Source organism: Anastrepha ludens, chromosome 3 (assembly GCF_028408465.1).
Source record: "Anastrepha ludens isolate Willacy chromosome 3, idAnaLude1.1, whole genome shotgun sequence".
Taxonomy (NCBI): domain Eukaryota; kingdom Metazoa; phylum Arthropoda; class Insecta; order Diptera; family Tephritidae; genus Anastrepha; species Anastrepha ludens.
The window spans coordinates 15736426-15808514 of NC_071499.1; the positions used below are offsets into that span (position 1 = coordinate 15736426).

Below are 72089 nucleotides of genomic sequence, written 5' to 3' on the forward strand. Positions count from 1 at the left end.
TCTCCCTCGAACAACATCAAGATGCACGCCACAAATAAGAGGAGGAGCTCAGCCAAACATCCGAAAAAGGAAGTACGCGCCTTTATGTATATATATATATATATATATATGTAAAGTCTAAATTCTTTATCGATAAACCAACTTCGATTGAGACAGAAGAAGTCAATATTACTAAAGTTATTCACGAGATACCGACCGAAATCCTCCAGCGGGCTATTCAAGTTGTTTGCGAAGGGTCTAATTACCGCGCAGTTGCGGCCAACATTTGAAAGGGATTATCTTAAAAAAATAATTTTCTTGAGTGGCTTTGCACAAAAATAATAAATATTGCCCAATTAATTTGAATTTTCGTTGTTTTATTTCAATTTCAAGTCCGATACCTCTAATTTGACCACCCCTTATAACTATTATTAATGAGGCGGCTGGAGGCTTCGATGCGAGTGTTGCTTTTTAGGAATAAAATTATTTCATTGCATAAATTATTATAAATAAATATTATAATTAAATCAATTTTTCCTCATACCTCAATTTAAGTTTCTTAAATTTATTCCCGTCTTAAATTTTTCATATTTTTTTTAGTAAGTAAACTTGATGAGTACATGCAACTTGATGTCGTCCTAATTAATAGCAAAACGAATTTTCATATTAAGGCATCCAGCAATGGCTCATTTTGGCTTACTCCTGCTGTGTACTTCCTCGTAGGCAAATACAGAATCATGAAGTTTTTCAAGGTTTCTGAAGCAAAAAATTCGGAAATCCACTTTCATATTTTCTTGCTTGTCTTCCTTTAGTTAATGTGCTTCCTTTCCGCTTTGGTTTATGCATTTGATGGTCATGCAGTGAAGCGATAAAAATACTGGTAAAAAGCTTTTAGAGAAATTAACTGAGTGGCTGAGTGGAAGTAGATAATAATGAATTGGCTTACCTAAGTACTGTGTATGTGCTCGTCCACATGGCATGCCCATGTATATGTAAGTGTATTGAGGGCTCTTCAACATAGGAGCTGGAACTTTGAAACTTTAAAGAGGCATGCGATACTCGCATCATAATAGTTTTTATTTCAAGGTAATTACATTAAAATCATTTAAAATCACAAACTCCTTTAAGTTTAGAGTTGATACCAAAAATAACTGTTACTTAATTTTTTGAGATTAAAAAGTTGGCATGAACGAAGAAGGTAAACCTTTTTTTAATTAGGTGAGATTTATTATTTTCTCATAGAATTATTCTGGAGCACAACTTTGTTGTGTTGCCTTTGATATTATAAAGTAGTCCTTCTGAGTACCAAATGCATGCATTTTTTTTTTACATTGAAAATAGCAAACTTTAAACAGGAACACAATTTGCATATTTCATTTATTTCGAGTCTGAAACAGACCACTTAGAGCTAATATGAGCTTAAATTACTTAGATAATTATTAAATAAAAAAGAGTTTAGAAATTTATAAAATTCACTCTTTGAAGTCGAAAAGTCAAGCGGAATAGAACTCGAGATCTCATTGAATTCTCTTAGAGCGCCGGCAACAGGAGGAGTATTACGCATAATTTGTGTTAAGAAATTTAAGATTAAATGGGTAAGTATTGCGTAGAGATCTAATAGGGATATGAAAGTGAATGCCATGCAATAGGGATGAACAAACGATTTCTCCTTGAATTGCACTAAAAACAAATGAGTGAAAAAAGTGAGAGTATAGACTTCTACTCTGTAGAGTCTTTAAGTGAATTAAAATCAAACGGAAATTATATGAAGGGATGGGATTTGAGAATTGTAGTAGCCTGAGAGCATATTTAAGGAATACCTTCTGTCCACGTTCAATTCTCTCAGTTGCAAATTGGTAGCAAGGTCGCCAGATAAATGTTGCATATTCTAATTTAGAGCGAACAAAGCAAGTTGAAAGTAATTTGAGAGTGTAGTGGTCGGAAACTTCGAGTCATTACGCCGTATAAAACCTACACTTGAAACAACAAAGTTAATGTGACTGTTGAAAGAAAAATGGGATTCAAAGATCACATCTACATTTTTGAGTTCATGAACAGATTGAAGTAAGGTATTAGCAATTTTCTAAGATGGCTGGAAAACATTTTGCATTTTGGCGTAAGTAACATGAAAACAATTCTTAATATTTATAGGGACGCCAGAGTTACTGCACCAGTGAACCAGAGCATTAATTTCCGTGGGAACATCCGCAGTTTTTCTAATTGCAGAAAATATTTCCTACTCATTAGCATAAAGAAGAAAGTTGACTAATGCAGAGCAGGTACTAATATTTATTTGCTCAGGACTGGTCGTATATACGAGATGTGTTCAAAAAGTATCGCGAATTTTGAATTTTCGCAGGTTACGTACAGTATGCAAAGTTCGTATTAGTACACCCTCTTACAAATAAAAATACCACGTATATTTTCAAATTTACTTTAAAGCAATTGATTTCAATCGTAGTGCGGTATTGTATAATTCATAAAAAAATAGAATAATAAAAAACTAGGGTCTGTCAGACTCACGCACGGTAGAAGTGAAACTTCTAAGTTGGTTGTTCCATGCATGGGAGCCCCGGTTTAGATCTCTCCCCCCTCTCTCGTGTTAAATTCAGGTTTTCATATTTTTTTTTCTATATCACTCCACATAAATTTGTACTATTTATTTTTGTCCTTATTAGCTTCAAATTTGACACTTGGGTGCAGTGTTGCACTTGACGCTGACATTTCTTTGCACTTCCAATGGTATTTTTTGCCTACTTTTGGCGCGTTAATCAATTTGCTTTGATCATCGAAACGGTTGAAATGTCATTTTACAACCTTCTACTTCAACTATCGTCACTCGTTTGGCAAACGCACTCATTGTATCGCTTCGTCTCCTCCATACCTACCATCTATTTACTTCACAGCAGTTTCTTATTGCTTTCCCGCTTACATACATTCAATCGGCGCTTTATCTGATACTCACACACAGCACTCATTTGCACGGGCTATGGCTATCTATAATACCCGTTGTCGGTTGTCGATTGTCGGTTGCCTGCATGTCGCCAGGCTACTTCAATGCTTACTTGTGTGCTATATACATTTCAGTTCATATTATTTCGAAATTATTCGCTACAGGGTGTGCTAGAGACGTTTGCATTTTTGCACTGGTTTATCTTCTAGAAGAAGAAGGCCAGACGAAGTATTTCGTTGTGTAACTAAGTATTCTTCAATAGAAATTTGTTCAAATACCAGTGTCAAACTAATTTTTAAAGCGAAAATCCTCTATTATAGTCTCCACACGCTATTTACTTGTATATAAAAGAGATAATTGCGGAACATAACATGCATATACAAATTAATGAGAGAGAGCGAATAGGCGAGAGTGGGAAGGAGCAGCTGCTCCTTGGCCCCGCCCATTTGACGGATTTCGGTAACGCTCCGAACTTACCGTTTCACTCGCCTATTTTCAATCTGCCTTGGGGCCCCCGAGAAGTTTCACTTCAACAAAAACTCCGAAACATTTGCATAGAATTGAAAAAAATAGCTTTAGTAGCAGTGTAGCTAATTCTACTGCAGGCAAAATTCGTATTAGTACACTTAGTATGCGTTGAATTTGTAAACAATTTGTTGGTATTTACCGTTATTTTCGAAACGATTGTGTTAAACATTCAATGTTTAACCTTGGGCAGTTGCGTTTTAGTAGCCATTTGTTGAAGTTCGCGGAGTTAGTTTGCAATGTCGCCTAAACTAAGTGAATTATCAAACGAAACTAGGAGATTAATAATAAATATGAACAAAAACGGAAAGTCTTTACGCAAAATTGCGAGAACATTGCAGAAAAGTGTATCTACAATACAAAACGCAGTCAAAATTTATAGAGACAGTGGAAGGATTGACAAAAAGCTTCGAAATGTGAACAGGGCAAAGCTTGGACAGAGGCACACGACTTATTTGAAACGCCTTATCAGGAAAGATCCCACCGTCAGTGGAGTTTCATTAGCTGCAGAACTAGAAAAACACTTTTCTATCAAAGTTACACCTCAAACCGTGCGCAATTATGTAAAAAAATTGGGATTTAGAAGCAGAACTGCGGTTAGAAAACCGTATGTAAGCTCAGTCAATATTTAAGCAAAAATATTCGGTTTGGAAAAGAGTAATTTTTTCGGACGAGTGTAAATTTAATATAAAAATGTCCGATGGGCGCATAAAAATTTGGAGAAAGTGTAATACTAGCCTTCAAAAACGAAATCTGCAGCCTTCTTTCAAGCACGGTGGTGGTTATCTGATGGTATGGGGATGTTTCGGGGCAAACGGAGTAGGAGAGTTGGATTTTATTGATGGAATTATGACTGCGAGGCAATATATTGATATTTTAAAAAAGAATCTACGCAAAAGTGCCAAAAAATTGGATTGCAAAAAAAAATTTATATTCCAACAAGATAACGACCCTAAGCACACGGCGTTGGATACAAGGTTATGGATCCTTTATAACTGTCCAAATTATCTCAAAACACCACCACAAAGCCCGGTTATTAATCCCATAGAAAATGTACGGTCGATTTTCAAAAAGCAACTGAAACATCATCAAATAAGGAACAGAGAACATTTAAAAAAAGTCCTCAAATCTGAGTGGAAGAAGATTTCTCCAAATCTCACAAAAAAATTGGTGGATGCTATGCCGAAGAGATTGTCTGCTGTTCTAAGGCAACGAGGGTATCCTACAAAATATTAATTTTCCGAACTATCTTTTATTTACTCTTTAAATCATTATAAATACATACATGTGTACTAATACGAATTTTGCTTCTGTGAAAAGTGTTAATTTTTTTCTTTCTTATTTTTTTTTTTGCAATTCAATGCACTTTGTGAGCGGTTTTGTTATTTGGCCTTATTTTAGTTAATTATCTATAAAATAAAACGGTTTCAAGCATTTGTTTTAAAATTAATTTGAAAATATACGTGGTTTTTTTATTTATAAGGGGGTGTACTAATACGAATTTTGCATACTGTATATTTGAATTTCATTTTTTTGGGGGTGATATGTTGGTACTCATGTCTCTCACTCATACCGACGAATGTTCAGTTAATTGTTGACAGCTGCTTTGCTTGCACGCGTTTCGGCTCGTCTTCGGTTTGTACCTATTCAAAAAGATGGATCAAAGAACCTGTATCAAATTTTGTGCGAACAACGAAATTAAGTGCGCGGATGCATTCCGAAAGTTGACAGTCCCATACGCAGAAGCCACTTTGGACCAAAGCAACGTTTATCGGTGGTACAAAATGTTCTCAGAAGACCGGGAAGATGTGTACGACGAAAACGGTGCCGGACGCCCGAGCACTTCAAGAACAGACCAAGGCCAGGTATTGGCCAATCGTCGAATCACCGTTAGAGAAGTTGCTGAGGACCTAGACATATCGATTCAATGATTTGGGCAAAAACTGTTCAATTTCGACTAAAAGCAGCATCGCATGAACATTGCTAATGAGATGTTGGACTCTGTCCGCGACTAACCAAATTTGCTCCAGAGGGTCATAACTGGTGACGCAACGTGGGTTTATGGTTATTATTATGACGTGGAAGCCAAAGCTCAATTATCTCAATGGAAGCTGCCGCATGAACGAAGACCGAAAAAGCGCGCCAAGTTCGGTCGAATGCAAAAGTTTTGCTTACCGTTTTCATCGATTGCAGGGGCGTTGTGCATCATGAGTTCTTGCCACAGGGTAAAACGATCAATAAGGAAGCAATCCATAATCCACCAGAAATGCCCGGATTTGTGTAAGAACAAAAATTGGCTCTTGCATCACGATAACGCCCCTGCTCACACATCGTTGCTTGTGCGCGACTTTTTGGCCAAAAACAACACACTTATGATGCCACAATCACCGTATTCCCCACATCTGGCGCCCTGCGACTTTTTCTTGTTCCCGAAACTGAAGAGGCCCATGAAAGGATGACGCTACGATTGACGAGATAAAGACGGCATCGAAGGTGGAGCTGAACGAAATTAAAAAATGATTTTTTGAAGTACTTCGAAGATTGGAAAAAACGTTGGCACAAGTGCATAATATCTCATGGGGACTACTTTGAAGGGGACAAAATAGAAGTTAATGGATAAATAAATAAGTTTTGAAAAAACACAAAATTCGCGATACTTTTTGAATACACCTCGTACAATTCTGGGGATGTGCTAGCGAATAGTACATCACCTCTATGCAACATCTGCAAAAGAATATTCAACGGAGCATAGTAAACGCATGGCGCCATATAGCAGCGACTTTCATCGTGATCTGGACATACCAGCTGTGACTGAAGTATCGAAGAAATTTGCCATAGATCGCAAAGAGCGACTAAAAAATTATGTCAGCAATGCAGCAGCCAGGTTACTTCGGCTGAATTCTACTCAAAGACGTTTAAAACGCACAACTGTAACAGGCCTTATGGGTGATATTGTAAAATGCTTCTTAAAACAAGTTAAATTATCAAATCAAAATTGCTTATTAGTATCCTTTTATATAACTGGCTGGAATTGTACAACGCTTCTAAAACCATTAAGTGGATAAAGTTAGCATTCCAACATCCGCACATTGCGCAGAAAATTCATTTGCAGCACAGAGCAACCCTTCAATTTAACTGAACATTTTCTAAATTTTGAAACTCAGTAATAAGTGTTTTCTTTGAATGTTCTGACTCTCACAGCCTTTCGTACTTATTCACATAAACAAACAAATATTTGTTTTACATATTTTATTAATCATCATAATTTTTCACAGACCTCTCGTTATTGATTGTGTTTTTTCATTAAATTTTTACAACAACTGCGAACTTTACAATGTCACGCCGAACTGTACGTAGCTAAAATACAAAATTTGCATATAAAATTGAAATTGGGTTCATTTTGTGTTTGCGACTTTCAGCTTGCTGAAAAATACAAAAGCTCTCACGTTGCGCGAGTCACTTACACCTCCACACTCAACCAGGACATCGATTTTGAAATAGATCACCGCAAAATGTTGAATCTATATGACAAAATTAATGGAAAAAGAGTGAATGTCACGCCCAAGCTCGTTGAAGAAGAAATATATGCATTGGACAAAGTCCGTTTGCTGCACAACTTCACAGTGATGGAGTTGAAGGAACTGACTTCTCAGCGTAGCATCGATAGTATGTCGAACAGTCGAAAGAGTATGAACATTTTAAGAGGCAAATCCAGTACACGTCTGGGTATGGGAGTTAAGGTGTCACTAGAGGATATAGTTCAAGCGGTAAGTTGCTTAAGGGGTTAGCGGTAGTCAGAGGCCCGAAAAGATGATGATTTTAAATAGTTTTTCCCGCTAATCAATTGTTTTATTTTACAAAAATAAAAACATAGCATTAATACAGCATGTTTCGACTTGAATTTAGCAAATTTAAAAAAAAAAAAATCAATAATTGTAAAAGTTATCGCTGTTTGTGTGGAGCCTGTTTCTCCAGAAGACCCTTGCGCGGATCATCACAAGTCCTTGGAGATTCATCTAAAATCAATCGGACAAAAGAAATAAGTTCTACTAATAGATAATCTGATCGAAGCTTTTTTTCAAAATCAACAACATGGCGGCCTCAGGAAGCATTTTTCAGATTTTCTAGAAAAAAACCGACAATTAATTGTGAAGAAAAACCGAAGTTTTTGAAAAAAAAATTCTTCGATCAGGCACGAGTTTTTTATGTTTTTCAAAAAAAGAGTAAATTTTATTGAAATCTGCGAAGCGGTTTTTTAATTACAGTGGCCACCAGTTCAAAAAACATAGTTTTGTGAAAAACTCATTTGAAGTTTTGCGAACGCTACGGAGTGTCCGAGAGCCCCATGTTAGTTCTTGAATAGCTCAAAAAGTACTGGGTTGCCCATATTCGACGGACCCGACGGATTTCGATGAATTTTTGAGCCCATTCCAATCGACGAGGCTGGTCCTCAATTTCTATTTTCAATTTTATCAATTACAATAATTTTTTTTCTATTGATTGGCTGTTTGTGCACTGCGAACTTGTACAGCCATGTAGCCTACTCAAACAGTTTTAGGCTGTCCATAAACTAGGCTGTCCTATAACTGCTGTAGGCTTAATTTCTAGCAGGGGGTGTCCCAGGTAATTTAGTCTCCGTCGTGCCACCGCTGGGCAGTCACATAGAACATATTCTGCTGTTTCTTGTGCCTCTTTGCAGAGTCTCCAGGAATCGTTTTTAACCGCACTTATCTTTTTCATGTGATAATTAAGTTTACAGTGTCCTGTTAGTGGTTCAGTATAAATTTGTATGTCCTTTCTGCTTAGGTTAAGGATTGCTTCTGCTTTTATCCGTTCTGGATCTATGAGTCTTTTCGATTGCCGCATGCCCGATTGGGCTCTCCCGTAGTCAATTGGGCCTCGTCGTTTACAATGATTAATATGATTGATGGTTGTGTGGATTATTTTAAATTATTTTTGATGTTATTTTGTATGATTTTTTCCAAAATTTTTAATTTTTCTGCTTTCCAGCAATTTTCGGTTGAAGTTATTCTAGGATCTGCTCTAATGTAGAGCAATCTACAAAATATTTTCTGTAAGTATGAACTAATAGCAAGGAAAGTTGATTATGGCTGTGAGAACTCATTTCTTACTGGAATACTACAGTACTAGTACTTACTGACGTAGTGAATCTCTTTTCAGTTATTTAATACTAGCTTATACCCGTGGGTTTCACCCCACATTTCTATCAAAAAGTATGCAATGTAAATAAAACAACTTTAACTTTTTTAAGTCAGTTTAGGTATTATATTAAACGATCGGATATACGACATTTTTTGTTATATTATTTTGAGGATAAATAAAAAGGTTTTTCGGTGCACCAACTCTGGAGCAGGCTACATATAATTGGCCATGGGTAAGACAAGAGTTGGTTAGATTGACTCCTACTTCAGCTAATGATTGTCCCTGAGCTTTATTTAAGGACATTGCGAAAGCCAGTCTAATAGGAAATTGGAGGCGTTTAAAATTGAAAGGTATATCCGTTTTTGAACGTAGTCCCATCGGTATCAGTGGAATTCTTGGTATGAAAACTTTGTGGTTTTCAAAATTTCCTGATAAAACCAAATCATCGGTAAAAGTTTCGAGATGATTAGCCTTGTGCCATTGCATAAACGTGGAGGATCCAAATTACGCTGCATAATTATCATGGCCCCCTTTTTAAGCATCAGTCGATGAGGAGGAATTCCTGATGGGTCCAAGGAGTTAAGAAACTCAACGGGATAATGAACAGCCTGGGATTCTTCGACGACTGTGTCAATGGAATGATAAGTTATGACAGTTCCTGGTAGTATTTCTTGAATTTTGGAATTAATGACATTTACATCGTCATTCTTAGGTGCCAAAATGGCCCTTTCTCGAAGCCATCTATAGTTTGTGTGATTGGCTAAAATATTTGGAAATACCCTTTCCATCAAAGCATCGACTGATAACATAAGTTGACAAAAACGTGGAGGAAAAGAAATTAAATTTGGTGGTAAAGAAACTGGTATTTTTCCATTGCCTATTGTAAGTAGTTGTTCAGAAAAACTTTGATAATAGCAAATTTGGGGGTTCAGGTAGAGGAGGGAGGGAGGGAGAGGATCTTTCCGCTAGAACAACACATTCCAGGCGGCTCTGTTTTAAACTTTCGTGCTTGGCAAAAATTGCAGACTATGCTCATTTCGCCTATTGTTACTTGAGGGTGATACTGATATTCAGCATCTGGTTTATAGTCAAACGCTTCTCTCTTTAAGGTATTAATCCTCACACAGCGCGTTGTTACTGCCATTCTCATCTGACTTAAGCGAAGTGAATGCTGCTCTTCTGTTTCATTTGCTCGATTATCAGCTGCACGTGATCGCAGTCCTTGGCGTCTAAGCTCGCCTTGCTCTTCGTTTTCATTCGCTCGAGAAGCAGCGGAATTTAATCGCAATGTTTCACGCCTAAGCCTAGTTTGCTCTTCGTTTTCATTTGCTCTACACAAAACTTCCCGCCTGCGCAAATCAGCTAAACGACTCGCATGCGCTTCCTCTGACTCATTTGCTCTATTTGCTCGACTGTTTGCTGCCTTCTGACTATGACGACTGAGACGCGGCCTTCTACGGTAAGGCATTTCACTAAATAAAAATATTACATTAAAGAACAATAATAGGTATTCAGTTTTTATAAACCAAAAATACATATATTATTCTATAGATTTTTAAATGCAATTTAATACATTTTCCTTTAACTTTTATAATCTAGAAATGTGGTATAGTAGTAAAACTTTTTGCAACTACGAACTGAAAAACTGCTGAAAATATCAAATAACAGTCCAACTTTTAGAAAAACGCACATGAAACACGCGAAAACATTAAAATCCCACTTTTGTCATTCGATAGATTATTTGTATCACCAAATATTATATATAAATCACACTTAAAATATTTTTAGAACCATAATTTCTTCACATAAATAATCACTCTTACCACCTTTTTAAACTTTTGAAAGTGAACTTAATTATAAGTGGTGAATTGCTTATTATTATTTCAGTAATTTTAAATTATAAGATTGCACTTCTAAAAGCTTTTTGCGAATATAGATATAACAATGGAATGCATCAGCTGTTTTTTGTTTACATATTTACAGTGATGGCGATTAAACGATGATTTTATAACTTGTGGTGTACACTGTCAATATTTTCCGCTAGTTAAACTTGCACTTCAATTTGATATGTGTTGTTTGCTATTTTATTAATTTGGATTATTTCATATTTCATTTCAAAATAAAACTATTTTAGCTTACATACGTAATCATATAGCTTTGAGTGTAATATTTATGTAGCTAAACCGGCGTTATTATCTAGGCATGGCGTAGTTTTTAAAGCATTTTTTTAAATAAAATTGATATTTCGCTTAGATTGCTGGACTGTTTACTTACCGATAAAGCTTTACCAATAAGAGAATGCATTCAATTCAGCAATACCTCATCGTTGATAATATAAATTCGTTTCTATATCAAATAGTCTAACCCCCATATTTCTCTAAGCTCATATTTTTTCTAGGAGTACTAAATACTAACTTCATTAAACTTTTTACCAATTTTTGGTATTCTACCACAAATGCGTCCAGTGATATGCAGTATGAAAAATCCCATTTGTGTAGGAGGTGTAACGCCCCATTTCTAGCTATCGCCAGTTTTCATGCAGGTGTTAGGTATTAACCTTATATAATCTCTTACCAAATTTCACTTGTCTAGCCCAAATACTTCCGGAGATATGGACAATGAAAAATTGCATTTACATGGGAGGTGCCAAGCCCCCTTTTTCGTTTTTCTCAGTTTTCTTGGAGGTGTTAGGGATTAACCTCATATAACCCCTTCCCAAATTTCATTGGTCTAGCCTAAATACTTCCAGAGATATGGACTATAAAAAACTCCAGTTGTATGGGAGGTGCCACGCTTCCTTTTTCATTATACGCAGTTTTTCTGGATGTGGTAAGGACTAATGTCATATAACCCCTTACCAAATTTCAGTAGTCTAACGTAAATACTTCCAGGAATACGGACTATTAAAAATTCCATTTGTATGGGAGGTGCCACGCCCCCTATATATATCAAAATATTTTTTAGCCCATGACCATCCCTGTAAGGTATCCAGTTCGTGTTTCAAATTTGGTTACGATCGGTTTATGCGTTTAGGACGCAAGTCGATCTATAGATACATATGGGCATTTTCACGGTAACGGACGCGACATTTGTACGCTTTTAAGTGCGTCCAAAACAATGAAGACAAAGTAAAAGTTTATATATATTGATATTGTTTTAAAGGGCTGACGGAGTGCTAGATTTTAATATATACGGGAAAGATCTTTTACAAATAAGTACGTAGTTATAAGCAATTATAAAGTCATACGGACGCGACAAAAAATAGAAGTTTTTTTGAGGCGCATTCAGAAATATACAAAATTCAGCAAATTAAGGATTTTTATATATATACAATATATATGTTAATAAATGCGAACAGATGACTGTTATTCGTAGGTTTATGAAATATGATCATTTTCTCTTCGTTTTTTTTAATTGAGTATAGAAGAAATACGGACGCGACATAGCGGACGCGACAAAATTTTCCATGAGCTAAGAAATAGAATTTTTTCATTATAACACTTCTATTTTATTGAAAATAAAAACTCAAGAAATATTACAGTAAAAACGACTTAAAAAATTAAGAAGAAAGTTATTAGTTTTTAGGATGGTCTATTTTAATTATTTTCTTTAATGAATAGACCGTCCGAGCAATTTCAATATATTTACTGTCGAAATATGAATGCATACTTTTAACTCCTTTGATATTTGGATATCGGCCATAATTCTGACAGTTGATTAGAAAAACTATCAATTTGTGTTCCAGAGATATACAAAATGTGAAGTGGCGAAAAAATTCCACTCTAAGATACCGCAATGAAATTCAGCTGCAAGTCTTGGAATACTAGAAAGAATAAATCTATTTTTGAATTGGGAAGTGCTTCCATCAGAGAAAATATAAATGCTGGTAACTCCTTTGTACTGGTTTTGTAAGATATTGATAATTTTGGAAATAAAGCAGTAAACGTCGCATTTACTGTGAGTCAATCTATCACTGATAACAGCATAGGACTTGGTTTCACCAAGAACCCAAGCTACGCACGTAAACACTGTTACTTGGTTATAACTAAAGTGGGCATCTTGAATTTCTTTTTGGCATGTCAAGCGATAATTTTCAGCAAAATCAACTTGAATAACAATTTCATTAGGTGCTAAATTTTTCTTTTTAATTTCAAAGTAATTTTGTTGGTGGCGTTTAATAAAACAATGCATTTTAAAAGCTGGTAACGGAATCTCTAGATCATGAATTAAGTCGCTTAAAGGACCAATAGTGTAGTTTAAAGTTATGCGATCGTCTACTTTTCTACACTGTTTCCATTTGATTTGCGTATCAAATTGATTAATAAACTGTATTGGAACTAGATCGTCTTTAATATCGCGTACACAGCTGTTACAAATATTAGCCATGCACTTTTCATTCATAACGTCGCAGCAAACTGATGTAACACGGTCCTTTTCTTTCTTCTTTTCTAAAAAATTGCTATCACTTTTCATTTTTTGTGATAATCTTTTTCGGTACTCTTGCTTTCGTTTAGCTTCTTTCTTCTTGTCTTCATGCCATTTCTCGACGCTTTCTTTCATTATCTCTATATATTTCGTTGTTATTGCTTTTCTTGCTTCTTTTGCCGTTTTTGCCATCTATAAAATTTTAATCTTGTGCAATCTCTAGGACTTTATTTAAAATTTAAGGTTCGCGGTAACGGACGCGACAAATTTCAAACACCAATAAATTTTATTAATCGTTTTTGTCGAGAGTCAATGGCTAATTTTCTTAAGTGAAATAAGTTATTTGCTTAAAGTCTGAAAGCATTTTATACTTCAACACTTTTTGCACTAATGAGAACAATAAATGCTATTTTTCGGTAACGGACGCGACATATAAGCAGAAGTAATCAAAAAAAAACTACCGTTATTCGATCTCCACTAAGTCTCTCTGCTTGTTAAACATTATGTTACTATCAGTAGAAGATTAAAAACATCATAGTATTGCTTTGAATAAGGGAATATTACAAGGAAAAAAGTTGGTATATTTGGTCAAAAGAGTTAGATTTTTGTAAATTTTGTATATTCGTTGTATATTTCGGCTCAAAATTAAAAGAAAAGAACAATTCTTTTATATTTATAAAGTAAACACATTTGAGATTTATTATTCATCAACAAAAAGTTCTCAGGAACAGTTTGAGTTTTGCACTCGTGGTTGACCTTTTTGTGAAAATGCCCATATGTATATTAATATACATAATTTGAATTTTATATATTATATATCTCATATAAAAGGTGTTTTTTTTTAGAGGTTAGGTTTTCAAGATGAAATAAAACGTATATAATTTAATGTTATGGCCAAGAATTTAGCTTTATTATAAAGATAAGGGTTTGCCATTATGTTTTAAAAATGATTTCGGGCAAGTGGCCGCCGCGGCTGGCTCGAATAAATTCCAGCCGAGAGGCCCAATTTTCGACCACTTTTTGCAGCAATTGGGGCCGTATGTCAGCAATAACGCGCCGAATATTCTATTCGAAGACGTCAATCGTCTCGGGCTTATCTGCGTAGACAAGCGACTTCACATAGCCCCACAAGAAATAGTCCAGCGGTGTTATATCGCACGATCTTGGAGGCCACGCCACAGGTCCACGGCGCGAGATAATGCGCTCACCAAAAGTTTCCTTCAATAAATCGATTTTTGCGTTGGCTGTATGGCATGTAGCGCCGTCTTGTTGGAACCAAAGATCGTCCACATCAACATCGTCCAATTCAGGCACGAAAAAGTCATTAATCATGGCTCTATAGCGCTCTCCATTGACTGTAACATTATGGCCGGCTTCATTTTTAAAGAAATATGGACCAATGATCCCCTCTGCCCATAGAGCACACCAAACAGTGACTTTTTGAGGATGTAACGGCGTCTCAGCAATGGCTTGTGAAATGCGACAATTTTGCTTATTGACATACCCATTCAACCAAAAGTGAGCTTCATCGCTGAACAAAATTTTCTTGTGAAAATCGGGATCGGTGGCCATCTCGTTTTGGGCCCAAATTTGCACGATTTGCAAACGTTGTTCAGGTGTAAGTCTATTCATTATGAAATGGCAAACCAAACTGAGCAAAAATCAAGTGACAGCTGTCAAAAAGACCATCTACGAAAAAAGTAGTGCCAACTTGAAAACCTAACCTCTAAAAAAACACCCTTTATAAAATAAAGTCAACTTTTTGTGTGTGTTCGCTAACCGGCCGTGTCTTTGCACCGAATTAAACCAAACTTACACACGTTGTTAAGAAGGTATTGAAGATGGTTTCCGTATAGTTTGGATACCTATTGGTGGATAGGGTTAGAGATATAAGTCAAAACGTGGACCCGGGTAACCTTGGGATGTGTATGTACAATGTGGGTATCAAATGGAAGCTGTTGGTGAATGCTTTAGTTCAGAGTATTTTTCATGCCGCTCCGTGACTAGGGTCTCGAGATAGAGACCAAAACGTGGACCCTAGAATGTGTTTGTACAATATGGATATCAAATGAAAGCTGTTGGTGAATGCTTTAGTTCAGAGTATTTTTCGTGCCGCTCCGTGACTAGGGTCTGGAGATAGAGACCACAACGTGGACCCTAGAATGTGTTTGTACAATATGGATATCAAATTGAAGCTTTAGTACAGAGTATTTTTCATGCCGCTCCGTGACTGGGGTCTCGAGATATAGGTCAAAACGTGGACCCGGGTAACCTTTGGATGTGTATGTACAATATGGGTATCAAATGAAAGCTGTTGATAAGTGCTTTAATACGGGGTAATTTTCCTACCTATTGATGAATAGGGTCTCGAAATATATGCCAAAACGTGGACCCGCCGTGTCTTTGCACCGAATTAAACCAAACTTGCACACATTGTTAAGTAAGTATTGAAAATGGGTTTCATAAAGTTTGGTGGTAATTCGGAACACTGGCAACGCGTACAGCGTTCTTTTGAACCAGCCATAATGTCGTTTACTCTTTCAACGCTTGGGGCGGAACTGAACTGTCAAATTGACAGTGTGAGTTACAATGTGTCAATATTTCTTTCTGATTTGGAAGTGTAAGCACTTTTTGTGAATTTTTTTGGAGGGATTTTGGAACAGTGAATAATTTGAGAATTTAATGTGAAATCCGAATGTTCAAATGAAATTATGTGTTCGTGGGAAAAACATTTTTTTTCGTTTTTTTTTTTTGAAAAATATAAATGGATAATGGTTAAAAAAGGTCCAATGCTTAATAAAACATATAAATTGAAACGAAAAGTACATGGATGATCAGCAAAAAAGACGATTGTTTCTTAGTTATTAATTTGCGTTGATTTGAAATTTAAAAACAATCTTCTTTTTTCCTGATTTTCAATTTATATTTTATATTTACTCAAAAACAAATAGAAAAAAAAAATATTGTTTATGCCAAAGCGCTTGAATAAAGAATAAAGAAATAAATAATATGAAAACCATTACTTTTCTGTTCTAAACTATATCTATTCTATTTTAGTGTGCCCAGCGAAGCGGGCCGGGTTTGCTAGTATTATATATAGATTAATCAAGAAATTAAAAAAAAAAATCAAGTAACAATCAAATAGTTCAAAAAATCAAATAATTATATGTAATCAGGTAATTAGATATGCTCGCCACTGTACTTATAGATCCCACATCGAAATTTGAAAGTCACCTTTTGTTAAATAAACGTTAATTTCTGTGAGTAGTCCATGCATTTTATATTTTTTAAATATTTCTCCATATTTTATTCACCCTCCAGATTGGTAGCAAATATGTGATTACCAAGGAATCGGGAGAAAAGCCACGTGAAGATTTACTTCCCAAGCCAAGAGCGCGTAAATTACCATTTATTAAAGTGGTTTTGCGTAAGACTGCAGAGATTTTTTTGTTCGAACAAAACAGTTGCACTGTTGCGAAAGGCAGCGAGGAGGCTGAATTGGTAGAGCAGGACAACCGTGTCTACGAATATCTGACTGCGGGTAGAGGAAAAATTCGGCGGCGCTCCGAAGCCGAGACGCAGACAAAAGATATTTTCAAAATTACACGCACCGTTAATACAACCGTTAAGAAACAGACCGAAAGTGCAACTTATGTGTCCTTCTTTGAAATGTTCGACACCTACCAAAAGCTGCTCCATCTAACATCGCCCACTCTGACTAAAGAGCCATCACTTATGGCGATGAATTTTAATACGGGCAAATTTGGTAAGATCGTAGACAATCCGAAATTCTCTTATGCGGCCATGGTATTGGAACGCATATTGGCCAGCAATTACTATCAGGATGGACAGCGACGCTATCGCAATATGGTAGTGCCGAGTAAAATGGATAAAGTTGCCGAATACAAGTATACGTTGAACCTTCTGTATCGTCTAATGGAGCCTACATTTGAAATAGGGAAAGGCGCTAAAAATCGTAAAGCGGTCTCGGCTATAAGTTTCTGTTATGGCAATGGTGATTTGGTAGCCGTCGGCTATGGTTTCTATTCGCACTCGGCCAAAGTAACTGTAAGCAGCGGCAATGTATGCATTTGGAGCATGAAGAATCCACATAATCCGGAACGCTCTTACGCCTATCATGTGCCAGTAACGGCTGTGGAGTTTTCACCATTTCTACCGTTCCTAATTGCTGTCGGTTTATATGACGGCTCTGTGAAAGTGCTTAACATCACGAAACCCCATGGACTGCCTTTGGCCGTTTCGCAACGCAACGTTTTATTGAGCTCTGAACCGGTGACGGCGATTCAATGGTTTCATGGACCGCATAATGAATCCACCGAAATCGATCCGTTTTTGGTATTGACACGCGATGGTAAAGTGGCAAAGTTTCGCATTATACCCAGCCCATATCTATTGGGTATGCGCCAGATGGAGTTGAATCGTATTGTCGGTAATCCTGAGGGTTTACAAAAGCAGTCAGTTAATATTACAATGCAAGGCAAATACGAATCGAATCGTCATCCGTGTGGACTGAATCTTGTGCTGCATCCATTTGAGAGTGATTTGTATTTCATACTCACCGATGAAGGTTGCATCCAGAAGTGTTCGCTCAACCATACACATTCGTATCTCGAAGCGTTGAAGGTGCATGAGGGCTCCGTTAACCACATGGACTTTTCACCTTGGTCACCGAAACTGTTTCTAACCTGCGGCAATGACTGGTAAGTGTTAAAGGGAGTTTGAAACTAGGGCGAAGTGAAGAAAAGTTTTTTTATTTAATTCATATACGAGGCAAGAGGCTGAAAGAAAGTCACCCATAAATCAATTTTGTTCAATTTTTTTGTGAATTATATCTGCAGAAAATAAAATCTTTGTATCATAGTTTTTGACCCATGTAACGCGTAGTTGCCACACTATCCAAATTTTAATTTTCGTGCTATTTAATTTTCAAATGTCAATAACTTTTGAACGCATTCGTCTTCTTCTTGATTGGCGCGATAACCCTTATGAGATTTTGGCCGAGTTTAACACAGCGCGGCAGTCACTTATTTCTCGTGCTAACCGGCCCCAGTTGGACACATCAAGGGAAGCGTCGTCCTTCTCCACCTGATATTTCCATCGTAGAGGTCTTCCTCCTCCTCTGTTATTACCAGCTGGTAACACATCGAATGTTCTCAGAGGCGGACGACATAGCCCAGCCAGCGTAGCCGCTGGATCTTTATTCGCTGCGCTATGTCTGTGTCGCCGTAAAACTCATACAATTCGTTGTTTCATCGCCTACGATACTCGTTGCCACCAACGAGCAAAGGCCCAAAAATCTTACACAGAATCTTTCTCCCAAATACTCCAATGGACGCCTCAACGGATATTTTCATCGTCAAACCTTCTTAGGATGGGCATGATGAGAGCCTTATAGAGTGGTTTGTTTGGTTTGTCGAAAAAATCTTTTTTTTCCTCTTTCACTCCTCTCGGGAGCATAGGGCCTCGAAAAGACTCATACATCGTACACGGTTCTGTGCTGTTGTTTTTTCACCGTCCCATGAGATGTCGGCATCTGCTAGTTCGCGCTGCATCGATCGTCTTCAAATGTTTTTGGTCAACCGCGCCCTCGGCTCCTTTGCGGGTTCCTGTCCAGTAGCATTCTCGTGATGGTGGTTTTCTCAGTGTGTGACCTATCCATCGCCACTTTCTGCATTTGATCGCCTAAGAATGGGTTCCTCGTTCGTTAATCTCCACTGATGGATACTGATGGTGTTTGGCCAGAATATTTTGCAGATGATGCGAAGGCATTTGTTGATGAAGGATTGTAGCCTCTGTGTGATGGTGTTAGAGACCAGCCTTGGATGAGCCGAATATTCGTAGTTTAGTGCGCCTGGAGATTTGCGAACTCCCCCATACCGTATGTATTCGCCCGAATGCCGTCCTTGCTTTGTTTAGCCTGCAGTTGACGAATTCCACCGGGCATCCGTCAACCAATATCTGCCTTGCATTATCGTGGTTAACTCTCATAGCCTTGGTTTTGGTGCTGACCGTCAGTACGAGAGTGCGTGCTAGCGCGACTAGTTTGTGCGCCTTCGCTTGCATGGGAGAGAGTTTATGAGAGAGGAGGCAGATGTCATCGGCAAAGTCGAGATCCTCAAGATGTCCGGTAAAACTCCATATGATGCCTTTTTTGTGCAGGGTCAGTTGGCTCAAGGAATCATCAAGGACGATGGCGAAGAGAAAGGGCGACAGGGGACAACCTTGCTTTACGCCTGCGTTGGTAGTGAGTGGATCGCTAACATCGGCTTTGTGAAGCACTGCCAGTTCGGAGTTCTCGTAGGGGCTTTGGTGAGGCGGATTATCTTGGCAGTAACTCCCTTTCCACTCAGTGCTACCCATATTGCGTATCGTTTGATAGTGTCGAACGCCTTCTTAAAGCCTACGAACAACATGTAGAGCGGGGAGCGCCACTCAACTGATTGTTCTACTATAATCCGGAAGTGGTTTGGCTTGATCAACACAGCTTCGGTGAGGTCGAAAACCAGCTTGCTCGTCTCTTAAGAAGCGTTCGATATCTTTGAGCCTGCTTTGTATGATCGCGGCTACAATTTTACGCATGGTGTTAAGTAGGGTTATTCCTCGCCAGTTGCCGCAGTCACGCAGATCGCCTTTCTTGAGCAGCTTTATTATGATACATTTTGTTCAGAAAGGAGGCAGCTTTTTATTGCTGCAGACAGCGGTGATGTGGGGACGAAAAGTATCCCCTGATATTTTCGGATCGGCTGTTATTAGTTCAGGCTGTGTGCTATCTTCGCCCACCGCTTTGTTGTTAATTGCATCCTTAATCTCCGCTAGACTGGGGCAGGCTGCTGCTATTTTTTTGATGGTTGTTATTGTGCTGCCCACTTTGAAGCTAAGTATACTGCTAAGAGCAATGTTGCTAGGGTCTTCAAAGTGTTCCTTTCGTCTGTGGATCTGGTCGAAAAAATTTAGATCTCAATAATCATTCTACAAACTCTTATCAAAAACAGTGGAATTGGGATGAATAGTTTATGGAATTTTTCTAATTTTTTTTGAAGATCTAAACTCGATTTTTGATAGGGTTTTTATAAAACAGAGAGCCACATCTGTAATCTGTCTTGTGTTCTTGAAACTTTTGAGGCTGTAAAAAAATGAGTTCCATTTTTATAGTGGAAATGTATATTACTTGGGAGCTATTAACGCCAAACGTCATGAAATGCATGCCCTGAAACATCCTTGTACATTTTTGTTTTTTGTTTTCGCACCATAAACGTCGCTACTTAGTTTAAGTGATTCCACTAAACATTTTTCTCTTCTTCTCTTGGATTTTCTCCTCAATGGTGGAACTGCTTCTGCGTTGATGCGAGGTAGAGGTCCCAGACGGCGTCCTAAGAAGGATACTTACTCACCGTTTTAAAATCCTATGCTCAATGTTTTTCAGCATAAGTTTCTATTTCACGCTTCTTTCTTCGGTTCATATCCTCCACGAAATTTGCGACGCCATTCCATTTTTCTTCGTCTGTCATCATTTTCTCGATTATTTCGACAGGTGTAAATACAGCGATTGCTCGTTGCGGAGCTGATCTTTCTGTGTTCCACCTGTCGCATTTAAAGAAGGTGTGCTCCTCAACATCACACTCAGTATCTCAATAAATTCAGTTTGGTAGGTTCAACTTTCTCATACGCCACAAATACTTGCGAAAGGCTACGTGTGCGGAAAAACTGTGTGAGGTAATAGTTAACTTCACTGTGCTTTCTTTGTACCCATTTTTTTTACATCGGGTATTAGTCCGTTCAGAGTTACATCTTATTTGCTAAAGTGTGAGCGTTTGAGTTCTAATGTCGAAGAAGCATCGTCCTGGAATTCATGAAATTTTTGCCTCTTATCTCCGTTTGCTCTCTAGCTAGAAAATCTATACGAGTGATTCCGGCGATAACAAAAACCGTGCAATGTTTTGTACGAAGAAACCCCTCTGAGAGCGCAGGTGCGTTGCACAGAGTGTAGAGTTTATCGCCGGCATTTAACACTTACCGAATCTGCCTATTTTTTGCGTTCGTAAAAAAGAATCGAGTTCGTCGTTTCCGTTTGCTCTGAGTTGGACATCCCAGGTTTGGCATGAGCTTACTTAACATGCCACTTACTTTGGCAGCTCTTGTGGCAGCATGATTTGTGTGCGCCCAGTAAGTTAGCCTTGCATTTTCTTTGCGATTGCCCAGCCTTAGCTAAAACCAGAGCAGGTTGTCTAGGTAAACACTTTTTAAATTCTCTTACAGAACTATCTGGCGCGGGGATTAGACCAATCCTACGCTTCATAAGAGCCTCAAAATGGTTTCATCAAGATAAATAAGCAAGGTTCCCGTGTCCCATAGTAGTATCACAACGGGCCTGCAAGGTCTAAGTGCGATAGTCATTCGAACCGACTACCACCATAACCTAACCTAACTAAGTTAGCCTTGTGTCTATATGCACACCTAGGTATTTGGCCACTCTTTTTGTAGATAAAGTGGCACCGAGCACTTGCATATCACTTTTAATGGGCAACATCTGTTTGGGTTAGAAGTCTTAGCTCTGTTTTCTCTGTGGCCAGTTTTAATTCGTGGTGCTCTAGCCATGTCTGTGCTCGGGTCATCACCTGATTTACCTTACTTTTGGCTTTGTCAGTGTTTCGAGCGATTATTCTAGCTGCAATTTCATCTGCGTATCCCAATAAATGCACCTGCTCAGGCATCTCTATTCGAAGGATTCATCGCAACTTATATTCCAAAGTTCAGGTCCGAGTATTGATGGGCCGCCCTGCTATTATTTGGTCTTCCATCCTCCTCGGGCTTCGTATCCTTTCACATTAGAGTGTTAAGTAATGCAGATATCTAAAAAAAATGTATAGTTCTTCAGCCATCTCTTAGTATATTTAGTTTAAGTTGGGTTCATCGAAGGATACTCGAAAAAGAGAGCGCCAATGAGTAGCAACCAGATGGGAGTCTACTGTGATTAAGAAAAAAAAGCGGTACGGTCGGAAGCAGCTGACAGAAGAATATTTTCTATACTGTTTCGAACAATATACGAGGGGTGATTTTTAAATGTCGGGATTAGAGAACACAAACAAATTTTAATCATCGAAAATCACTTTATTGTTTTTCAAAATATTCTCCATGAAGATCTATACACTTTTGCATGCGTTTGAACCAATTGTCGAAGCACTTTTGCCACTCTGAATGAGGTACTTCCAAAACATGCATTCTGAATGCCGCAACCGCTTCTTCAGGTGTCGAAAAACGTTGACCTCTCAGTTTGTTTTTTACGTACGGGAATAAAAAGAAGTCACTCGGTGCCAAGTCAGCACTATACGGCGGATGACCCATTAATTCGATGTTTTGGGTGCTCAAAAATGCAGTTGTTTGAGCCGATGTGTGAGAGCTCGCATTGTCCTGGTGAAGAGTGATCCGTCTTTGGCGATTGGTTTTCCTAATTTCTTGGAAGACAACTGGCAAACAAATGGTTGTGTAGCACTCAGAATTTACTGTTCTGCGTTGTTCTAGTGGTACGGTTGCGACATGTCCAGTTTTTCCGAAAAAACAGGCGACCAGCGACCATTTGCTTGGAAGTGCCTCGTGCGCGAACAACTTTTGTTGGATTTGGCTCATCTTGAAACACCCATACAGTCGCCTGCTGTTTACTTTCGGGCTCATACGCGAAAATTCATGATTCATCACCTGTCACGATGTCATAGACGTGTTTCGAAGCCTCACGATCGTATTTTTTGAGCATTTCCTTCGACCAATCGTCACGAGCCTGTTTTTGAGTGCTTGACAAATTGTGTGGGATCCAACGCGAACAAATTTTTTTGACAGTCAAATGTTTATGCAATATTGAATGTATGCTGGTCCCACTAATGCCTAAGATTGTCTCAATCTCACGATAGGTCACATGACGATCTTGCAATATCAGTTCGCGCACAGCATCAATGGTTTTCGGAACAACAACTGATTTTGGACGACCTTCACGAAATTCGTCTTGGAGTGAGCTACGACCACGATTGAATTCACCATACCATCGATAAACACTGGTCATTGATGGAGCTTCATCGCCAAAAAAATGAATTAAGTTCATCCATGCAATGTTGCTGAGTTAATCCACGTCGAAAGTTGTAAAAAATAATCGCACGAAAATGTTCACGATTTAATTCCATTTTTGGACCGAGATGAATCTTTTAAGTTACTGTAAACAACACAAATAGAGCTGGTATTTCAAAACGTTCTGAGTACGTAAAAGCCAAAAAGTGGCAAACTTTGCGATACAGCTGTCAGTTGCCAGATTGCAACACCAGGGTTGCCAAATCCCGAAATATAAAAGGCACCCCTCGTATTCGTATGGACTATTGGAAGAAAAAAATCCATGTTGACGGGAATGAGTTTTAATTCTCTTTTTTTTTTTTGAAGATACACTGATAATTTTCCTAACAAAAAAGGACAAAAATCTCCTGGCCACTTTTTTCATTGACTGATGAAAATTTGTAAAAATGAGTTATTGTAGAATTTTCGAAATTCACCCTTAACGGCCGAGAGCTTTGATAAATGATAAATAAATGAAATGAAAACTGAATTCTTTTCGTGTCCTCATATTGGGGCCTTTCGTTTTCCATCGCATAAGTACTATGTCCCCATAGCGGGGCCTTTCGGCAGTTAAGGTTTCATTTTTTTTTTTTAAAGTGCCTTTAGTAGTTTTTTGCTTTCATATTTTTATTTAAAGTTCGTCTGAGTATACATACAACTTCAAGCTCTACTTTCTATCTACTTTTCCAGGACCATTCGCATTTGGTTGGAGGGCATATTTCAGCCTCTCATCACTCTGTGCAGCCGCTTTGCACCAGTCCATTGCGCTATGTGGAGCCGCACTCATTCGACGGTAATTATTGCAATCAATCGGGAAACTATCGATATTTGGGATTTGCGGCGAAATATTTTAATGCCCGTGTCGTCGCAGCACGTAGACAGATCGTTTCAAACGTTGGGCAAGTGAGTACAAAAACAAATAGAATTTTGTTTAAACTCTGATTGTAATGATTTAAAGAGTTTCAAGATTACGTGAATATGTAGAAATATTTGAACCTACATAATTACACATACATATACATTCTCATAAACTTACAGAAGCATTCCAAACGTATACCCCATACCAAGTTTTTTTAAGCACTTTAAGTAAATTACCCCTCTTACTTATTTTCCCGCAACTTTAAAAAATCGATGCCTTTTTTGTAAACTGTCTCCCACAGATTGAGTTTGTGTGGCAGATCGTTAGCCGTTGGTAATGAACGCGGAAATTTATTGATGTTCAGCTTTGAAGATATGCCTTTTCAGCCGTATGCTCAGTACAAGGAGTTGGAGAAAGCGATCTACAAGGCAATTGAAACTTCACCGACTCTAATAAATGAGTTGAAAAATATTGGCTACTTTGGATATGGAAAGAAAAAGAATAAAAACTTTTGATTTTACATAGAATTTTTTGGATGCCTGTTGGGATCCTGATGCAATAATAAAAGGTTGTGTTAAGTTTGACAACTGATTTCGGGTGCTACTTAATCCATTGGGGTGATTTGGAAGTAAGTGAAAAAGGGACAGAAGTTGATCGCCTTCCTGAAAAGCTAGAAAGAAATTGGTCAATGTAAACTTAGAATAATTTTATGCTATTTTATGAATGGCTTACCTAAAAGGGAAATCTACCTAGACAGTTTTACACGAGGTAGTAGGGACTGTAGAGAAATCTCTGGAGGGAGAACAATTCACTTTGGCGTCGTTTATAGACATAGAGGGCGCTTTTAATAAAGTTACGGTTGAGTCAATTGTCACGGCTCTAAATAGGCTAGGGGTAGAAAGACCTATCTACCTCTGGATCTCGTCTCTGTTTATATATATATATAATTGGCGCGTACACCCTTTTTGGTTGTTTGGCCGAGCTCCTCCTCCTATTTGTTTCGTGCGTCTTGATGTTATTGCACAAATGGAGGGACCTACAGTTTCAAGCCGATTCCGAACGGCAATATTTTTATGAGGAGCTTTTTCATGGCAGAGGAGGTTGGCCATTGCCTGTCGAGGGGCGACCGCTATTAGAAAAATGTTTTTCTTAATTTTGGTGTTTTCACCGAGATTCGAACCAACGTTCTCTCTGTGAATTTCGAATGGTAGTCACGCACCAACCGATTCGGCTACGGCGACCGCCTGGTGGTAGTTAAATAAATGCTATAGCAGGGGGGCGAGAATCAATAAGTTCATACATAAGGGTACACCGCAGGGCGTCGTCCTCTCGTCTCTCCTTTGACTAGTAGCTATTGATGAAGCTTAAACAGGGGCGGGGTAAAGGTGGTAGCATATGCCGATGACTTGGCCCTAATGGTCTCAGGACCCTTCCGTCAGTAATGGCTGAAATTTTGGAAGGTACACTGGCTATACTCAGTAGTTGGGTTACCAGTTGCGGTCTCAGTGTCAACTCTGACAAAACGGAGTTGATGCTATTCACCAGGAAATACAAGCCTCCGCCTTTTAAGCTTCCAAGACTAAACAACCAGTGTCTTACACTGTCATTGGAAGTCAAGTATCTTGGTATAATACTTGACCCCAAGCTCCACTGGAAGTTGCACATAGAAAATCGAGTTAAGAATGCCAGTATAGCCTTCTATGCCTGTAAATCTATGTTCTGCAAAAATGGGGTCTCAAGCCATGTGTCGTACTTTGGATGTACAACTTAGTGGTTCTGCTAATTTTGACATATGGTTGCCTAGTCTGGTGGGTAGATCTTCAGAAGGGCTACAACACCACTAAACTAGAGAGAGTGCATGTGTGGGCATCACTGGTGCTTATAGAACATGTCCCACTGCTGCCCTCAACGTTATTCTGCACTTACTGCCCGTGGATCTGCAAGTTAAATCCATTGCTGCTCAGAGCGCTATTAGGTTGAAGGAGATTGGTCTCTGGAGATAACTTCCTGTAGGTCATAGTAGCAACTTGAAGCAGATCTCCCTTCCTTCTCTATACTTCGCACTGATCTCTCCATCCGCAAACTGGGCTTTGAGGGTTGCACTAGGACTATCTTTCCGAGCAGGCAAGATAGGAAAGAGGGAAGAGTCGGCACGGATATAGGTACGTCTGTTTTCCCTGACGGATCCAAGATGGAATCAGGAGTGGGAGCGGAGTTTTTCTCTAAATCAGCCAGCATTTCGGTCTGCTTTAAACTGCCGAAAGCGAGCAGCGTTTTTCAAGCAGAGGTCTTCGCCATCCTACAAGCATGCAAAATGCTGAGAGAATACTGTTTGGAGGGAGACATTAATATTTTTTCCGATAGTCAAGCTGCGATCAAGGCCCTGTCATCGTAGTATTGCAGTTCTCTTCTGGTAAAATCCTGTAAGGAGGAACTCAAACATCTCGAATGAGCTGGAAAAATTTCGCTTATCTGCGTTCCTGGGCACAGGAATATAGAGGTAAATGAAATTGCCGATGAACTTCCCAAGAAGAGGTCAGTTCAGTTGCCCCCTTCTCAGACATCGGTGTCTCCTTGAACGTTGTTTAAGGGAAACTACACAATTTCTTTCTAAAAAAAGCGCAAGATAGATACATCGCCATCTCATCGTGTACTATTTCGAAAACACTATGGCCTCAATACGATATAAACAGAACGCTTAAGGGGATGGGAATAACATTGAATTACGGGCTGTTGGAACCAAATGTTGTGAAGATCATGGGCTTCAATTTCTGGCATCAAAAAGTCGTTTATCATGGTGCGATAGCGTTCACCATTCTCTGTTACACTGGCGGCAGCCTCGCTTTTGAAAAAATATTGGCCGATGATTTCTCCATCCCATGAGGCGCACCAAACCGTATGAATATAATGGCTGCAGGTTGTTCTTCAGCCCAAGTACGGCAATTCTGCTTATTGACGTATCCATTAAGCCAAAAATCAGCCTCAGCTCTGAATGAAATTCGGGTTCCGAAATTCAGAGCTTCGGCGAGTTTTTCTAGGGCGAAATGACTGAAGCTATGATGCTTTGGAAGATCGGCCGGCTTTAAATCTTGGACTAGCTGTATTTTATATACTATACTTCCAAACCAATATCTTTGCGTTAAATCGCCCAAGTAGTGTCTTAATATAGGCACTAAGTTGTTGAGATCGGCACCCAATCGATTATTTCGGATCTTTGGCAAAATTCTCATTTATAGCCGCAATATTCTCTTAACTTCGCACTGTACGTAGTCTTATCGGTCGAGTATCATTAAGTATTAACTGGTCATTGTTTAATAGGCAGCCATACTAGAAGGTTACGATTCCAGTACTTCGATTTCTGTAGAAGCTGCCTTAATACTGAAGAAGAGGAAACAGTCAGACACCTTTTATGTGAGTGTGAAAGCTTAGCTATGAGAAGGTTGCGCACCCGTGATCCGGCATTTTTAACTGATGTAGCGGACATAGCGCATCTAAAACTAACGAAGCGTTGCTCGTTTATGAAAGCTACCGGATGGTTTGAAAAGGAACCCATAGGGTAAGGATAAGCTGCAGTGGTATCACAATGGACCTTCGAAAGATCTAAGTACGTCGTCATCCAATAATATAAAATTATTCTCAATTTTGCCGATACTTTGCCGAATAGTGCGTTCGTTCGGTAGGACGGTTATGAACACCTTAAGTTGACATGAGTGGTGTTTCATGCACGACGATTCGAGCCTACGTATTTTATTTATAAAATGATTCACAAAAAACAACAAAACGTTCGAATGAAGTGAGGATTATTTATGCTGGCTACGGCTTATCGGCAACTTTGTATCAAATCAGTAATTTTAGTTATCTACCCACTCATTTTATACTTATTCATACACTCGTCCAATCAGTCCAAGGATGATCGATTTACAAGGTTTGCTCTTTAACTATGGCGCAAGACAATTGCGATTTCGGCAGCCGAATTCTACACAATTCTTTTAGATTTATGTACTCACACACTCCTCCAAGCAGTCGTTGTTCCAATAGCAACGAAATAACATTAGCGAAGGCTGCGTTTTTTTTTTTTTTTCGTATATCAGTAACAAAATCTTATCGCCAGCCGAATTTGCACAGTCATTTCGTACATATTCACACACTCGTAAACTTGTACACACATCTCCCACACTGAAGAGAATAATCTACAACTGCCTCGAGAACGAGATCGATTCCGCCAGGGGAATATCGGACAACCAGTTTGGTTTCAGAAAAGAAAGGTCCACCGTTGACGCTGTAAATACGCCCAAAAAATTGCACAACAGGCAATAAGTGGTACCCGATGGCTCGAAGGTGCCAAAGAGTACTGCTTAATAGTAACCTAGGATGTAAGAAATGCATTCAACACCGCAAACTGGGCCAAAATACTGGACGCACTGGACGAGATCGGAGTGTCCCCTACTTCGAAGACCGCGTACTGGATTACGACACAGCAGCAGGCAGAAAGAGTTACAAGATTTCAGGTGGGGTCCCTCAAGGTTCTTTGCTTGGACCACTGTTACATCTACCAATACATTTAATGGTGCCAACATTGTCGGGTTTGCGGACGATATCGCAGTAGTTATTACGGCGAAGAGACTGAGCGACATCTGCGAAGAAGCAAATCGGACTATAGCGACCGTTAATTCATCGCTGGTGCAAAACAGCCTTCAATTCGCCGAGCAAAAAACGGAGTCTGTTCTCATATCGAGCCGGAAAAAAGTGGAAGCGGCAACTATACAAGTTGGCAATCACAGCATCACGACAGTACCAGAAGTTAAATATCTGGGAATAATGATAGACAGGAGGTTATCTTTTAAAGCACACCTGGAGTATGCGACCAAAAAAGTATCAGTAACCGGAGCAGCCTTATCGCGAATAATGTAAACGCCCGCGGGCCAAAACAACGGCGACGCCAACTTCTAGCAGACGTGGTGAAGATTCAAATATTATATGGTGCTCCTGTTTGGCGCATGGCTACGCAACATCCTTCCTACTTCCGCGGTATAAAGGCAGCGTATCGTTTATGTGCGTTGCGAGTCTACTCCGCCTTTGAAAGTGTTTCAGAAGAAGCAGCGCTGGTTACCGCTGGAATGCATCCAATAGAGATATTGGCAAACGAAGCTGCAGTATTGGCTGAGAGTGAAACGCAAGGTATCGTAGCACAGGAAACTAGTACACAAACTTGGCAGCAAAAATGGAATAACGCAAAGAAGAGCCGCTGTACTCATCGCTGCATTCCAGACTTGCGAAGCTGGATTGAAAGAAAACACGGAGAAATGGATTTTTATCTGACGCAATTTTTAACCGGGCATGGATTATTCAAAGCATACCTCCATCGGTTCAAACACGAATCGCATCCCACTTGTGATTACTGTGGGGTAAACGCGATAGAAGACGTTCACCACGTATTCTTCGAATGTAAACGTTTTTATGGCTCTAGATCGAAGCTTCGGCGCACATCTCTAAAAATCTTTTCACAATGCAATCAGTCGTTGTTTAGATGGCGCCGAGGGGATATGAGCGAATACTGTGTTGATTTCTTTCCTATATCGCCAACCCAATCTCAGTTTCTTCATAAATAAACTTCTGTCTTGACCTCGGTTACGTCAGCCCATCAGCTGCTGATTCTACTAAATTCGTTGCGAGCCTGTTAATGGTCTGATATTGGCCATAACTTTTGAACTTTTTTCACCATCTTCGCTTTAGATGTTGGTCGCATAGTTTTTTGCAGGCATCATAAAGCTAAAATTAAGGTTTATCGCAGAAAAACATTTGATGATCCGGTGATGTTTGCTCAAAAAAAATTTTTTTTCTCTGATTTCTGGTCTCTGACCAACTATGGAAATAAAATTTTTTTTAATATTTTTGAACCGTTAGATATATTATATATAAAAAATATCTCTGCATATATGCATGAACCTGAACCGAAACAATCCGTCTTAAGCTAGAAAGAGGTGTAAAAAAGAAAACAATCGAGTAACAACAAAAGTAGTCGTATTGCAATGTCATTGTCTCCTTTGACATTTTTCGCTTCATCGTGATATCTCGTCATGTCAAGTCATGTCATGTCGTTCGGCGTCTGGCACGCCTATGCATTCAGAAGCTTTAGCACAGAAACAAAAAACAAAACAAAAAAACTAGAATAAACAGAATTCACACTGGCTTGACTGTTTGACTGCCACACGACCATGCCGTTTACTTTACCACACCCGCACATATCACATACGGCAAAGATATTAAACAGTAACCCATGAGCCATTCGAAGAACTGACAATGACTTTGATTTCCTTAAAACCAAACAAAGAAAAAAATCCACAGAAAAATCACTAAGCAAATCAAACACACGCAATCTCATAAAGGAAATGCACTCACTCCACTTAGTTATTTTCCGCTACCCCTCTTCGGCATGTCGCCTTGTACTGCCCCCAAGTTTGCGGGCGCCAAGTGACATTGCTGACACCAGCAATCAGCAGGGGAATGCAATAAAACTGTTGTCAATGTGGAGGAAAAAATAGTGAGGAAGTTTACAGTAGGAAATGTTTGCAAAAAAAAAGAAAAAATAACAACAACGCGTATCATTGACACTTGCCGCAGTGTTGCTTCTGTTTTTCTTTTGCTATTTTATCTTTTTGTGCAAATATCCTTGATTCACTTACTGCAGCAATGCGAAGAAGTGTCAAATGTGTCAAAGATACATTTGTTGCTAAGGAAACGAATATGGTGATGATTTTTTTGTACGGATAAACAACCAAAGCTATAAAAGTCAATCACTGGGATTGAAATTTATTTGTGTCGGTTTTACTTAATTGAATGTTTCAATTGGAAGCCTTAAAGTTTATTAAGCGAGATTAAAGAATTTGAATACAAACAAGAGTGCATATCCACAAAGAGATCTGCCTTTGAAATAAGAATAGTTTTTTTTTTTTTAATGAAAGCTATCGGGTAAATAATTCCTTACTTCAGATGGAAAAGCGCCGATTAGGAAGCATACATTCGGGGTAGATAAGAAATCGAAAAACAATTGGGTTTACAAGAACATAAGGGACACTGCGACCTATTAGGTGTGCAACTAAGTTCCGCTGTTTGTCAATAGATTCTGCCAGCAGTGTATGCTAGTCGATTCCAACATAACCTGAACGTCCTAACCCAAGCTTAGACATATGGTAAACGAACTGCTTCGACATATTAGTGATTTTGATTTGGAGTCATATACTTTTGGTTTTGTGAAAATGCTGATTTTGTGCCGAATAAGTTTCTGGAGATGCTGCTTTAAGTGAACCAACGTGCCGAGATTGGTTCCGTCGCTTCAAAGATGGTGATTTTTGTTGACGACCGTCCGTGAACCGTGAAGGAAGGCCAAAAGCCTTCGGAGACGCTAAATTGGAGGCATTGCTCAATGAGGATCCGCGTCAAACGCAAGAAGAGCTTGCTTAAGTATTAGCAGTTACCCGCCACCCGCCAATCCATTTCCAAGCGATTGCATGCTTTGGGAATGGTTCAGAAAGAGGGGCCTTAGGTTCCTTATGAGTTAAAACCAAGGGATGCTGAACGTCGTTTTTTCGCCTGTGAACAACTGCTGCAGCGGCAAAAAAGGAAGGGACTTCTTCATCGCATCGTAACGGGTGATGAAAAATAGATTAATTACAGCAATCCAAAGAACCAAAGAAAAGAAAGTCATGAGGACTGCCCCGTCATGCTTCTACGTCGTCGCCTCGGCCGAATATTCACGCTGCGAAGGTTATGCTATGTATTTGGTGGGACCAAGTTGGTGTGTTACTGGGTATCGGTATCAACTTCAATTGATGCGATTGAGCCGATTGAGCCGAGCACAGCGCGAGAAGCGGCCGCAATACGTGCAGAGACATGAGAAAGTGATTCTACAGCATGACAACGCTCGGCCTCACGTTGCCAAACCCGTCAAAACCTACCTGGAAACACTGAAATGGGAAATCCTACCCCACCCGCCATATTTTCCAGATATTGCGCCGCTGACCAGCAGTTCCCTTCATATGAAGACAAAAAAATCATTAAAATGTCTTGATCCGTGGATAGCCTCAAAAGGTGAACAATTTTACGATGGGCAATACTTTCAATGATTCACTTGTAGTCATTTTTTCAGAATAAAGTTGTATTTTCATCAAAAAACAGCGGGAACTTGGTTGCGCACCTAATAGAAATTTATTAGAAATGAATACTTTTGCTAAAAAAGTTAGAAGGCAGTACTGACATTTGAACACTTTATCTAATGGTTGATTTGTTAAACCCAGTACCGATTTCTTTGACCAAATTAAATTAATTGAAGACGTAATTACATTGAAGAAGAAGAGACTATAGAAGACTTTCTATGCGGATGCATGGCTCTGGATAGAAGAACGTTCAATATTTTAGAAAAAAGTTCCCTGAATAACTTGGCAGAAGTAACCAATATAAAAATAACAAGCCTTGTTGGATATATTAAAGCCACAGGTTAGTTCAATGATCAACTTTAAGTCTCCATTTAAATTTTGTAATTAACTGCTCAATAAATTGTATTTATGTTGTCTGAATTATAAATTTAATATTGTAATATTTCCCGCCATTTGCTCAATTGCAGTAGTTAAATGCAACTTTCGGTATTTGGTACAAACTTTCGATGGCCTAAAGTCATTACAGCGTGTTTTTGTGGCGGAAGTGTTGGTGATTCCCGCACAGGAAGTAAAAATTTCCGATTGTGGAGCGCGAACACGCGAACTACTTTTCTCTTCTCATACTCCACCCCCGTCTCGCTTAGTGCAAGATAAGAAAAAATGTATACAAAATGAATTAAAGTTATAGTTTAGAGTTGATTTCCTTCGGAAATGCGCTAACTATTTCAGCGGTGAATTTAAGTGCCAGCAGACATGGCATCAGAACGAGTGAAATGGTGAATGTATGTCTGTATGTATAAGTAGAAAATAGAGACAAAATTTATTCCAGTAACTTTTGGGTATCTAGGTAAAATGTGTGTAATTGGATATGAATGAGAGGAAACTCATTATGCAAACGAAGCTTCGAGGTAGGTGAAGTTGCTGGATAAAAATGAAAAAATAAAAAATATATATACAATACAATTTAAGCTTTCAGGTTTCTATAGGACTATGTAGTAGGAATTTTATATCTCTAATGTTTTTTTTTTTTTCATTAATATCGGGTGTTGTTTTAGCTGAGAACGGCAAAATGTGTTGACATTTCTGTTCAGTAGGGATTGGCAAGTCATTAGAATCGCTTAATGCCGACGCAACGGTGCCAAATTTTGGAAATTTACTTTGAAAAAAAAAAATTATCTATTTGTGAAGTTAATGGGTCGAAGTGCAGAAGTGTAAAAGAAGACGCCAAAATATCGAATCGCCGTCGTTCTCAACTCGCTGGCCTTTGTCCTTCGACTACATGGAGAGTTTTACGTGCCTATAAAATACAGCTCGTGCACGAATTAAAGCCAAATGAGCAACGTTTTCGTCGCATTTTTGCTGATTGAGCTCATTTAGATTTATTATTCAGATTTATTGAACTGATCGAATGGTCCATGCAACTTGTAGCCGCGGCGGTCACATGACGGAAATCATATTAAAAAAAAGATGCCATGAAACTATTTACTAGATGGTAATAAAAAAAATCATTTGAAGTTCTCAGTGTCTTAAAAAACACCCGTTATTATTATAGAAGATTTACTTGAAGTTGATTGAAAGGCTTTGAAGCTAGTTACTTGAGGAGAAAAATAGATATTTTTATTTTGAAATCAGTTGATATCGAATAATAACATAAATCCCATTATTTGATTTATTTGAAATAAATGAACACATGAAATAAGCTGTGAGCCACTATAAATTTTTGTCTTCAAAAATGGTTAAAACTTGAAATCTTCGTAAAATAGTCATCATCATCATTTTTCCTTTGAATCCCTAGCGGGACATAGGGCACTAACAACACCTACTAACCATTTCGTCCGATTACTGGATAACGCCTTCACCAGCTTCACCGCTTCCAACTTAACTGTCTCGCGATCCACAGTTGCTTCCCAGGTTTCTCTTGGCCTGCCAGGCGCTCTTCCTCTCGCTGTGGGTGGGTTCCATTCCATTGTCTTCTTCGCGTTACTGACTTCCTTGCATGAAGTATGACCAATCCACTTCTACCTTATGATCAGAAAGTACCGGGAATGTTTAAGTAAAACAAAACAGAGTTAAATTTTAGGCAAATTTATTTTATCTCCTTCAAAATATGACTCGCCTGAAGCGACACACATGTGCTAACGTTTAACTCAGTCCTCAATGCACCCCTGGTAGGCCGACGAAGGGATGGCCTTCAGCCCCTTCGTCGCATTCTCTTTGATCTTCTCTATCGACTGAAATCTCCTTCCACGAAGTGGTAACTCCAGCTTGGGAAACAAAAAGAAATCACACGGTGCCTTATCAGGTGAATACGGTGCTTGCACGATGGTATTTACTTGGTGTTTGGTCAAATAATCCAGCACAATTTGGGCTCGGTGAGATGGCGCGTTATCATCACGCAAAATCCAAGAATTGTTTGCCACATTACCGGCTGTTTAAGAGATGCTGTCGAATGCTTCAAAACAGATAAAGAATATTCTTTCTTGTCTTACAGTCCTACCAACATAAGAAAAAAAACGTGCGCGGTTCGTTTAAATTATTCATTCCCGGTACTTTTTGATCATATCGTATTTTTTTGTCTTCTAATTCAAATGCGTAAGCGACTGGTTGGAATGGTGGTAATTTTCCAGGTAAAGCTATTGTATAGCAGTACCGACAGCACATTCGACTAGAAGAGCCTAACCTTTAAACTTGTTTTGTCATACAGACTACATCATCCCGAATGCCCCTCTGGTTTTTTCGATTAGGGAGCATATGCATATCTACGCCCGTCCCACCGCCCAGGACAAATTTGTTGCCGAGGTAAGTAAATTCCTCCACTCGATAGAGTTACCTGCAATCTCCACACACCCGCCCACCTTATTTTCTAGGCTCATCATCATCTTTATCTCGTCAAACTTACCTTTAAGGGCGGCAGTCATAGCTTCCGTACGAAGCGCTTAACCCATTTCCTTAGGTTCGGTTAGGCGATGTGCCAGGAGGTATTTGTCGTCAGCGTAATCCATGTGTTGTAGGGTGCTAGACATCGTCCATTTAAGACCGCAGTGGTGAATAAGGCTTAAAATATTGGGTATGGGAATAAGTTTCTGTCCTCTTAAAAGAGGTGTCGCTGCTTATACTATTTTTTGTGTTCGCTCTGGTAACATACTGGGGATTTGAAGATGTGTATGTGAGGTCTCGATCGCAGTAGTTGACATTCATCTGAAGCGTAAAGATTCTTGACGTCAAAATGTCTGCGTTCGTTCCGAAAAAATATAGGGTGGGCCATGTAAAATTTGCTTTTTGAATCGGCTATAAAAAAAAAACGAATCAATATTTTTTCAAACCTTTTTTTTTATTTTGAACATTTTTTTTTTGTTGAACATTGTCATTTATGAATGAAAAATAATATCGTTCAAATGACTGCCACCGAAGCGGCCAATTGATATCGGAATTTCGGCTGATTATTCGGTTTTCAAAAACGGTAGGCAAAAGTTCGGGTGTAACTTTGGCAGTGTGACAAGTTGCGCCGTCCTGTTGAAACCAAATGTCGTCCATGTCATCCTCTTCAATTTTTGGAAACAAAAACTCGTGGAGCATGTCACGGTAACGCTCGCACATTTACTGTAACCGCGGAAGAAGAAGAAGACTCACCACTTTGGAAATAGGTTTTCAATATTTCCCAATTTCGTTCAAGCGTACAGCGTCCCATTTCGTAAATGTCAAACCTTTATGTAAATTATGAACACATTTGACTTGTCATTTGGGTTACCATTCTCAAAAAGATAGGTGGTTCAAAAAGCTAACGCTATATGGCCCACCCTGTACAACTTGTAAGGAATGATTTCGCCTTCCAAAGTGGCAATTTCAACGTGAGTGATTAAAATCGCGAAGAGGCACCGAAAAAATTCAAAGATACTCAACTAGAAAAATTATTCGATGAAGTCGCATGTCGAACCCTTGGAGATATGCCTAAAGAATTGGATGTTGATAGATCAACGGACCAATCATCGGTAAACAGTTGCACGCGATGGGAATGGTCTAGAAAGCAGGTAACTGGGGGCCGATTGAAGGAGAAGGATATCAAGAAACATTTGGTGACGTTCACGTGTGAGATGCTTCTTGAACGGCAGAAAAGAAAAGGTTTTCTGCATCGCATCGTCACTGGCGATAAGAAATGGATTTATTATGATAACCCAAAGCTTTGAAAATATTGGAGTCTGACAGGTGAACCAGGTCCATCGGGAGCGAAAATAATATTCATGCTTCAAAGGTTATGTTATGCGTCTGGTGGAATCAGAAGGATGCCATCTACTATGAACTCCTTAACCCATCAGAGACCATCACTGGCGATCGTTACCGACTGCAGCTTATGCGTTTGATTCACACTCTCAAAGAAAAGCGGCCGGAATGGGAGGGTAGATATGACAAACTGACTTTGCTGCATGCCAACGAAAGGCCACATGTTGCTAAATCGATCCAGAAATATTTAGAGGGATTGAATTGGGAAATCTTGCTCCACCCTCCATATTTCCTAGACATTGCACCCTCGGATTACCATATGTTCCGATCCGACTCCGAATGCGAGCGGTTCGCTTCTTACGAGAGCATCGCAAACTGGCTCAATGAATGGATCAAGTCAAAAGAACTCGAACTTTTCGTCAGACGAATCCGTTTGCTGCCTGAAAGATGGAGTAAAGTTGTAGCTTCCAATGGCACAGGCTTCTCATTATATCATTTATTGTTTAATTGTTTCAATAATTCGTGACTTTGACTAAAAAAGGGCCAAAACTTATTCCCATACCCAGTAATTATATTAACTATTACTTACAGAGCCACAAAGTAAGTCACTAAATGATCTTCTGCGTAAATTTTTAAAAATATTTAAATAAAAGAAATATTTTTAATAAACTCTCAGTACTTTGACTGATATCTTTGAGTGATATCAAAGAGATTTTAGGGTACTCGTCCATCATGCTAACTAGCTTCGCTGTCATGCCAGTTACTGTGCCTTGACTAGAAAATCGTACAGTGTTGCCTTAGACTCAAGCTGTGGCGCCAGATCCACGGTAATTCAAAATATCTGATTGATATAAGCTTTGACACGAAATTCACTGAAGTAAATGACTAAAGGTAGCAGATTAATAAAAAAAATAAAAAAATAAAAACTAAAAGTGTAGCACAAGCCAAAAACGGACTAAAAGCAATTATAAATACTAACATCTATACAACATCAGGTTGAATTTATTTGTGAAACTTAAAACTAACCCAGTTTCATACTCCGAAAAGTTGTCAAAAATTAATAAAAAACATACAAAAATAGTAAAAACTTTTAGAATCAAAATTAAAATATTCACCATCCTGTCAAATATTATTCACTTTGTGTGGATTTATTAAAATGTATCCCATTTTCCTGTGTTCCTATTTGACCTGAAATCGCTTGGGGGGCATCAAACCGAAATCGTTATTATGAACTCATATTTTCAGTTGACAGATGAAAAGAGTTATCATTCGTGTACGGCCTGCTAACAGGCAGGAGAAGCAAACAACAAATAAGCAGCAACAGCAACCCAGCCCATGGAAAAGTACAAATGGGAAAAAGCAAAAGTTTAGCAATAAAAGGTATTGTCAAGAACAATAAAATCGTCGCTGTTGAGTTGAAAACAATAGCGAGGCGAAATTGGAATTGCAATGGCAACAACAAGAACAGCATCGATTGCAAGAACAGCGACGAAAGAGGCTCTAATACAGTGTGTCCCAAACAAAAGCGCACATTATTCGATTTTCATTCTGAACACCCTGTATACATCTCTTTAGCATTTTGCTGACTTTTCACAGCGAACTCGAATAACCTATATCCACCAGTTCTGTGTGCGATGCTAACTGCTTTCATGAAATATCAAATTTTAGAAAAAATTTCCCTCTAAAGACGGGATCACCTCGTGAATAGGTTTCGCTAGTTTAAATTTAATGATCATGAGCCACCTCAAGAGTTTTTTCACTGAAATTCCCCCAAGATTCCTTGATTATGACATTGAGGTAGCCATATATTCTTTGTTACATTGTAATGGGGCTTTCAAAAGGAATATTCAAATTTAGTATTGAGTTACAAACTCCTCACACCTTTTTATGACCTGACAATGTCGAAAGGGTCTCAGTAATCCATTGGTTTTGTGCGTGACTAACATCGGATTCGAAACTCATAGTAGACATGAAATGTTAGATTATAGAAAGAAATTTTTTCTTCTAGTAGCGATCACCTCATGTGAGACATTAATTAGTAAGCCTCAGAGTGGATTTCTGTCACAAGAAGCTTATCACGGTATGTTCGTAATCTATTCAGTAACAATCGTTCACCCTTCAACCAAACAAATGACGTCACCAGTTACAGCAAAACAATAGACGTTCCCACGACAGTCGGTTCTACGTTACCGGAACGACCCGGACTTATATCCGGCCAAGGACTGTCACTTCAGCAGCATTCCCCATATATGTATGGGGAATGTTTAGGCTGCTACAACAACAACAACAACGAAGTAGAAAAGGCTGGACGCTCCTCAAAGAATAACAAAGCAACTTGTCCAGACGACATTCCGGCAGAGATTTTAAAACTAATAGTCAAAGAAGGTTTGCAGATACTTCTACGCATTTTTAGTCACGTTTATGATACCGGTCAGCTTCCAAAGGATTAGCTAAAATCTGTTTTCATTACATTACCAAAAAAAATCCAACGTAAAAAAATGCAAGGAATATAGGCTTATAAGTCCCATGAATCGCTCACAAAATTTTTTTTTTTTTTAATAATACACAACGGATTGGCTCGAAGTTGGACGGGGAGTTTTTGGGGGAGTATTCTGCGAGAAGCTCCACATCAAGCTCAAATTTAGGCTTCCGGACCATTGTAGTGTTTTCCAAGCGGAGGTAACCACAATTAAGGAAGTTGTGAACTGGTTGCCCACTTCGGTAATGACTGTGCAAGATGTAAATACTTACTCCGAAAGCCAAGTGGCAATTAGAGCCTTGGGCTCGTTGATTTTGCGTTCGAAATTTGTCGGGGAATGCTTGACTTCTCCCTCGATTGCATCGGAATACTTTGATGTTAGGCTCATTTGGGTTCCCGGTCACAGCGATATAGAGGGAAACTGCTGGGCTGATGAGCTGGCTAGACAGGGGACCCTGGAGACGGTTTTATCGCAAAATGAGAGGATTGGGGTGTCTTTGAGAACCTGGGGTCTGCTCCGAGAAAGTTGGGCCTCACGTCAATTCAGCGAGGGCTGGGCTAGTGCCCAAACGTACAAAGTCGCGAGATCCATCTGTGATGGTCAGTGTCTGTTAGGTGTTCATGCGGTGAAACTTGAGATTGCTTAAAGTCCTTTCTGCAGAAGCTGTCTGGAGGACGACGGGGAACCATCTCAGCACCTTCTTCACATCTAGACTCTCACTCACGAAATTGATGTTGACAACGAAAAATCGCAAAAAAATCTTAAAGACGTTAAGCAAGGATGTACATTATCACCTCTCTTTTTCAACATCTATTCTGAGAAAATATCTCGAGAAGCTCCTTGGGATTCCCACGAAGGCATAAAAGTATTCCATATTTAACACATATTGAAGTATGAAGGGAGAATTTCTTATTATTTTAAAGCGAAATGAAAACTGCTGAGTGCACCGTTTGTTTTTTTTTTTGCTTTTATTATTCTTTTTTTTTATTTCTTCAAGGGAGGGAAGTAGTAAAATCAGGAGCAGTAACCTCCTTTTTAGATTATATATATTTTTGCCTTTGGAAAAACATAAAAAATAGAAACATTTCGATTGCCATTCGGCCACACTTTAACACTGCTTTTAGATTTATGTATATAAAATCTGTTTTAATTTTTTTTTTTTTACTTTTGACCATTTTAGGTCAATAATATGGTTAGTAAATTTATTACAAAAAAAATATTTTAAGTCGGTCGTACAAATAGTTCGTCTGTACAGGCTGCGGGCACTATAATAGATATAGATTTATAGCATTATTAAATAATACCGAAATGAGTTTCACTTTTTTCCGTTTGTGGCCTGCTTTATTCGTGGCTGACATTTCTGCGTTTTTTCTTTTCTTTCTTCTTCGTCGAGTAAATTCAAAGGCTTTAAATGTTAAGAAAAGTTGAAAGAAGTAGATCAAATATGCTTCCATAACCTCAAAAGTAGCAAGAAATTAGAAGCACTTTCAAAATTTCAAATTTTATAAGAATGAGCAAATTTTCAACAGCACTAAAATTTTCCTAGAGTAATCCTTTCTAATATTTTTTGAAACTTATTTTTTTAACTTATAATTTTGGTAGCTTCAAATTAAATATATGTATAAGCAAATATCAAACTAAAATTTTTTATCAATTTAGGTATAAAAAAGCACAAAATTTAGTGCGAAGAGCAAAGGATTAATAACACTGACCAATTACACTAACGTGACGTCACACACTAACTGATGGGCGCAATCTTGCTTCTATAATATCATTCCAGATTATGGATAATTTTGTTTAAATATCTTAACCTAACTCTTATAGAGTCAAACTAAGTCGAGAAGTGAAGCCTCATGAACATTTCAAACCGCGAAATTTTTCTAGCTTGGTTCTGAATTTGGTGGGATCTGGAATGATCAAAAGACTAATAACTGTGGTAAAGGCAGATTCCTTGCACCCAAAAACACCACCGCATATATAACATTCTTATTCAAATACATATAATTGACGCTTACGTCCTTGATTGCCTGTTTGACCCAGCTCCTCCTCCGAGTTTATGCCACTTCCGAGCAGAAAATGGTTTTTCATTTCAAGCTTTTTCACAGCAAAAATATCATTACCAGATTTTCACTACCTACCGAGAGGCAACAGCTAAGCTGTAATTAGGTATTTCAAGCCCATAGTGAGATTCGGTGGTAGTCATGAGATGGTAGTCACACAACGGTCGCCGAACAACGCATAATAAGCCATTAATTCTAAGTTTAAAGCCTTCGTACCAGTCAGATATACCAGTCAGGAATACGAAAGCTCACAGGAAAAAATTCCTGGAATTTAAAAGATCCTACGGCGATACGCCAGGCATGGATTCGCCTCCAACAACCTCTTAACTCCTGGAACAAAGTAGGAATAGTCTTACTACCTTGAGTGAAAACCATACCGCTACCTTAATCTGGATTCTGTAATTAAGATTACAATTTCCTCAAAATACCTCTGAATCGCGGATTGTAGATGGAGACACCAGGCGACAAGCAAGATTAATAAAACGTTACGGCCCGCCTACAACCTCAAGCAATCGTCAACGTAGATAAACATGAAACGACGGGACGCCTGGATACTCAAAGCAGTCATAACTGGCTTGTGGTCTATCGGAGAACAAGCAGCCAAAATGGGAATCCTTCACAACTTACCCAGTCACAGTTGTAAACAACCGAAGAAAAAGGAAACAATCTTCCATTTCCTCAGTGAATGCCCTGCCCTATAGACGGAGAGAATGTCAACCCTTGGCAAACCGCTGCTCAAGGATCTCGAACAACTGTCTGGCTTAGATGTCAACAACCTAATAAGGTTTTTCAACCACAAAGATTGGATATATTCATGCTGTAAATACCGTTAAACACTTAGGTAGCGAGAATGTGGCAACAAAATAGTGCGGAACTGCTAGTTGGACTCTTTCAGAAGTACCACTTCAAACAACCAACTCACGGCAATAAGCGCGTTAAACGAATATCTACACCAGCCTGTGTGGCATATTTCTTTTTAGATTAAAAATTTAATATAATTATAAAAAATAATTTTCTCCACTTCATTTTCAATCATTAAATTTCTGTATATGTGACCTGGTCTATGAAACACTTTTTTGTTTATTCGAATAGTGTGTGGAAGACTCTTTAAAATGGTGATAACCAGAAAGTCATAATTTGTTTAAAAGTTTGTTAAAAGTAAAAAGAAAGAAAAGTACAAATACGAAAATATTGTACAAAAGCTAACTTATTTTTTAAAACGATTTCTGCGATTTGCATTAACTTTTCCTTTTTTATTTATATATAAAAAAATGTTTTTCACTGCTTCAGTGATTTTATTGATACTGTGATCTATGCTGAAGAAAATAAGCCAAACCGGATTGAAAAATATTAATATTTAAAAAAGTTACAAGGGTTTTTAGAAGTTTAAATTTTAACTGCTGTTTTCTCGAAAAGTTGTTTTCGCACGTAAGGTACCTTTTCGTAGACCAGGTCACATATGGAGTCTTGAGAGCTCACACCTTAACAAACCTTTGCCCATGAACCGAACTGCTGCTTCATGCAGCTCATGACAGTTTTCCGGCACGCCCACATGGTATTTGATTTCAAATATATTCCTGATTTGTTAAATTAATATAATAACAAATAAAATAAAAAATAAATTTAACAAAAAAATCGAATCTTAGTTGGGGCACGCTGTACATTTCCATGCATACCAACACACTCGAACTCGTAGCATAGACGCACACACCAGCCCGTGCTTCCTTTGGCTCACAAATCAAAAAGCATGCCTAGCCTCCCCTGCAGCGGCACAGCGTCGTTTTCTATGCGTGGCAACAAATATCTAAGCTGTCTCGAATTTGTCGTCGTATCAAGCCATCTGTCTCTTCCCCTCCTCCTTTTATGACTGCTCCCTCCTTCCTCTTCTGGGCTGTAAATTCTACTTTTTGTTCAATGCAATTTAGGGAATTTTTGCATGAATATCACAAATGTCACTCTCCTGGACATTTCGTAGCCAACTCAACCGATGAGCCGCTGAAAAGCTGCATTTTTGCACTATGCAAATGTTGTTTGTCTTTGTTGACAGCTGTTGTAAATATTTTTGCAGACGGGCCTGTGCATTTGTTTTATTTGTTAGTCTAGTAGTTTGAAGGAAAATCACTTCTGTTGCATATTGAAGCTAAGATCATAGCTAAAATCATAAAAAAATGCAAAAAAAAAATTTAAATTTATATCCTAAAGTAATATAAAATTAGTTTATTTTTTGATATGAAATTAATAGTGCAATTCAAGAAATAAAGTTGGTGTTCCAGCAGACGAGATGAGTATCAAGTATTTTTTCGGCAAGTAAAAGTGTTAAGGTTTAAAAAAAATGTCCTTAATTTCATTACCACTCTGAAACATCCAGAGAACTTCAAAGATTAAAATTAGGCGCCTTCGAATCGCCACTTCGCTGCTTGGTAAGTTCGGACCCTCCTCGCTTGATGGAAAGATTTGCATGTAAAAGCAATAACAAAACTATTGAGCTACATTTGCTGCTCATAAAACCTTAAGTGCAGGCAAATCTCTCTTCTGATATAAGACAAGTTTGATAAGACCGCGTTCATATAGGGAAAATTTGATTGCTTCTCTTTTGGTGTTGCCTGTCTTACACTCACGGCAGCTCCGTTGCTTGCAATTGTTCAGTTTTTAGTCTGCAGTCAACAGCTACATTGTGTATAACGAGAACATGAAGGGTGTTGACAGAGCACGAGCATCACAAGTAACAGGTTGAAACAACAAAATTGTCCCTGTATGAACGCGGCCTGTGGTTGGTTAGAGTGGTGATTCATCCAGAATCCAATTAGCGCTTCCGCGCCATTTTGTTACCACATCCTCGTTACCAACTTGCTTAAAAACATAAAATTCGAGATACTTGCGAGAGCAATAGAGCAATCCAGAATGCCTTCAGGGAGGTTTGGCGGATATTTTCTTTACCGATGGATCCAAGAATGAAATGAGCATCTGGAGCCGGATGATACTTAAATTATAGTAATAAGTATAACTATGTTATGGGGGAAATGATAAGTGTTTTCCAAACGGAAATTTTTGCCATCCTAAAAGTAGCCAAATGGATAATCGAGAGGAGATGGAGCAGGAAACAGATTGGAGTTTTCAGTGATAGTCAGACTGTACTGAAGGCCCTGGGGAATGCGAAGCGAACCTCAAAGGTTGTTCAAGAATGTAAGAAGAAGCTTAATTCTGTCGTAAAACAGAACAGGCTTGTACTTATATGGGTTCCGGGACACTCCGGTGTTCAAGGAAACGTAATTGCCGATGAATTGGCCAACCGTGGATCAGCGGTTCCACCACAAGGGCCAGAGCCAATAATCGGAAACAATTCCGCAGGAATTATGAATGAATCAATGATTATGTCTGCAATTTACATAAAGAGCGATGGGTTTCGGTCTTCAACGCTGCAGAATTGCAAAGTGTTTTGTGACAAGTCCGAATAGAAAACTATCAAACTTTCTACGAAAACTTAGAAGGAAATTCGTTCGGTTAATGGTCGGTATCATTACAGGACACAACCCATGGGGTCAGCATATGACTACAATTGGAATCATTGAGGACCCAATGTGCTTGTTTTACAAGGAGGAGACGGATAGCACTGAGCACTTTCTCTGTGAGTGTCGCGCCTTTGCTAGAGCAAGGCTACGAGCTTTGGGTTCCGATGTCGTGAGAATGAGTAATATTCGTTCTCTAAAACTGGAGAATATTAACAGATTTGCCAAAGAATCTGGAAAATTCTCACAGGTCTAACTACCTCTGTCTCTGTCTCTATTTTTTCCTATCTCTTTTTCTGGTACTTTTCTCCTTCCCTCCTTGACTATCTACCCTCTTTTCAGAGCTCTAAATACAATGGGATTTTTAGCTTGAGTGTTTTAGGAGCCACCAAATCTCTTGGTGTTCGTTGGCTTGACCAATTCAAATTTCAATTTCAAGCTAAAAAAATGGCGCAGTGTACAAAAACTCCAGTCAGTGACGAGATCACCGCCCAAAAAAATACCTATTTTGAAGAACTTCTGAAATCTTGCCTTTTTGAAAAATGTGGGTATAAAAGGTGACACAAAATTAATTATCCAATTATGTTTCTGAGTAAACTTTTTACTAATTAAAAACAAAAAAAAAATTTTGAGTAATAGAAATATTTATTTTTACCTTCACGAGCTCCACTGATTGTTTGTTTATATACTGCAGCTGTCTAGTACTTGTAACGACGATACGATTGACGACGCAATTTGCAAAAAATTATAAATTTTCCGATAGGGTGTTCATTTTGAGCCAGCTTACATTAACATCATTAAAATTCAATTACAAATCTCTTCTCCATATTGTCCTCCAAACTCATAGAAAATAATCGGAATTATGCTTACTTCTTTTTTCCAGTATTGTCCTGGTAGTTTCGTTTCTATTTCAATTCATGCTTAAGTCGCTTTAAGCGTTTTCCATTCCCACCAAAGATCTAATGGATGATAAAGTTTTTATTGTTTGTCCAATAATGGTGGACATCAACGTGAATACACTGACAAAGAGATAACCAATAAAGGCTGATTTTTTTCCACTAATGCATGTCTCATATAAATGTATTCGATAGAAAAGTATAATTACCATTAAGTATTACCAGATAAATGCTTTAACCTTCAGTTGAATTAACAAAATTACTGCGAGGTACGAGTATGAATGTGTGTCGAAAAAAATTACGAAATTTCCTTTCCTTTCGATAGTCGCTATTAAGGTTACTTTTAGTAAATGAACTGCTTAAGAAGTTCGATGGAGCGGCACCAACACGGGTGGCATAAACACATGACATAATTGTAGTAGTCCCGGGAAAGCACATGGACACCATCCGTAACGGGATGAACAACACCCTAAAAGCTGTCTATCTATGGACATCTTGCGCAGGTCTAGGAATATACGCGGAAAAGACGAGCATGATACTGCCTGATCCTTTCTGCGGGGTAAATGACAACTTCAAAAGGGCCTTTCTGCGGGAGCAGGAACAACGAGGCCTAATCGATCACTGGAGAGCCCAATCGAGCATGCGACAGTCGAAAAGACTCATAGATAGGCAGAAGCAATCCTTAACCTAAGCAGAAAGGCCATAAAATTTTACAGTGAACTACTAACAGGACACTTTAAACTTAATTATCACATGAAAAAGATAGATGCGATAAAAAACGATTCCTGTAGACTCTGCAAAGAGGTACAAGAAACAGCAGAATGTGTTCTATGTGACTGCCCAGCAGTGGCACGATGCAGACTAAATTACCTGGGAAATGGGGCTATAGATCCAAACCTTCTAGTGGAAATTAAGCCTACAGCAGTTTTAGGATTTATTAACAGCCTGAAACTGTTTGAGTAGTCGCAGTGCAGAATGACCAATCTGGTCGAAACGAAAATCATATGTTGGAAAATAGGTTTTCTTCGACACCGATTGCTGTGATGCGAGACGCCAAATGTGATGATGGGCGACTACAACCACGGAACTGGAAAGAACCAAACAAACACATTGATTCAGCGACGAAAGTTAGTGTCTCTATAAGATATACGCATTTACGATTGCCCTATCCAAGGTATGAAGAAATATGCAATTTGTCCACTTTCTCGTTTTCGTACGTAAAGTTATAATCTTCGGCAATAAGCCCGTCTATCAAATCCACGCTGCCCATAAGGCAATTATATTATTTTAAAACATTTTCTCGATATTTTGCTTATTTTCGGTTGACTTTTTGGATTTGAGTATCTGTATTTCGAGACAAAAATTGTCGAGTACCAAAGTAAGAAGATACCAAACGCCCTGTTTTTGTGTTAGAGATGCCAACACCGAAAGCTGTACCCACAAACTCTTCGGAATAGCCACGCAAAGTATTTTTTGTAGCACCAGAAGACAACTTGCAGTTTGACGCACGATTAACTCGCACAATCCCCAAACTGTAAATACCGCGGCTCCGAAGGCAGACAACCAAGCCGAGTGAAGTGTAAAAATTATCAAATTAAACAACGACGTTGTCCGGAACTGTTTGAGAGAGTCTTACAACGACATTTGGATGCTCCTTCTTCCAAGTAGTTGATTTGAGAGTGGGTGAATTATTTGTTAAATCATTTGAATTACCAACTAAAACACTACTCGTTGGAACAGCAACTCTGCGATCCTCAAATCCAAGCTCAGAGGGAGGTTCACGTCGGCGTTTGAGTGATTGAAACAGAAGAGCAACACAAGCACCGGATGAAGTTGCACCAATTGGATCGAAAGCGGCTGCAGTTTTTTACTGTGAAGAAAGAGTTGTTGTTGAAGTTTGATGTGCTTCAAAATCATGCAAGATACTCAAATTTATTGCGTTAATTAATGCATCTGGCCTCGGTAGTCTAGCGTAAGTGCACTAGCCTGCCCTCCCAAAGGTTGTGGGTTCAAGTCCCATGTAAAGCACAGTCCTCGCGCTTTTCCAAACTTACCTACTTTCTCAGTTTCTAAATAAAACACAACAAAAAAACATTCCTCAAGCCCCAAAAACAAAAACATTATCCTTCCAATCCTTACTCCCGCACAAAAGTTAGCGCATTACTTGCATTATGGCTGCTAAAACAAGCAAAAACAAAGAAAAACACACAGTCCCACAATGCATCAGTGGCGCAAGCAAGAGGAAGCGGGTAACCGCGATAATAGCGGTGACACCCCAAATTTAGCGAAGTCCAGCGATCCATCTGTGCGGTCCTTTTGGCAGAAAAATTTTAAGCACAGATGGCGCTCCAAGCAGTAAAAAGGCGTAGTTCCTAAGCAACGACAGGTGGGCATTCCCACTACTTTCGACTGGTAGCGACTGGTTAATCACCTACCCTGCCAGAAATCAAAATAGATTAACGAGCCTAACGCAAGACTGAGTCTTTTCGAGGCCTTGTGCTCCCAAGAGGAGTGAACAAGAAAACAAAAATCCATCCGCCGAGCTGAGACATTCGTTGATGTCCTTATTAAAAATTTAGTCATTTGCGGCCTTTTCATCACCATCATCGGAGTCGCATTCTTCTTCACTTTCAATTTTCGGCATCGGTGGGAATTGCATTCATCATCGCCAAAATCTCTTCCCCAGCTCCGCCTTTAGGTTATTTCACTATTGGAGCGAATTTAAAAGACTGAATTTACAAAATGCCGGTATATCAACCCCTAATAAATGTTTTAAATTTCCTTTTTTCTTTTTATATTGTAACAATCAATGTTTCAATAAATTAATTTTTTGTATGACCAAGTGCTGCCGTGGGCTTTGAACAAACGCATGCCAGCAAATATTATTTAAGGTTTGGGAATCCCTTTTTTTTTTTAATTTTTTGTTTATGGTTCTTAGAGCAATTTTTGTACCCCCACCAAAACGAAGATCTGATTATTAGAGAGTACTGGAAATTTACAGTCTTAACTTTTGAATAATGGAATTTGAATTAAATTTGAATAAAATACAAAATCATCCTACTATGCATCAAAACTTACTGACCTTAAAGCTAAACCACTTAAAATCACACAAAAGTAAAATACAAAAAAATTTAATTTTCTTCAAATAAATTGACTCAGCTGAAGTTTGAAGCATATTATGTAACTCTTTGTCATCTTGGCTCCCATTCAAAATTATTTCCATTCAACACTTCCTTGCAGGCAACATTAAACGAGCGCCTAATTTATGAGCATCAATTTCTGCTCTTGTGTATAATTCTAGCCCTGCTCCCAGCCATCCTTTTACGCTTTCATGCATAGTCATTCCCATGCATACAACAGCAGACAAATACTGGAACGTGGTACGTGCGAGTTCCACTCACAATGGACCATTTAAGAACAATTTTAGTAAACGATTTCTAACAAGCCGGCGCTAAATAATTTAAACGCGCACATGTGTGCGGAAGTAATGAGCAACAGCACCGAAACCGGCAAAAATAACAAAACTGTGGAAAAATAGTCGTGAGGTTAAACACAAAACCTATGGGAATGCAGTGCAGTGCAGAGTTGCCAGGGCATATTTTTGAAATTTAAATAATGTACAAAAAGTGTTAACCAATTTGCGTTCGCCTCTGGTGTAGGCTGTTTGTACACCCTTCTGGGGAGAATACTAGTTCTGGACTAGAATATTACTACCAGTTCACTTTTCAGTACAACCATTTCGCGTTCCAAATTTTTCCCATGTTAGCAAGTAGTATTTTTAACACGGCGATGTCAATTGCCCTGTCATGCAGCATCAAAATATGTTTTTGCCAATATGCTTCTCAAATAAGCAGTTTCGGACCAGTTGAAATGCTGCTACACCCAATCAATTCGATTTCAACGATTTAAAATATCTTATTTCAAACTTATACTATAAAGTAAGTACTTTAAAACAATTTGTTTTTTAATTTAATTTTACTTTAATAATCCGTAGTACAAATTACCTTACAGACTAGACAAAAATGAAAAAAAAAAATCAAGCCAAATTTGGCTACTAAAATATTAGCAATCAATATAAATACAATATTAAGGGGTTAGCGGTAGTCAGAATTTTCAAAAAATTTTGTTTTCGTTTTTTTACATTCTCTTAAAGTATGATATCTTAAAAATATTGTGTGAACATTTGGAGTGAATCTGACAAATACTTTTCGAGTTATTCAACAATTAACAAAGGGTGCTCCGGGGGAGATAGCAAAACTTTAAATGTGTTTTTCTCAAAACTATGTTTTTTCAACTGATGATCACTGTAGCTTAAAAACCTCTTGGTAGATTTCAATTAAATTTATACTGCTTTTGAAAAACATAAAAAACTCGTGACTATTCGATTTTTTTTTCTCGAAAATCTGAAAAATATTTCCTGTGGTCGCCAAGAGGCACAAGATTACCTATTTATAAAACTAATTTCTCTTGTCCGATTGATTTTAGATGAATCTCCAAGAATTTGTGATGATCTCCGCAAGGGACTTCTGGAGAAACCGGCTTCACACAAACAGCAATAGCTTTTACAATTATAAATTTAATTTTTAAAAAGTTATTGAAAATCATAATTTTTAACTATCCCTAACGCCTTAAGGGGGGATTCTACTGTAAAAATAAAATTTTCATGGATTTTGTTTTCATACTTGTATTAATTTAATTAGTAAAAACAAGTTTAGGTTACATAAACACAGGTCTTGAGTGTACAAAAAAATTTTTTAAATTTATTTTCATTTCAAAATGGCAGCTGTACAGCCGCTCCCCCGAAACGCCTTTTGAAATCTGCCCACACTGTCGCGCATTTAAAAAAAATCTGAAATGAAAAAAACCAAATTTTTTTTATTATATATCATTATTTTTAGTTGTTAAGCCTATTACTTGCAAAACAAAAAATTTTTTGTAAAATTTTTGAAGGTTTTTAAAAAATCGACATTTTTTTGTTGTCATTTTGTTATTAAAAAAAGGGTTATAAATAATAAATTTTGTCCCACCATAGCTTTAAAAACTAGTAAATATTGTTAAAAATATACTATCAAAGTTTGAGCTTGATATGTTAATTTTTCACGGAGCTGTGATGTGGGCAATTTTGAAAACGTGGTTTCGAGAAAAACACGCTTAAACAATTTTTCATAATATACTTACAGCATATGACCGTAAACCGCTCGAGCGCTCAGTTTATACCTGCTTTGCTAAAACTTTTATAACTTGAAAACTATTCAAGATTTCTTTTTAAGATTTTCATGGAACATTCTGGAGTTGTTTCTGAGTATGTTTCAACAAAAAGTAAAAAATCGATTTTTTTTATATTAAGTTTTACAGTAGAGGCCCCCCTTAAGCAACTACGAAACATAAATTTAAAATTTTTACAATATTAGATCTAAATAAAGAGAAATCAAGCAGGCTGGAATTGGATAAAGAATAATAATTATATCACTCTCGAAGTGCGCGAGCAATAGGTTCATTACTGGCATTCTATTCTATTCTATTCTATTCTATCCTATTCTATTCTATTCTATTCTATTCTATTCTATTCTATTCTATTCTATTCTATTCTATTCTATTCTATTCTATTCTATTCTATTCTATTCTATTCTATTCTATTCTATTCTATTCTATTCTATTCTATTCTATTCTATTCTATTCTATTCTATTCTATTCTATTCTATTCTATTCTATTCTATTCTATTCTATTCTATTCCATTCTATTCTATTCTATTCTATTCTATTCTATTCTATTCTATTCTATTCTATTCTATTCTATTCTATTCTATTCTATTCTATTCTATTCTATTCTATTCTATTCTATTCTATTCTATTCTATTCTATTCTATTCTATTCTATTCTATTCTATTCTATTCTATTCTATTCTATTCTATTCTATTTTAGAGTTAGGGCTCCAAATGATGACAGTGCACACTGAGTGAGAACGAAGCCCTAAACAGCAGTTTATAGGTATACGAATGAAAGATAGAACTGAATACGATTTGCAATAAAATTAATGTGACCAGTTAAAGAAAATTTCCTATCGAATAAATCTCCAAGATCTCTAAATTCTGTCACACTTTATGGTACAATATTGATGAACAACGTTTTAAAAATGTACTGACCCCTCGAAAATGTAAAATGAAAATATTTTTTAATATTCAAAAGCATATGCGATCTCATGCACCAAGATGAAGATTGTTCAAGTGGAGTTAAAGCTTCTGAGCCGCCACTGAGTCCTTAACAAATGAGGAAATTAAAAAAAAATCAAATAACAAAAAAAAAAAAAAAAACGTTTAAAGAAGTACAAACAATAAAGTACAAGTTAAGGTATTTACTTTAGGGAGAAAATAAAATCAATGCTAGTTAAATTTCGGATTAATATTTTATGTGTCCAGCGGCTACTAGATTTTTTTGGAGAGTAAAACTCAGTCGTGATGGTTTTCCAAAAATGGAACGACTTACAGTATTAAGCCGCCTTCGAACATCAGATGGTTTTCTTTATGGGAAGTTTTTCCATTACAGTAATACACTCGGAGGTTTGTCATTTCCTGCAGAGGAGCGACTGCTGTTAGAAAAACCTTTTCCATAATTTGGTGTTACATGCCATTTACCGAGGTGTCGAACTCGTGCACCACCGAATGGTACTCACGCACCAACCCATTCAGTACGGCGACCGCTTATATATTCTCGAAGTAATTCCCTAAGTAAATCTAAGGGAACCAGATCATACAAACCGATTAAATGATTATTTCCTTGATAAAGATAACTAATCGATCTGTTATAGCCTGAAGAGTCATCTACTGGAAGCATATGTTCCAAACTTCAAGCTCCACGTATATAACCACTAGAATTTTACGCGCAGATATTTTGATGTGGAGGCAGAATTTTTATACTTTAAGAAAAAACATCGGTTTTTCACAAGCATGAGAAAAATTTTAAATTTCTTGTTTTCCATCTGGTTCTCATAACACGAAGGTCTTTTGAAAAGTCCGTGAAAAATAAGAACTACTTAATTATTTGGTACCTTCAATGAATTGGAAGATCTTCGCTTTGCTGAAATTAAGGATCTTACAAAATTTTTGAAAAGTACCTATTGCTTTTAGGAGGGGCTATTTTCCCACGCGGCATCACAATGGGCCAGAAGCCTGATTGTGTCCACCGCTTCAAGTGGACAACCGCTTCAACCTAAACTAACCTAACCTAATTATTTGGGAAACCTTTTTATTATTTTTCGACATTGTCTCCTTTTAGGTTCATACAATTCGTCCAAAGCTCTTATAGTTTGTTGATCCCTTCCGAATAATAAGATTTGCCCAAGTCTGAAAAAGAGCCGTTCGTTTCTGCAATCACCTCCTCGTTGGAATAAAATATTTTTCACGCCAGCAAAGTGGTGAGCAAGTAGTAGAAAGAGGGATCCGAGAAAGCCAAATCTGGAGAATAGTGGAATGCAAAACGAGTTGATACCCTATTTCTATTAATTTTGCAACCACCACTGCTGAGACGTGAACTGGTGCGTTGTTATGATGGAAAAGGAAAATGACTCAAGTTCTTCGATTCAAATGAATGCCAAAGACAAAAAAATGGATCGATCTGGTTGAAACTTGGCGTGTGTTCTTTCAAGTGAGGCTGCTAATGAAACTTAATTTATATACGCGCCACCTCTCTGACTTTTCTTATGACTCCTTCTATAGTCCGAACGTTTCTTCCTTGCAAATCCCATGCCAGTTTCGTGTTCGTTTCGTTACATTTCTGATCAGCTCAAACTCAAATGAAATCTTGACTTGTTTCATGCCCTTACTATGCTTGCATGAAAGGAACTTTTATCGGCCAAATTGTTGTCAAGCACATCAACGAAATAACTTGTAAAGGTACTCGCAAAGCAAAGCACTTAATCGACACCAGCCAACCGCTCACCACCTGGTATCTGCAAGCGAATTGTAACTCTTCAATGCTTTTCGCTCGGGACAACTAGCAAGTGCAGCACTCAGACATTAATTAAGTCCATTGTACTCCACTTGGATTCCCTTTTGGCGCCAAGCAGAGCCAAGGTGGTCGCTTCTTAACACATCAGTGCCAAAGACCTCAAGCCTGATTCGAGCGAAGGCGGGGCAGACGCACAGGAAGTGGTCCGCCGTCTCATCCTTCTCTTCACAAGCTGGGCAGAGTACACTGTCTGAGATGCCCAACCTTTCCATGTGCTTCGCCCACAGAAAGTGGACGTCATCAGTCCAACCAGCCGTCTGCACTCCCTTCTGCTTAATGACAGAAGGGTTTGCGGCAGTAGATCGGACATGACAGGTAACATTAGTTTAGTTCATCTGCAATCTCTCTCAGCCTGCCAAGCTCCCTTCTAGTTACTTATTTGCTAACCATGGCTTGTTTTTTCAAATGCCGGACAGAAGCCGTACCGAGTCCTATTGTGTTTCAGCTTGCAAATGCTCTTCAAGGCCTCTCCTTGGATGAAAACATTAAGTGGAGGTAGACTAACCAGAGCATTTAATGCCGGGCCTGAAGTAGTCGGAAAAGCTCTGGTGCAACAGATGGCCACAGATGGCGTTGTAGTCTCGTTAAGATCCCCCTGACTCACACGAGAGAGAGTTTACACACTGATGCATAGGTGATAATAGGTGTTATCATAGCCGTGTAGATCCATAAGCTCTTTAATGCTACTAAAACATGTTTTTGTCGTTAACCATATTTTAGTAACCAATTATATGCATTTGGCAACCCTGACTTCCAACGACCATCGAGCAGCAGCGGAAAGAGATTATCAAACGCTTCGCAGGTACACAGCAACTCCCCTACAAACGCAAGCCTGCAACTCGCCAGCAAGCACAATGTCATCTGCGCACTTAAAATTATATTTTTTGTTTTTGTATTTACTCGTATGAAAGGTGTGAGTTGCCCATTTATTACGATATTGAAATGACAATGTCGCCGTAACTTGTTCCGCGTGTTTTTAGTCTACTTTCCGGCGCACGAACACAAGAAAAAACAGCAACGCACCAACGGAAAGGAAACGGATGTGTGCGATAAGATTGCGCGCGTACACTGACACACAAAAGTCAATGAGCATATACAAATACACTCATATGTAATTTACTAGCACACTGCGCTTGCACACCCACACATACATACCCGGTGCATATATTTTTGCATACAAATGAGCAGTCAGTCGACGGCTTTGAAATATTCCATACATTTTGGGTAATTTTTCAATGAAAATTGTGCCTGTGCGAAAGTTATCTCTTTCACATATACACACATACTCGTGCATATATGACTGTGTGCGCGCATGGCTGTGTGTTAGTGTATGTTAATGTACGCGGAATGCCTGCCAATAAACTTTACAATGGCCCCTCTACCACACTCATCACCTCAACTACCTACTCACCATCAGGCAGCCTTCTTGCACGCCCGGCGCAAAAAGGTTCGCCCACAGCGCGCCCTCGCCGACTTCCGCTCTACTTTCACGCATTCAAGATTACGCTATAAACTGAGGTAAATTTATTCTCTAAATTGTCGCTTGCTATATAAGCGCGCAGATGTCGATATATTTTCACATGTATGCATGCTGTGTGTGTGCGGCTGTGTGAGTGTGAAATTGAAAGTGAAGCACTTAAGCGCGTATTTGTCCTTGTTCGGCGCTTATTTGCCCTTTTGACTGCTGGAGCGTCTCTGCACGCCGAAGTTCGTCAATTAATCGAGTGAATGAGCTGCGTTTAATTGAAATTTTATGGTTCCGTTAAAAGTGCAGCTGTGGTATTTTCTGCTGCCTTTTCAGTGAAATTGAAAAGAAAGAAATTATGTAAGCGCTGTAGAGTTTTATTAGGAAAAGAAGTAAGCAGTGCTAGTACGGACGTTTAATATTCAGTGAGAAGCTTTTGGAAACTTTATTCCCTTAAAGGAAGTGTAATTGAAAAACAGAAGAAAAAAATGCTGCGTTACAATACAATGGATTGCAGTACTGTGAATTCTTCGTTTTTAAAGTATTTAGTCTCTTATATATAAATAAACTAGCTGACTCAGCGAACCTTGTTCCGCCCTAGAGGCAATAAAAAGGCAGATTTTTGATTTTATTAAGTAAATTTTTTTATTAATCAAGTATTTCAATGAAGCTTTAATAGTGTCAGGAGACACCACGTTATTAATTTATTTTACTCACAATTAGTTGTCAAAATGCATAATAAGCATTTAATGTAATTTTAGTTATTTAATTTATTAACTTATGTCAGGCTATACAAAGTTATTTATTAGCAAAAATTGTTGATCGATGAAGGAGTGAGTCACGACTGACTTTTTCGACTTGCTGCGTTGATTTTTCGTTTTCTTCTGTCTTTTCTGTCTGTAGAGTGCTGCCAGATGTTGATGCAACTGTCGTGGTTATTTAATTCGTGTGACAATAGATTGCACTCTTCAGTTAAGCACCTTGTGATACACGACATTTTTTGTTTTATTATCAGTTGCAAGAACAAACAACGGAGATGGTTTTCCGACCCATGAACATGCCACATATAGTTGACCATGTGAGAAACATTGATTTTCTTCATTCAATCCGCTCGATTCGACGACAGGTACTCGACCATTACCGATAGTCAGTAAATGCTCGGAGAAATCTTCAGTAGATGTATCATTAAGTAATGCAACTCTCATGTTTGTTGCCAGCTGAAGTTTAGCTGAAGATAGCGCCATAGACTCGGTGATTTGAGACAAGCGTTTATTTCGTCAGCAACCGTTGATTTTGGAACTACTGGCAGTGTTTGGCGGAAGTCGCCAGACAGTATAATCATTGCGCCTCCAAAAAAGTCAATAGTGGCAATTTCACTCTTCCACTAAGGCAGCACAATCCGGGCGTTTCTCCGGAAAACTTCAATGCGCCACAATACTCGCAAACAACGTTCATTGGCCCAATGCAAGCGCTAGGATGCAAGCAGTAATCAGTGTTGCAATCATATCGAAACGCTGCTCGATTCAAATCAGCACTTGATAATTCGCTTCTTGTGCGTCGAAAATGAGATACTTGTTGATCTCTGTTATTCGCTCGACGATTTCGCATTGTCAACCGAGCCGTTTCACGGGCTGCCTCGCTTTGCTCTTGTAATTGAGAAGCACGAAGTCGAGCCATACTAGCGCGGCGCTCTTCACGGGTAATTCCTTGTGCTTCTTCAGTCGTTTCATTCGCAATGTTTCGTATCCTTCTTGCATTACGGTTTTGTCGGGAAAGATTCGAATGTCTTGGTCACGGCATTGATAATGATGATTCAAAGAGAATACGAATTACTGTGATTATATATTTCTGACAAAATTTTTATTATCAAATTCTCTACTTGACCATAAACAAAATTACGTTTAGCTGTCATTTGCGTTTTGTTATTCCATATCAGATGCGTCTTTGTTATACCACATTTTATAGTGACTTCACAGAAACGCGTTCGAATGGGATAAAAAGTATCCTATGTACGTCTCCTGGTTCTAAGCTACCTCTCCACCAATTTTCAGCCGAATCGGTTGAGCCGTTCTCGAGTTATAAATAGTGTAACTAACATGACTTTTTTTATATATTATACAGGGTGGCTGATGAATTTTGCTACATTAAGAAACTCAAATAACTTTTTTTTTAGTGTATGGAATCATTCATTTTTTTTTTCAAGTTGAAGGTCATTAAATTTTATTAAATGTAGCTTAACTAGTTTTAAAAATAATTGAATTTAAATGCCCCCCATGCTCGTTGACACAAGTGCGGCATCTTAGTAAAAAGTTGATCATTGCTGCTTTGAGAGTTGCGACAGGAATAGCCGCAATTGTTGCCCGAATGGATTGTTTTAGTTCATCCAAATTTGTTGGCTTTGTTTTATAAACTTCTTGTTTACATAAGCCCCACAAGAAAAAGTCAGGTGCAGTAAGGTCAGGCGGCCTGGGGGGCCAACGAAATTCGGAGTTTCTTGAAATCAGTTTATTGGGAAATTTTCGTCGCAACTCTGTCATAACAGTCTGGGCTATGTGAGACGTTGCCCCATCTTGTTGAAACCACACAGAGTTGAAAGGAATTTTCTTTCGGCGTAGTTCTGGATAGAAAAATTCTTTCAGCATTTTCAAATAACGGTCTCCAGTAACCGTAACGGTGTGACCATTTTCTTCAAAAAAATAAGGCCCGACAATACAGCGTGAAGAAACCGCACACCACACTGTCACGCGAAGAGGATGCAATTCCGTCTCGTGGAGTATCTGTGGGTTAGAAGTACTCCATATTCGACAATTTTGTTTGTTCACATTGCCGTTTAAATCGAAATGGGCCTCATCAGACATGAAAAGGCAGTTTAACATGTTTTGGTCTTCTTCCACCCTTTGCAGGATCTTCTGGCAAAATTCCAAGCGAATCGGCAAGTCTGCTGCATTTGTTAACCATTTGAATTTTGTAGGGAAATAAGTCTAAATCTTTGTGCATTATTGTTTGCAAAGACTGTCGGCTGACACCAAGTTGAGCAGATAAGCTTCTTGTTGAAACCCTTGGATTGCTTTGTATAGCTGCAGCTACAGCAGCGATCGTTTCCTCCGTCCGAACTGATGGGTTTCGATGATAAGGCCTTCTTGCGACTGTTCCTTGCTCAGCAAAATTATTCACCAGTCTCATTATGGTACATCTGCTCGGGGGATCGCCGCCAAACATCCGCCTGTACTCTCTCTGTACCAAAACTACGAACTCCAGTGCGTGATAGCGGCGGACTATCCAAATTCTTGTTTGCGTGTCCCAGTTATCCATTTTAATAAATTTTAAAGATCAATCTGCAAATTAAAACAAAAATGGAACAGATAACTTAAAAAGAAAAAAAGATATTCAATTTTTTTTTTTGGTAGCGGCTTTCATCAGCCATCCTGTAGATAGATAAATACTTGGTGCTTACACCCTTTTAAAGGCAAATATCCTAACACCCTTATGGACATTCTGCGCTCTAACATGGCCACACTTAGAAGCTGGACTGAGAGTAGGGGACTCGCTATAAGTCCCACAAAAACTAAAATAATTCTGTTCACAAGGAAACATAGGCTTCTTAGAATCTCCCCGCTGGTTTTTAAAGGTGTGGAGATTCTTTTGAGACAGAATGTCAAGTACTTAGGACTCATATTAAACAGGAAACTCACGTGGAAATCTAATATTAGAGGATGAAGTAAAGAAGGCCAACCTTGCATTATATACTTGAAAAAGAGCGGTTGGTATTAAATGGAGGTTAACACCTAGCGCTACTCATTGGCTATATAGTTCGGTAGTTAGACCAAACTTAATATAATATTATATATGGCATACTTGTTTGGTGGCCATCTACTCAAAAGGCAAGTTACGCTAAATTCATGAGTCCAAAGAACAGCTCTTTTATGCATCTCTGGTGCTTTAAGGACTACAACAAACGAAGCGCTAGAAGTGCTAATCAATTTGCCTGCACTAAATCTCGTAGGGCAAAATATTGCCGCCGCCTCGGCGCTTAGACTCAAACGCAGGGCGCTGTGGAAAGAACGGCGGTTTGGCCACGCCTGTATTTTGCACACACTGAAAAGTCACAAACAAGAAATAGACTACTCTACTCCTAGACTCACCTTCGACAAGCTTTTCAAGACGAGTATACCGTCAAGAAAGAAGTGGCAGACACCAAGGCCATGGAGAAGGGGGGAATTAAATGTTTATACAGATGGTTCCAAGCTAGACGATAAAGTTGGCTATGGAGTTTTTCGGAGGAATTAGGACTACAACTGTCCGTTCGACTACCAGACTACTGCAGCATCTATCAGGCAGAGGTTCTAACCATAAAAGAAGTCGCTACATATCTCAATACAGAACGCCGTAACAAAAAGGACTATAAATATATTCGCGGATAGCCAAGGGACCATTAAATCAATGAATGCCGCTATACTAAGATCAAAGGTTGCACATGAATGCCGGGCAGCCCTAAATGATATTAGTGTCGTATTCAAGGTCAGCCTTATTTGGGTTCCGAGACATAGAGATATTGCGTGAAACTGTAAAGCTGATGAGCTAGCTAGAAAAGGTACTGTTCTTCAACTGTTCAGTGATAAAAGTACCATTGGAATACCGTTGGCTACGAGTAAATTAATAATAAAAAACAACATTACCCAAGAAACCAATAGGTCATGGGAAGATGAAGATACATGCGTAACAGCCAGGCTACTAAGACCACAAATAAACAAGAAAAGGACAAAGGAATTGCTTAGCCTCTCAAGAGAAGATATCTCGAAGGTCGTGGCTTGCGTCACCGGCCACTGCCTATTTGGCAGGCATCCCTTGAGACTAGGAGTATTCTCCCATGAATATTGTAGAAGCTTTGGAGATGAGGAGGAGGAAGAAACAGTAGAGCTCTTCCTTTGCAATTGTCCAGCCTTAGCTAAAATCAGAGCAGGCTGTCTAGGTGAACACTTTTTCAATTCTCTTACAGAACTATCTGGCGCGGGGATTAGACCAATCCTGCGCTTAATAAGAGGCTCAAAATGGTTTCATGAAAATAAATAAACACGGTTCCCGTATCGCACAGTGGTATCACAACGGACCTGTAAGATCTAAGTGAGTTGTCGACTTATGGACCGACTACCACCATAACCTAACCTAACACCCTTTTTTGGTGTTTGGCCGAGCTCCTTCTCCTACTTGTAGTATGCGTCCTGTCGTTATTCCACAAATAGAGACAACTGTAGGCCCCAGTTTTGAGCCGACTCCGCATGGCAATCGGTGGCTTGCCATTGAGTGCCGTGGGGCGACTGCTATTAGAAAAAACTTTTTCTTCATTTTGGTGTTTCTCTGAGATTGGAACATACGTTCCCTCTGAATTCCGCATGGTAGTCACGCTCCATCCCATTCGCCTTCTATTTAGTCTCTTGCTGCTCATATAAACTTACCCAAAAATGAGTCTGCCGATGAGTTGCTCAGGGAGTGTAGCTTGTTTGTCTCAAGCAAGAATTGGATCCCAGCTCGAAAACATTAGGAAATAACTCGTGTGAAACCCATTTAATTTAGAGCCATCTGTCGCGCTCGATTATGTATAAAATAGGCTCAAATATTTTCAAAAAAGGACTTACTTTTTACCTTAAGAAATTTTTGATGGGGCACCCCTCCATCCGTCCTATAAATGCCTTATACTACAGATTATCTATCTTCCCGCTCTTGAAATACGTAAAAAAAATGCTAGAATAGTATTTGGGTGTATTTTGTATTGCAAGGACAATTAATTTAAGGAATTTTTATTATTTCCTCCACCTTAAAGAATTTCAAAATCTCGATTTTTTCATGCATCTCACAAAATCTTTTAAATTTTTCGACTATTCTGTCAATACATCACTTAAAAATATTAGAATCTCGAAATTAGGAAAACCACAGAATACCAGAATGTGTGTATGTATGTAAGCAAGCAAATAAATCCAGATAAATATGTGTTACATAAAATTTAAAGCTAGCTAATGTGCACTTTGACCCAACAGCCATGCTGGAAGAGAAAAACATTTATCCCCAGCAGTGAAAATCTGAAATTTTAACAGCTTTCTACTTCAATACCTCGATACAATATCGCGTAGATTAGTAAATAATTAGTGCTATGAGTATTTGTATAGATTTAGATTTAATAAATCAACTAACACAAGGGTTGCCTTTTACATTTTACGCCATTTAATGAAAGTACATGTATAATTTTTGCAACCAGCGTCGTGCTTCAGTCATATTACAGACTCGTGAACACGACAGGTGGAGCATACAAACCGACAACCATTTTTTTTCCGGATGATGAAGTGAAAAATGCCTAATACATCATCAAAGCTGCCGTCGCAACAATGGTATGTCCTTGGACAAAAAAACTCCCCCTCATTTGGAATCGTTGACCACCCTGGAACCGCTTTCGTATTACTTGAGAGTGGCGTTCCATCATTCGCATTACAAAGTATATACTTGTGGTTCTGGTCCCACTTTTTTAACCGAAGAATATTGTGCGCGAAGCCACTTATGGTTTTCCACGGTTCTTTGCTGATAAGCATCTTATTGATTTCATTTTCAGTGGTTATGTGAACGACTAAAATCTCCAGCGTTCGCCGTTCTTGCGTTAGAAAAAGGTGTGATCAGCGTCGTCTTCGGCAGCATCCCCTATACGCATGTGGAGTGTTCGCAATTCCCTATTTTTAACAGAGGTAGTACCTGTGCCCCGAAAGCATTCGGGTTGTGAGAGGCATTTCATCCTTTAGCATTTCATCCTTTATTTCGTGCGCTGCAGGTTTGCTGACTCCTCCTTTCATTTCTTCTTTCCCCAAACTTTTTTCCATCGAAGTGTAGTCGGCAATCGGTATTGAACCGTTTATTACAGACAAGCAATGGAGCAGGTGTGCCTACCGAAGATTAAATTTATTTTATAGCCAAAAAAATGAGACACCTATGTTGTATTGTTTTATTTAATGCCGCCAATGCTTAGAAAACTGATTTTCTTTAAATTTGGTATAAAGTGCTTTTAGATCGATATTATTTAATTTCCTCTTTTAATGTCTCTTCACAAATGGCCAAAACGATATACTTCAAGCTCTATTACAAAAAAAAATTATTAACTATTTTTTTGGGGTCCTAGAACCACCAAAATATATTAAAAAAGGTAAAATTAGAAACAAAAAAATGTGTATCTGTTTTAATTTTTTTTTGTTTTTGGTATTAGTGGTCGTAACATCAAATGATCTTCTTTTTTATTTTTTTTGTATGAGCCATCTTAACCCTTAGAGTACGAAGTGGGTGACACGAAGTGGGTGACCCAAGTTACCCCACTTCGTTGTTTATGTTATAAAATAGACTCCGTATTCTAAGGGTTAAGACTAAAGGTTAATAAAAGAGGTATGTGATTTTAAATTCAAATAAAACAACGAAACTTCAAATTTATTGGACAATTTTTATTGTTTTTGGATAGAACTGTTTCCTGCATTTATTTTTTAAAGATAGTCCCTTTCAAATGTTGGCCGCAACTGCGCGGTAATTCAGTCATCTGTAAACACCAATTTTGAATGACTCTCTCGAGGACTTCGGTCAGTATCTCGTGAACAACTTTAGTAATGTGGCCTTCCAATGCCTCAACCGAGACTCGTTTATTCACAAAGCATTGAGACTTTACGTAACCCCGCAAATAAAACTCCAAAGGCGGTGATCTTGGTGGCCAATCCACTGGTGCAATGGTTCGAGACGAGAGATAAATTGCTCACCAAAACGACGACACAGTAAGTTAATGGTTTCAGGTAGTATTCTGGTCAAAGACTCATTTTTTATAGATATTTTTTAGGATTTTTTTTTTAAGAAAATAAAATGCGATCGTTTTGATTTTATAGTATGTTATTATTGACATCAAATAGTATACGAAAACAATTTTTTTTACATATTTTTTAACAAGTTGTTTTTTAACAAAATAAGCGCCATAAACAAAAGATAGGTGGCTTGTCAACAGGATTTTGGCTCTTCAGGACATCTGCAACGAAAAAGTTTCTTTTCAGCCCTTTTTTTTAAAACGACGCCATTTCGTTATTTAAAAAAAAAAATTCCATTGTAGCAAATCAAAACGATCGCATTTTATTTTCTTAAAAAGCAAAAATCCTAAAAAATATTTATAAAAAATGAGTCTTTGACCAGAATACTACCTTCACGAGCTGTATGGAAAGTAGCGCAAAATTGTGTGGAAATCACGATAATATTACCACTTCGCCATTCTTTATTGACGCCAGCCTCGTCTTTCTTCAAAGACCAACGATTCCTCAAGTCCATAGGCCGCACTAAACGGCCTCTTTAGCCCAAATACGGCAATTTTGCTTACTGACGTAGCTCAGAAGCCAAAAACGGGCCTCATCGCTGTGCACCATAAATTGGCCTGAGCGCGCGATGAACGCTTTTCACAGAGCGTCGATTTTCGTAATACAGTTGTAGAAGAAGAAGGCAATTTGTAAACGTTGTTGAGGCGTAAGTACTTCCATGATGAAATGCCAAGAAATACTGAAAAAAGTTATGTATTTAGTTTGACAGTAGTCAGAAAACCCTGTGTGGAAAAACTACCCTCCCATACCATCTTCATGCAAATCAAAGCTAAACCTTGAAGTCGTTTCGCAATTGCACCAACTTGCACCCATTTAAAACCAGTTTAAATTTAGTCACTAAATTGTTAGTATTTTCTCTGGCGCTGTACCAACTTTTGCTACTGCGAGCCCCATAAGAGTGTTAGAGTGTTTGTGTGTGTATGCGTGTATGTGTGTTTGTGCGTTTGTGTCCAGATATAATTGTTACATGCGCATATGAGTTCTGCTTTAATGTGTGGTCAGTTGTGGTTATTTTGCTGCAACGCCAGTATAACCATAGGACGCCGCCGCAAACAAAAACAAATCACAACAACAATCATGCCAAGCACAACAAAAGTCAAGCATACAAACCACATAATTTCCAGCTCGGTAAGCAACAATACAATTTCCAAATAACAATTTTCTTTTGGTGCAAAGATAGTTGGATCTGCTTGTCGGTTGTTGGTGGTTGCTGGTGGTTGTTTTTATTTTTATTATTATTATTCTTGTTGTTGTTGTTGTTGCACTTGTGTAATAGTAGCCCAAAAATTTTGCGGAAACTAAAGAAATTTGTTGAAAATTTGGAAAATTGGCTACCGAAAACTATGCTGCTACTCGTCACAAGCACCAAAAGGCTTACTTATCTTACACACACACACACACACAAAATATTGTAGAAGATACAGCATAGTGTAGAAGTGTAAGTGCAAAATTCGACACACAAACTTATTTTGATGTATATTTAGTAAATATAATTTTTGAGTGTGTGTGTGTGTGTGTGTGTGTGCTTGCTCGCTTGAGCGCTTGGCTGACTTAAATGCTTACGAAATTTTACTCTCTACACCTCAAACATTTTAATAAGCAAAAGTATCCGTAGGGAATTCGAGTAACAAATTAATATACGAGTAGTTTCTTACAACAACAACAACTTCTTGCCCTTTTTTTCGACTAATAAGTATTTTTGTCTATTTGTAGCTGCGATCGCACAACACTTAGTTGCTCTCGAATTAGATTTAATTGTTTGATATTCGGTATTCGAAATTTTTCTTTAGCAGATTTTTGGTTTTGTTGTTTTTGCAATTGCATACGCTGAGTATTATTTTAATTTAATTTTATGCTTCAACTTTTAATTTTTGCGTCAAATGTGGTTACTTATGCACACACACACACACACTTGCAGCCATAGAAATCAAGCCAATTCAAATCAGGGCAGCTCCGAGGCGTGCATTTAAAGTGTGCTCGAGTAAAGGCGGAATGAGACTCAGTGAGTTTTTTGTACAACTTCTCGTAGTATAAAGGCAATAGGAGCTATGAAATGATTGCGCCTTGCGGAAAGTAGTGCCGCATTTGCAGTAGAAGTTAAAGTATGCGCAGATTTATAGAAATTAGCTATTTTTGGAATTTTCTAGCAATGGAAATAGTGGAGTACTCTTCAGGCGAGAGAACTTCGGTAATGATTATTTTTATTTATTTATTTTAGATCATTAACTACAGTTCAGACTACCTTGGATAAAAAAGTAAAAAACGTGGCAATTTGCCAACTAAAACATAAGCAAGCAATATGAATTCAATATTAAGCAGCTAAATTTAAGTTTTTTACAAAATTAAACTTGGATAAAGCGAAATCAAGCAGGCTGGAATTGAATAAATAATTATTAGGTGTGCAACTAAGTTCAATAGATGCCGCCAGCAGTGTATGCTAATCGATTCCGAAATAACCTAAACGCCATAAACCAAGTTTAGACATATGGTAAGCAAACTGTTTCGACATTTTAGTGATTTTACTTTGGTATCATAAACTTTTGGTTTTGTGAAGATGTCTGATTTTGTGCCGAATAATCGTCATTTGCGGGAAGTGTCGATTTTCCTCCCTCATTCGAAAAAAAATGGCGGCTGAAGCGGATCGAGAGCTACAAAAAGTTTATGGAGATGCTACTTTAAGTGAAACAACGTGGCGAGATTGGTTCCGTCGCTTCAAAGATGCTGATTTTAATGTTGACGACCGTCCGTGCGAAGGAAGGCCAAAACCCTTCGAAAACGCTGAATGGGAGGCATTGCTTAATGAGGGTCCGTGTCAAATGCAAGAAGAGCTCGCTTCAGAATTAGGAGTTACCCGCCACCCGCCAATCCATTTCCAAGCGATTGCATGCTTTGTGAATGATTCAGAAACAGGGGACTTGGGTTCCTTATGAGTTGTACCCAAGGGATGTTGAACGTCGGTTTTTCTCCTGTGAACAACTGCTCCCGCGACAAAAAAGGAAGGGTTAACTTCATCGCATCGTTGCGGGTGATGAAAAATGGATTCATTACAGCAATCCAAAGAAAATAAAGTCATGGGGGCTGCCCGGTCATGTTTCTACGTCGTCGCCTTGGCCGAATATTCACGCTGCGAAGAGTATGCTACGTATTTGGTGGGACCAAGTTGGTGTTATTTTTTATGAACTGTTAAAACCAAGCGAAACCATCACTGGGGATCGGTATCGACTTCCATTGATGCGATTGTGCCGAGCACTGCACGAGAAGCGCCCGCAATACGCGAGAAAGGCATGAGAAAGTGATTCTACAGCATGACAACGCTCGGCCTCACGTTGCCAAACCTGTCAAAAAACCTACCTGGAAACAATAAAATAGGAGATCCTACCCCCTACTTCATCTGCCCTATTCTCCAAATATTGCGCCGTCCGATTATCACATGTTCCGATCGATGGCACATGGCCTAGCTGACCAGCAGTTCCATTCATATGAAGACATCAAAAAATGGCTTGATCCGTGGATAGCCTCAAAAGATGAACAGTTTTACCGCGACTGTATATGAAATCTACTAGAAAGATGGGGAAAAGTAGTAGCCAGTGATGGGCAATACTTTCAGTGATTCACTGGCAACCATTTCTACAGAATAAAGTTGTATTTTCATCAAAAAAACAGCGAGAACTTAGTTACACACCTAATATATTTTTTTCTGATCTTCTGGGTTATTGCACATGCAGTCCACCTGCTGACAGCCCCCAATATCAGTCGCCATTAACTGCCCCGCCAGCTCTAAATAATTGTTTTTGAGGAAATACCGGCCCACTTTCCAAAGCCGTGTGCTGGTGCTTCGTAAATGATGTGAGTTTAGTCAATGCTTTGAAAGCGCCAGATAGCTAGAAATGAGCTTCGCCGATCATCAGAATTTTATACCAAAATTGTCTACAGTTCAATTTCTTTAATCCGAGCAATCATAAAGCAAACAACTGTCTTTATTATCCGTTATTTTCTTTTATTTTCTTTTCTTTTCTTTTCTTTTCTTTTCTTTTCTTTTCTTTTCTTTTCTTTTCTTTTCTTTTCTTTTCTTTTCTTTTCTTTTCTTTTCTTTTCTTTTCTTTTCTTTTCTTTTCTTTTCTTTTCTTTTCTTTTCTTTTCTTTTCTTTTCTTTTCTTTTCTTTTCTTTTCTTTTCTTTTCTTTTCTTTTCTTTTCTTTTCTTTTCTTTTCTTTTCTTTTCTTTTCTTTTCTTTTCTTTTCTTTTCTTTTCCTATCTTTACTCTCCTTTTATTTTTTTTTCTTCATTTACTTTCCATCTTTTCTTTAAAATTTATCCCTTCCCCTTCTACTTTGTCTCATAAAATAAATAAATAAAATAAAATAAAAACATATTTTTGAAAAAAAAAGCAAAAACAAAAATAACACAGGCCGACAAAATTTAAAAAACATTCAGACCCAGAAACCAGACTATATATTTCCGAAGGTTTATGATGCGCTGAATCCAAATCTGGCCTCAGAATTGCTCTATTAGTTTGAGTTTTCGAGATAACCTAACCTAAAAGTGCAAAAAACCCCATTTTTGCCCATATTTGAGGTTATGTAGCCTTGCAGATGTTTTCTTTCACCAAAATTAAAGGATGGCATCTTTAAATACAATCCTTCCTTTTTCAAATGGCGTTTTGTTTGCTCAAATATCATTTTTTTTCGCAGAGATATCGCATTTTGAAATTTTCATGTTTCGAAATTTTCCTACACCTGAAAATCGATTAAGATAACATAGACATGATATAGTCGATTACTAATTTTCTTGAATTGAGTCTTATTTTTCTTAAAATTTTGTCTCACACCATAAGTGGCTGACTCACCACACCCCTACACTATCTAACCTTTGGGTTAGCCCTAACCCCTAGAAACCACCCCTATCATACCGCGAGCAGGCTAACCCACATAACCGCAAGCAGGCTTTCCCACAAATTTACATACTATTAATCCATATATTTCAGGCCCTCAAACCCAAGAAAATTAGTAAGCGACTATATCATGTCTATGTTATCTTAATCGATTTTCAGGTGTAGGAAAATTTCGAAACATGAAAATTTCAAAATGCGATATCTCTGCGAAAAAAAATGATATTTGAGCAAACAAAACGCCATTTGAAAAAAGAAGGATTGTATTTAAAGATGTCATCCTTTAATTTTGGTGAAAGAAAACATCTGCAAGGCTACATAACCTCAAATATGGGCAAAAATGGGGTTTTTTGCACTTTTAGGTTAGGATATCTCGAAAACTCAAACTAATAAATTAATTTTAGTTATCAATCCGAATTTTGCATGGACAGAGAAGCAGATATTAGTTTAAATTATTTCGGATACTTTTCCTTGTAGACTAGTGTAATTTGTGTTTTTCTTGAAATTACTTATTTAACTACTTTTACTTTATTATTTTTCATTTTTCCAAAACTCAATCTTTATCCATTTTTATCCACATATCAGACATTACACTCACTTACACATAAAGCACAGCTCACAAACATCCCACTCGTCACTGCATTTATTCCGATAATTTATCCTACTAATAGTGCGCATGTGTGAAAAATGCATACACACACCCACTCATATTGTAGTAACTGGCACGATTTCCCCTGCCGAGTTGCTCCAACTTCTACATACACACATATGTATGTATTGTAAATACAGCTATACGTCAGGGAACTTACCCATGACGCTTGAAGCATTCCTTTAAAACAGCAAAAAAAAAACAAATAACAAAAAAATATGAGTTCACAATTTTGTTTTTGTCATTTTTACACCAATGGTAATGCGTCGTAGTGAGTGTTATTTTTGTTATTATCTTAGTTAGAGAGCTGCGTGCGGTCACTCTTGGCGCTTCGGGGGTGGTGCTTAAATATTAATTTAGTTCAGTCGATAGACCAAAGCAAATACTGTAAAAAGTAGGGAGCATACATACCTACTTACATACATATGCAGATGAGTAGGGGGCATATGTAGGCACGTGCAAGTGCAAGGTAAAATGTAATACAAATGTAAAGTCAAATAAATAGTATGGAATTATTTATGGGCTTAAACTAAATAAATTGCCTATACAAAATGCTTATGTATTGAATTAAGTCATGTTTTACTTTGTTATTTCATAAATTTTAAATCTCATTTTGACTGCATTTGAATCAATCAGCGCTATCAGAATCTAACCTTTTTCTGTGAAATTTGTCAAATTCAAAGCAGCAATTCTTTGTCAAAGTTTCAGCGAGATCGGTATATTTCTTTGTGTTTGACATTCATTTGAATCCAGAAAGTCGAGTGATTTTCCTTTTCCATCACGACAATGCCCCAGCTTACGCCTCAGCAGTTGTGGTCGGAAAATCAATGGAAAATGGTATTCCAATTGGTTTCACATCCCCCTATTATCCAGACTTCTCTGCACACTCGGAATTCGACGCTAATTCTTTCAGCACTGAATGGTCTTGGAACGTCATGGCAGCTCTAAAAACAGGAGCAGTCTTGTTCAGCAAAAGGACGAAGAGGGAGAGTTTGACACTAAATGCTGGAGGTATCAACATTACATCTAAACAGGCTATACAGTACGTAAGGGCTATGATTGGCACGCGGATGTTCTTCAGAGAGCACGCGGTGAAGGTCAGCACGAAAGACACCGTAGTTACAAATGCTCTCACATGGTTGCTGCCGAACATTGGGGGAGTCCAAGGTGCAAGGAGGAGGCTTCTATCTACTGTTACTGATCCCATCCTGCTATATATGTCGCTACCATTAGATCCCAAGCAGGAGAAACCCACCTACGAGGGTACTGACTGGTTTATAAGGTGAATGCTTTGTGAATAATCTGTGCTTACCGGACAGTATCGGAGGATGCAATTTGTTTGATTGCGGGAAAAATCCCACTGAATATCCGAGCACGTGTACTATGGTAAACCGTCTCTATCCAAGGCAGTGTGCAAAACCAACAAAGGACCAAAAGTTGCGAATTGCGCTACATAACGAATGACAGCGAAGATGAGATATTTCTTCTAAAAGCCGCTGGTCACACGAACTCGTCCGTAACCATGCTTGGTAGTTACGATGAAGACACGGAGGAATGGACTACTTCCTCTCTCAGATGCTGAGAGGGACACGGCTGCCGCCAGCAATATCTGCATTGCTTTGGTCTCTCCGCTTCTCCACACCGCTACGTACTCTTCCACTGTCCAGGATTCGCAAGAGAACGTGAGGAGTTTGCCAAGATCCTTGAAATACATTTAAAAACATTGCTAGTATGCTAGATGCAAGTTTGCCAAGCAAGTATTGCCCCTACGCCAGTAGGACGAGGGAAGACGAACAGTATAGCAGTTTCAGTAGCGGCAACCAGGGCTAAATAATGCCATCGCCCCGGACCGTGTCTGATCACACCGAGCTTCCCGACAAGTTTTGAATTGAACATGAAATAGTGTTAGAGAAAAGGTTGACCCCGACGTACCGATGACAATTACAGATGCTTCAGTTAACGACTTACGAGCATAACATACACAGACAGAACGGTAAAGCATATGACATCTGCTTTCATCTGCTTCATAATGAAAGTAATGGATACTATCAGCGACTTATAACCCCCAGAGCGCCTGGACGCAGGTTTCTTTTGTGGTTGATGGCCACAATCACGGCTCCACCCTCGATGTAGTACAAATATGCAGTCGCGGGGAAGTTAGTCGAGGTGGGGAGCATGTGGCATTTTGTGGGAGCATGCCATACATATCACTGGCGCGACATCAATCGAAATGTTTCTCACATTTTTATCCTCTTCTTCTTTTTCTTCATTGGCGCGATTTTGGCCAAGGTTAACAAAGCGCACCGGTCGTTTCTTTCTCGTGCCAACCTGCTCCAGTTGGACACACCAAGTGAAGTTAGGTCACCTTGTCTTTTCTCTGCTACCACCAGTTGGTGCCACATCAAATGCTTTCAGAGCCAGAGTTTTGGTAACCATTCAGACGACATGATCCAGCCAACGTAGCCGCTCGATCTATATTCGCTGCGCTATGTCTATGTCGTCGTAAAGCTCATACAGCTCATCGATCCATCGCCTGCTACAGGTATACTCGCCGTCGCCAACGTGCAAAGGTCCAAAAATCTTCCTACCCTTCCCAAACAACAACAACAAAACGTTCTGACTTGCTATGATGAATTGGCATTATTTTTAAAGTTGACACATGCATCTTTTGTTAGATGTTGGGTCGACCTCCTCTTGAAATTTTTGGTATACATCTTAGGCTTGTTCCTTAAACGGAAGAACCTTCAGTTTTATGCCGTCTCCTAACGGTAGATAAAGATTTGGTACTGGTGGTTGAATAATTAAGGGTTTTCCAAGAACAGGTGTTATTTTGGAATGGATTGCGTTGTCGAGAGATGATTCCGGACCGGGTTATCTCTCGAAGAGCTGATCCCTAGTGGCCACCGAGATTTTGTGATTTAACACCTTGTGACTTTTTTCTTTGGAGCCACGTGAAAGAGAAGGTCTACGCCAACAGCCAACAGCCCAGGGTCGATTCAAGACCTCAAAGTTGGAATTCGTGAGGCTATCCAGGACATAGGGCAGCCACTTTGCAATTCGGTTATGGAAAACTTCATGAAAAGGATATTGTCCTGTAAGCGTGGTCGTGGTGATCATTTGCCTGATGTTATTTTTGATGTTATTTTCCACTACTGACGGCATACCTTCCTCTTTATAATGAAATAAACATCCGATCATTTATATTAGAAAATAGCATTTTTCTTTGAATATCAAAATAATACCCCTTATTGGAAAACCCTTTAAATAACAGCAATATCATTGACAAAGTGCGGCGTTAATGCGGATTGCAGGGGCAATTAATCTAATCAAAATTGTAGTGTGGCAGACGGTTGTATCGCGGACTAGTGAACAGCTGATTTGCTTATTGGATACTTTTGTCAGTAAAAGATGGACCGCAGACAGCAAATATGGGAAATTAGCTGTCCTGATAATAAGAATTATTTATTTATGTATTTAAAAAAAATCGTAAATTGCAATTTCTTAGACTGCCCTGAAATATCAAAACAATTAATGTAACTTCGAGCGTGTAAACTCAAACTAGTATTGCATCCTGTCTTTCTTGTTCTTCTCCTTAAAAGTTTGATTGTTTTTCATTCACAATAGATATTAACTGCTGTATTTCGGCAATGTTGCCATCGAAGTTCCTGATCCTCTTCAATTATGGGAGTTAAGTCTAGTTGTCATTCTGCATTAGTCGTAATTAATTCCTGAGATAATTCCGAATGAAGTTGTTAACCCCGATTAACGCCACCGCCTGTCTATGCTATTGGAAAACTCTTTCATAGCAGCATCACTCTCGTCATTTAATAACCACTTTCCGTATGCAAGAGTTTTCTAAATAAATATTTTCGCTATTTCA

General features: G+C 38.5%; 1 protein-coding gene across 1 annotated transcript; it reads left to right on the top strand.

Annotated features, from left to right (window-relative positions):
• The first annotated feature begins 6696 nt into the window (after window positions 1-6696).
• Window positions 6697-24585, top strand: LOC128856277 (dynein axonemal intermediate chain 4). The gene is made up of 5 exons (XM_054091573.1): window positions 6697-6806; window positions 6877-7224; window positions 16367-17766; window positions 23849-24061; window positions 24319-24585. Exons 1-5 carry the CDS (start codon window positions 6792-6794, stop codon window positions 24530-24532), a joined length of 2190 nt encoding a protein of 729 aa, XP_053947548.1. The 5' UTR covers window positions 6697-6791; the 3' UTR covers window positions 24533-24585.
• The last annotated feature ends 47504 nt before the right edge of the window (window positions 24586-72089 follow it).

What these genes read in the sequence shown, in the direction of transcription:
- LOC128856277 (XM_054091573.1), top strand. An exon ending in TAGAGGATATAGTTCAAGCG is followed by an intron (nt 7,225 to 16,366) that starts GTAAGTTGCTTA and finishes TTCACCCTCCAG; the next exon opens with ATTGGTAGCAAATATGTGAT. An exon ending in TCGTTTCAAACGTTGGGCAA is followed by an intron (nt 24,062 to 24,318) that starts GTGAGTACAAAA and finishes TGTCTCCCACAG; the next exon opens with ATTGAGTTTGTGTGGCAGAT.